Source organism: Rhipicephalus sanguineus, unplaced genomic scaffold (assembly GCF_013339695.2).
Source record: "Rhipicephalus sanguineus isolate Rsan-2018 unplaced genomic scaffold, BIME_Rsan_1.4 Seq653, whole genome shotgun sequence".
Taxonomy (NCBI): Eukaryota; Metazoa; Arthropoda; class Arachnida; order Ixodida; family Ixodidae; genus Rhipicephalus; species Rhipicephalus sanguineus.
In genome coordinates this window covers 1,109-73,197 of record NW_023615697.1, presented here as the reverse complement: position 1 = coordinate 73,197, position 72,089 = coordinate 1,109, and the positions used below count along the sequence as shown (strand labels likewise).

Genomic DNA, 72,089 nt, shown 5'->3' with positions numbered 1-72,089 from the left:
TCCATTCGTCACGGATGTTTGTTTTTGTCAACTTCTTTTTACGCATTACTGTTAGAAACTGGCGCGTCGCGTAAGCATTCATGGCGGGCAGCGTTAGCAGCGTGCCAGCCACGAGTTGGCCTACGTGCGCGTAGCTTCGCTTTTGGGATTTCATAGTCGCGCCGTGTGTACCGGTGACTTCTACGTGCCTGCTGGCGGGGTGAGCATATGCGGGCGAACTTTTTGTTGGGCAAGTTGGTGAACGTTCATAATGATTTTTTAAGGCGCAAAGCAGGACAAACACACGGGCGCTCCGTCCCGTGTCCTTTCTTGTGTTTGTCCTGCTTTGCGCCTTAAAAAATCATTATATGCGGGCGTATGGGCCATAAAAGCTTGGAAACAGTGGGTCGTCGTTACGCCGCCTTGCTATTTTATTGGTAATTGGTCAGAAAAATAGGTTGGAATTGCGTAGACAGAAACTCAAATAGCCATACAGCAACTATGAAGGCAGCCTGAAAATCTCATTCTCATACGGGGTCGTAACACAGCCAACTTGGGGCAATGTAGCCAGCAACGGCAACCCTGGTTCATACAAAGTAAATGACATTTATGGTGTCACCAGCTACAGTTCGTGTATGGCAATATGCACTAGAATAAAATTAGCTATATAGCTATAAAGTGTACTATTGCGACTCCGATAACTGCTCAAGTATCATTTTGGGTTCTCGCGGGGAAATGTATGCTTTTCGGAGTATGTGGATCAACAGATGTAGTTCTATCACAGACCAAACATGATTTCTGATGAAATGGCTTAACGACAAAAGGAAACATCATATTGGCCGCGAGATCGGTGGCGTCGGCGCCTCGCTGAGTGGCTCAAGCCTACGTCGTAGGGATGGTGCATCGCACGATCTGTCACCAGTAATTTTTTTTTAATTTTTTAAGGAGCGTAGACATTTTAGCTTTTTATTTTTCCGCAGCTGTACCACACTCGTATGTGCTTGTGACGAATGCGAGCAATGACGCCTATGAATCTGCAGTGTTTTTGCACAATCGTAATGTTCAGTGACTGCTCGTATCGACGCACAAAATTTGAACATCAGAAGCTCCAGCACAGACGACCATTACAGCGGTGTAAGAAGCTGAATACAGCATTTTAAATAAATAAAGCAGCGGAAGAAGACTTGAGCGCTTTGCCGCAGCGAATTTCCGTACAGTTGCGTTTCATCGCAATTCTACGAGTTTTGCGATTCGTTCAAACATTCAGCGGAATAAAGTTTAGTAAATATTTTAGATATAAATATATAATGACGATGTTGCGACACACTGCGCACAAACCGGTGCAGCCTCCGCCTCGTCGCTAGCTAGCCCTGCGCGACACGGCTGCATGCTACACCACGCCTGCGATAAGGGACAGCGCCACCGCAGCGTCACCGGAGGCTTACGTCACCGACAGTGGCTATAAAACCAAGCTGCCAAGCTCGGAAGTGATCATTCCTTCGTTGCCCGACTGAGAGTAGAGTCGGTGTGCTCGCCCCGCTGCTGCTACTACGCTAATGAACAGTCGTTATGTTTTGTGTTGCGATGCGTCCTTCCATCGACACGGCATCCCACAACATTACATGACACCTTAGGCTATTTTATCAGTGCATCACGAATCATTCTTTGTGTTCATGCCACCGGAACTGTCTGTGAATATCCGTTTATTACACTGTTGGATCCCACCAAGAAAAATAGTCAATTTTAGAGGCGTGCGAATAATGAAATTTTCAATAAGAATCGAATGCGAATGGGGGGAAAACTGACCTCAGAAATGGAATATCAAATACGCCATCATCATCAGCCTGCCTTACGTCAGGCATCTCCCAATGATGTCCAACCCCTATGCGAGCTGATTGCAGTTTATGCCTCCGAATGTCGTCGCTCCAACCAATGCCTCCACATAAATAGCGGTGCGGCGGTTTGGGAACGTTGGTATTCTATCTTGAAAAAACTATGAGCGTACAGGAAACACGGACGACAAAAAGACACACATGTGTATGCACGTGTGTGCATATGCGTGTCTTTTTGTCGTCCGTGTTTCCTGTGCGCTCATAGCTTTTTCAACATCAATAGCGAAACACGCCAAATACCTGTGCTGTCATTCTAGAAAGACAGGGCGTGCAAACACGGACACAAGAAAGAAGTGAGGACACCACAAACGCCGACTAACAACTCAGTCAGTTGTTAGTCGGCGTTTGTGGTGTCCTCACTTCTTTCTTGTGTCCGTGTTTGCACGCCCTGTCTTTCTAGAATGAATACTTACCAGCTAGCTCAGCTCTCTGTTATTCTAACCTGTGCTGTCTCTGGCCGCATGTGCATCGTTCAAAAGTTACGACACGAGAAGTAACAATAGCTTTCATTACCATTTTGTGGTAAATAAACGAAACTGCGTGTCATTACGCTAAAAACATTTTAATCTTCTTTTGATAATGCACTAATGACAATCGGTAAAGAACAAACGGTAACTACCTGACATTCTCGAATGCTGAGTACGCTTATGTGCAGTGAAAACACCCCTGAAAGTAGAGAAAACCCTCCCCCTTGCGCAATGTAATGCTCGAACATTGCCTTCAATTACTAAAAGTTCCTTAGGTAACATTATGGACGGACGTTTTAATGTATCTGCTTATAGAGCACGACAATACAACATATGCATTACAAGAAAGCTGCAGAATAAAACTTGGAGAGAAACACACCGCTCTTGTCAACTGGGATGAAACAGAGCACAAAGGAAATGCGCCCGTCATGCGCATTTCTCAGTGATTATAAGGTTCATGGCAAGATGGCAACTTGAAGCGACGAGAAGTCCCTGGAAGACGGGCTGTCGCTCGAGCCAACGTTTCGGCAAGGGTCTTCTTCGAGGCTGCAAATGACTGCGTTAGTAGCGAAAGTTGGGCTAGTTGGTGGTTCATGCTTGGTTAGCCAAAAAAATTAAAATAATGAAGACGGGAGTGGCGTTGGGGTGTTCGCCACAAAAGCATATAAGACGAGGCATGTTTTGAGATTAGTTACGGCTGTCAAAAGTGAGTACCAGCTGACCATGCAATTTCACGGTGACAAGAACCGTTAGAAATTCCTACAAGAAAAATTCACAGCATATCCACGGGTGAATGATGAAGAGCTTGGACGAAGCTCCTGAAGCAATCATGGTTACACCGTGAAATCTTTTGTGCTTGGGATGTAAAAACAGCGCAAAATATAGACAAGGACGGAGGAAGAGACGACACCGCCCAAGCATGAACCACCAACTAGCCCAACTTTCGCTAATATTAAAATCTTTTGTGGTTTCGCGCAGCAGTAATCAAAGCGATAGGCCAGTACATAATCAAAGACGTGACAAGCACTGTATATATTTATACAAGAAATTTTATTAATCGTAAGTGGTAGCTAGACGTGGCTTCCGTTCCCCCTTCAGTATAACGGCTTTATGGTCGGTGAAGTGATGGATCGGTGATGGGTCGTAGTGGGATGTTTGCAAAGACGAAGTAGTGGGAAGTTTGCAAAGGTGGCTTCCGTTCCCCCTTCATTATAACGGCTTTATGGTCGGTCAAGTAATGTATCGGTGATGGATCGTAGTGGGATGTTTGCAAAGACGAAGGAGTGGGCAGTTTGCAAAGGTGGTTACGCCGGACAACGGAGACGTGACAAGGTTAGACTAAGAGGAGCTTCGCCTCGTTGCGGATATCGGATGGTCCCCCTTTAAAGGGGCCCTGCAACACTTTTCGAGCATGCTCAAAAAGCGCTGCCGATCGGTAGTCGAGGCTCCCGAGAACACGCCAGCCAAATATTATAGCGATGCGCACGGCCTGGAATTTACAATAAATTCTCAAAGTCAGCTGAAAACCGCTCCCTCTTCTCTCGACAAATGATGTATTAGTCCGCAAAATATGACGCGATTGTCCGCAGTTCCACCATTGGCTGATGTTATAATCACGATAACACCCTCATTATTACTTTCGTTGTTATTGTGAGTTCAATAAGTAGATAATATGTACGTTTATATTATGTTATCGCGTTAAAAACACCGAACAAACATTAATATTAGCACTTCAGGTCTCACCGACAGCTCGCCTGCTCGTAGTTGCGTGGTTCCGTTTTCTTCGCCATGCGCAGTGCCGAAAACGTGAATATTTCTGTGCTTTTGACCATCGCCGGTTGCCGTTGAGAGTGGCAGCCGTTCGAGTATTGCCTCGTCAGCTGAGAACTGCATCGTCGGCACGTTCTCACGACCGACCGAGGCACGGGCGCAGCGTGTCTCCGATAACAATGCTGGCGTCCGGTAATGGCGGCGCTTCGGGGTCGTCTGCCAGTGCCGTCTTACGAGGCGGTGTATCGGAGTATGGGCCGAAACCGATCTCAGCTGTCATTCGTTCCAAACGAGCGCGCACGTTTGCTTCCATGGTTGGCAGAGCGATGAAAACACTACGGCGTTCGAGGTGCACACCCAACATTACCAAACCGACGCGCAGTTTTCAAGCACGCGCGATACACAGCGCGATCGACTCCGCTCGACGAGAACGACGCAAGCCGACCGGAAGTGGCGGCACAGACCACGTGGTTGCGCCGAGACGCCAGAGAGAAAAAAATGAAAAAAATGCCGCCGGCGCTGACGTCGCCTCCTCGCACCTCCGCCCTCCCTCCCTCCCCTCACGCCGCGCGCAGCTTTCCGCGCGCTCGCTGCGTTGAGTTGAGAGAGAAAGCTGCGGAACGTGATCTCTATAATTTGGTAACACCACTTAGACTTGACGGATTCGAAAAATTTTTGCGGCATATGGCTCGTGAAGAGTCATACGTCAATAATGGGACTATTCCAATATAACAAAGAAAGGTGTTGCAGGGCCCCTTTAAACGTTTACATGTATTGGCTGGAGTGTGGTGAACTTGGCGAATAATCCATGATTTTTTTATATTTTCTGCCTCTCGGGGACCCGAACTTTGACCCGAGAATGTAAAGATTGAAAAGCGTTTCCTGAAGAGCTATGTATAACCGGACTAGAAAATTTAAGGACATGTTAGCGTCCTTAAAAACTTCAAGAACCTTTTAGTGCATAGAAAGTTTAAGGACACGTTAGTGCATGTAAAAGTAGATCATCGTTCTACTGCGCACATAATACGTTTTTCTCGTCCAGGATGCCAACAGCTTCAAAGTCACCTTGTAGTTAAGAGCCCCGAAAGCAAATGCCTCCATCATGTAAAATCTAGTTTTGCCTGCACCAGTTCAAACGCTGTCTACATGATAGAATGTTCATATCGTCAGAAACAGTACATCGGCGAAACAGAAGAGCCTGTTCATGTTAGATTAAACGGCCATCGCGTGGACACGGCGAAGACATTACCGAAAGCAGTGGCACAGCATTTTAATGATGCAGGTCAGATATTCGATGCCCTCAAACTTTACAATTTTCAGTGAACCTTCCTATGCCCGAGAGAGAGAAAATATCGAAGGGAACGAAACTGGTCACAACGTATGGTTAGATCCTGGTGAAAATTAAAACGCAGTAAAATATAGTGACAGATTCCAGCATCCTTCTCGCGTTGTCAGTAGGATGTATTTTTTTAAATCGTGTTTAAAAGTAACGAAAACTAGAGGTACTGTATATGCTACTTTTAGGTAGCAGAGTTGCGCATCTGTCTTCCAAACGCCGCTAGCAACCATGCATTGCGGAGAAGCTGACGCTCGGGCCAATATTTGTATTTCTCGATGCCACTGCTGCAGCGAACTGGATTTACACTAGTAACTCGCAGTAAAGTTAATCCCTGGTCTTCGACACGCCAAACATGTCTATCAGTGACCCGGTAGGCATGTCGCCTGCGAAAACCGAGCGCGTCTTCGCGGCATAGCTGTGGTTGCTAGCCATACCTATGCGCAACTCAGCTACCTAAAGGTAGCATATGCAGTGACTGTAAGGAAAGCTAAGATCACTGGAACGGGAAAAAGTACCGGTCCTGCCCGCCGCCATATTTAGTCCAGCGCGGCCGAAGCTGCGGCGGCGCTGTGTTGCTTTCACGCGGAGTAACGCATGTTTTACGCATTGCGTGCGCTCTTGCAGCCCCGAATGAAGCATACCGTTGTTCTCTAACCGATTAGGAAAAAATGTGCGGTAGTTTTCACTCGCCTACACGCGAACGCACGCGTACTAACGCGATTAGAGTGTACTAGAACAGGGGAGTGCTCGGAACGGCCGCAGCACCAATGTATAGAAAGTGAAGCCCAAACAGGGTCAATCCGCTTGTAGCGCTGCGATCGGTAGTCTGCAATGTGTCGTTGTTTAAAGAGTTGCGCGCGGCTCCGCGAAAGTGGTGCAGTGGTACAATCCCCGCTTCCCACTCAAAAGGCCCGGGTTCGAATCGCAGCTGTACAGGGTGGGTTTTTATTCGTAGTGTCTACCTTCATAGCTGTATTGGTTTCCCTTACTTTCTTAAAATTAGCTTCAGTTGCTATGTATTGCTGCAAAAAGTAACGCAAAATGAGAAGTAAAATAGAAAAAAAAAATCACAGTGAGCGTAGTTATTTGAAGCGCCATCCCGCGGAATTCAACAAAAACATAAGGTATGGCCCCCGAGATTGAATCCCACGAGATGGCGCTGCAAATAACTATGTTAACTGTGAATTTTTTTTTATTTTACTTCTCATTTTGCGTTACTTTTTGCAGCAATACGTAGCAACTGAAGCTAATTTTAAGAAAGTAAGGGAAACCAATACAGCTATGAAGGTAGACACTACGAATAAAAACCCACCCTGTACAGCTGCGATTCGAACCCGGGCATTTTGAGTGGGAAGCGGGGATCGTACCACTGCACCACTTTCGCGGAGCCGCGCGCAACTCTTTAAACAACGACACATTGCAGACTACCGATCGCAGCGCTACAAGCGGATTGACCCTCTTTGGGCTTCACTTTTTCAAGCTCGTTCCGGGCACTCCCCTGTTCTAGTACACTCTAACGCGATAAAGCAAGCGAACTGCGCGGCATTCAAGCGCTCGGCTGTCAGCATTTTTAAATGCGAAGCATTTCTTCGCGACCATCTGCGAGTTCGAACGTAGTATCTATCTATCTATCTATCTATCTATCTATCTATCTATCTATCTATCTATCTATCTATCTATCTATCTATCTATCTATCTATCTATCTATCTATCTATCTATCTATCTATCTATCTATCTATCTATCTATCTAGCCGCCCATGACTATGTGCTCTCCTGGCCATTTCGTTAATGGGTTGTATACCAAATTTGGTATGACATAACCTGACTGTGTGACGAATATAAACTACAGGTGGTAACATGAAAATTATATCTATGCCATGTACACCATGAGTTACACGCAACGCTCATGGTGCGCTCCGGCCGCTTCGCTAGCTTGATGCACACCAAAATCGATATGGCGTGACAAGAGTGTATGACGAACATAGGTTATTGGTCATAACGTGCAAACCATGGCAAGTATACCATGTAAAACATGATTTACATGACACGGTCTCGGGGCGCTCGCGGTCGTTTAATGAAATGCATATATACCAAAATTGATATGACGAGATATTTCTGTATGACAAACGTTAGTGATAGGTGGTAGCATGAATATCATGACTTGCATGTCATGTACTGTCGCGCTCAGTATGAGCTATATCACGCGAGGGCGTGGTCGACCACTCTGCAAGGTTGCACAGTGGCGCCGATCACGGCATATTTTCGGTTTATCGGGAGACAGTTTGGCTGCTCGTGCGAGCGCGCATCGCCCCCACTTGCTTGCTCGCATCCTCGAAGTTATCATTTTCGAAGCTGATATCAGCGAAGGGCTAAACGAGGGCGAGGTAGAAAGCAAGTGGAGGCGATGCGCGCTCGCAGGGACAGCCAAACTCTCTCCCAATAACTCGAAAATATGCCATGATCGGCGCCACTGTACGACCTGGCAGAGCGCTCGGCCACGCGCTGGCGTAATGTAGCTCATACTGAGCGCGACAGTACAGCATCACTTGCCACGCTCATGGTGCGCTCGCGGCCGGTTCAGTAGCTTGATATAACGTTTATAGAACCAGGTAAGTTGCAAAACTCCCCGCGTCAGCCAAGCCGTCGCGCGGCGCCGGAGCAGCTTCCGGTTTGGTGGCGCTGGCGGCGCAACAAGCTTCCGCTAGCAGACGAAAACGGCAGTCTGCGTGGCAAGACGCCGCGGCAGCCGTTCAGAAAGGGCTCTGTTGTTTACTCGCCGACTGTATATTATCGAGATTTTTTGTTGCGCTGCTGTTGCAGCGTAAAACTGAGTAACATTTAGCAGCGGTAAGGCAAAGTCAGTAAAGCTAGGGCTTTCTAGACTGCCCAAGATAACTGATGCTTGATAGCATAACATACGAGTCTGTCATAGCCCTAGAAGAAGTTACGCATTCCCGTAGCTTAATTCTTCAGCTAAAGTGGATGCTTGGGCGTGTTGTACTTCTTTCTTTTCGTTTTCGACTGTGCAAGTAATGCGCGGTGTTAACGAATAAACTTTTGTTGTAAGTCAGCGCTGTTGCTTGTGTAATCCTTTTTCTGGTGCTCTGTCTTTTTTGCCACTCTTTTCTTTCCGATAATTCTTCACTTTCACTTTTTTGAAGTGAGGAGTTTTCACTCTGTATCGCGGCTGTCATTACTCGCAATTATTGAGTGGTCAAATCGTCGTGTGTGTAATGCACGCCACAATTTCAGTCCTGCTACAGAAAGAAAAGCTGTAATTATTTTGCGCACGCAATTCAGAGAAACAATTTTTCAGATATTGCATGTATGATGTGATGCACACAAAGGGCACAACTTATTTATAGTCTGAGGCATTAAACACAGCTCTAATTAACTGTAAAAAATATTCAAGCCCAATTTTTAGAATCACTCAAATCAAGGCAAGTTCGGGAATATCTTTGGGACGCATCGTTCGACGAGGCTCCTTTCCGCTGGCGATTTCAACCTTAATTCTTACCATTGACCATGTGAGTGAAAGTCTTCAGGATGTCTTCCTCATGAAAGTGCATATCACATACACATGATATGTCGGACAGTTTCGTGTCTGCACGAGGAATGACGCGATGCCACGCCGCTCGCTGGTCAGGGTCACGCGGGGCACACTAATGGCCACGTACATGAAAACTCTCAAGCGTGAAATGTCGTCGGTTATTTCAAAAAGGTGGTTTATCGCTAACACCAACCGTCTCGGATTTCGCGGGAGTGTCCCGACTTTTCACACAGCGTCCCGAGCCGTCCCGGTCGGTACATGTCCCGGATTTATTCCGGACCGTCCTGTTAGAAATTTTTAGGTGATCCAACGCACGCCCGACAATGCGCGTCACGCTCCAGAACACGAAGTTCCTCGCGACAACTTAAACGGGTACACTCTCCAGCAAGAGGAAGTGTTGCTAGCAGCACGTAGCCAGCTGAAGAGGCCGAAACAATAAAGAAACGACCCCCCCCCCCCTTCCCGTCACGACTCCCTTCATTGAAGCGTTGGTGACCCTATGCACGAAAGAAATGTCGTGGTGTCTCGGATTTCCTGTAACCCAGCAAAACGTTTTCTTAGGCTACTTGGTTCATTACTTCCGTGGGAAAATTGTAGCGCAAAACAACACAAGGACCAACGAAGAACACGGGACTGGCGCCAACTTCCAACTGCAACAAGAAAGAACACGTCCCGTGTTCTTTGTCGATCCTTGTGTTGTTTTGCGCTACAATTTTCACACAGAATTCCTGTAACCGGTAGTACAGCCGGGAACAAAACATGTCGGAAGCGCAAAACTGTTTACACAGAAAGCCTTCACGGATACTAACGCGCCGCAACGCCGGCTGAAGAGAGTGGAGTGAGTGAATGAGTGAATCCTGTTGCGACAGCAGCGCCACATCTGTCGCTGATGGCGGCGGCGCCGCGCAACATCGCTCAGTTTTGCAACTGACCTGGTTCTATAAACGTTGGCTTGATATGCACCAAAATTGGTATAACGCGAGGTGACTGTATGACTAACATGAACGACGGGTGGTAACGTGAAAATCATGGCATGCATGACATGCACGGCATGGTTTACATTACACTGCCTTTGTGCGCTTCCAGCCGTTTTGTTAACTGGATGTATATCAAATTTGGTATGGCATGACATGGGTGCGTGACGAACGTAAATTACACGTCATGCGTTGTATATACCAAATTCTACATGCATGCATGCATGACAAACGTGCGATATATAGTGAACTAGAAGTAATGAGATGAATGACTTCATCTGCCTCGAAGACGAGCAACGCGATATATGCAGCTCTTTTCTGGTAGCTTCGTATTAGATTGATTCCCACTATACGTGGGATCTGCAGGATTTACACAAAAGGCACAATTATACAGTCACGTCACGCGCTACCAATCTTGGTGCAAATCAAGCCAGCGGACCGGCCGCGGGTGCACCATGAGCACGGCAGGTATATCATGCCTTACATGCCATAAGTGCCATTATTTTCATCTTACCCCCTGATATTTATGTTGGTCATACAGTCACGTCACGCAATACCAATGTTTGTGCATATCAAGGCAGCGAACCGGCCGCGAGTGCACCATGAGCATGGCATGTAAATGATGCCTTATATGACATGCGTGCCATTATTTTAATGGTACTTCTTCGAAGAAGTAGCATAAAATGCTACTTCGTCGTTTTTGTTTGTTTCATGGAAAAAAGAACCCCTTCGCGTCACTATGAGGAACGGCGCGAGTGGTTCAAAAGTTCCGCTTTCCCCGAGCTGCGCTTCGCTCACGTGGTCGCGTGGTAGTTTCGGTATCGCGTACTGCTGCGTGTGCTTGGCTCTCGCCATTTTCGCACTGTTCATACTCTATTTCCGCAGCTGGCCAAGCTAGGCTCCGTTACAGTTTCGGAGTGGTCCGTGGCTGCGTCTTCGCAAGGTTGATGGCCGCTGTTGCACAAGAAACCGTAGCGTCGGCGGCCGGCCAGTAAAGGCGGGCAACGTTGGGTACTGTAACCGCTACGTCAGAAGGACCATTCAGGCGGGTGATCTAATACCGTGCGGGCCACTAAAGCGTAATTTTCTTTCAAAATAAGCATTTCCTTTTCACAAAACAAGCACTACAAGGTTTCTGGAATGCTATTTCAACAGTCAACGTCGACTTAATATTTGCCTTTTGTGTCCCTTTAAGGAGGCAGTTAGCTTTGAAGAAGACATGTGTCCGCTTGTCCAAACGTTGGCTCCAGTGACATCCCGTATTCTAGGGATTTGTCATCGCATCAGTGGCTGTAGAACAGCATCGCCAATTGCCGGGGAACATACCACAACTATGCATTTGACAGTAGTATGTGGTAACTCCCAATAATAGTAATATTAATTATTGGGCTTTTACATCTGGAAACTGCAATATGATTACGAGGGACGCCGTAGTGGAGGGCTACTGAAATGTCAAATTTGAAACGCCTAAATCTAAATACACGGGCCTCAAGAATTTGCGGCCGATTAACGCAGGTATTAATGTTTCTAAAGGGTCTCTCGAATCCATCCGATATGATACATACACAACGAAAACCAATGAGAGCTAAGCCCTTCTTCTTGGAGTCTCTAACCTACTATTGTTAAGTGGTGCTTCCTCTGGCAACTACAATTGAGCGAAACGTCTACAGCCCCTCCCCCCCCCCCTTCCTTCTCCGCCGTTTTATTGCGATAGCAATTATATGGACAGTCTCGGCTGATTTTTGCCGTCGCCGTCGCCGCCGTCATGCTGCGTATATGTATAAGTATGTATATATACATCAATATCCCAAAGAAAAATAAATCAGAAAAATGCTTCCGAAGGGCGGAATCGAACCAGAGACCTCTGAATTCGCAGCGCGGTGCGCTAAGCACTACTCCACAAAGCGTACATACCTCTGGCAGCTAACGGCGAGCGTTATATACACACCCTTTACCATTTGCAGTCCTCCGAGACGGAGGCGCTTATAAGCGTTTCTTCATTACCAGCGAGATGGCGCTAGGAGCGCGCGGGCGCACTTAAAGGCGTCGGCTAGCTCTCTCGCTTCTTCTTATATTTGCGCAGCGAGAACCTTGCCCTTCTGCTGTCTGCTCGCGCGGGCGCTCGAACTAACTACCGCAGTGTTCATGATTCTCAGCAGATCGAGCTACGTGGTAGCTCTCACCGCGCGTCGCGTGCGTGTAGCTAAAAGCGTTTCAGATGTCGTGCACGTAACGTACGTGTACTTTTCACGCTTGCGTATGAGAAGTCCCTACGTACGTGAAATTAAAACTGTCTAGTAGCTGCCGGGTAGTGATGGACGCACGGTAGTCGCAGCGCGTCCATCACGGGCCGCTTTTCTTGCTATCGCATTCATTGCTTCGCCCTTGCGGCGAAACTGTGACTTTTTTTTTTCCCCACGAAATACCTCTTGTCGCAGATCAGCAGACGAAGAAGAATAATTGATCCTGGGCTGCAGTCTCCGCATATAGCGCCAATTAGTCCGTGCACCGCTATTATAATCATGTACTTTTATGTGCTCGACTGTCACCATTAAAGGCATTTTGTTGGGTGGCTCACGGCTCCGTCTTTCTGACGGCGCTACCTAAAGAAGGCCGAAGTTCAGCAACACCCCTTTCTTTTCTTTTAGTAACAACTTGATGAGGACTAGTTGATTCATATTTAGAACAAGGAAAGTAACATCGCGAATGGAACAAGGACGACAAAGGAACAAAACCACGGGACAAGCGCTGACTGCCAACTGCATGTTAACAGTCACTGAATGTCGGCAGCGCTTCTCCCGTGGTCTTCGTTCTTTTGTCGTCCTTGTTCCATTCGCGCTGTTACTTTCCTTGTTCTTTCTTTTCTGATTCACTGAATTCTTCACGGCGGCCTCTCCCCCACCCCCGCTTTCGCTGTCGCCCTCTCCTCCTCCTTTGTTTGGATTGGAGGAGAGGGTACGAAGCATATTGCCACGCCCACTTCTTGTCCTATTTTGATGTTTTTGGGTTTGACCAGCAAGGGCGATTATCAACGCTCGACGCTGCCCGCGAAGCAGTGTTCGAGAGACTTCTCGATTGTAGTAGATCGTTTTGTTAAGATTTCGCGCCGCACGCGAATGTTCCAGCTTTATCGAGAGATAACGCCGCCACCAGCGATATCGCTGGAAAGTTCCATAGCACCTGTATAAAAACCGACGCACTTGACCGCTTGTCAGTTGATCGACGGACGACGCCCTGTTCGCCGCTATCATTGTACAGCGTGTATTGCTGTGGTTCTAGTTCTCATTTTCCGGCCACAAGTTCAGCCAAATAAACAGTTTCATCCTGCAAACGCCGACTGCTGTCTTCGTCGACGTCACGACCACGTGACATCTGGTGGAGGTGCTGCTTCATGATCCGGACGCCGCCGCGGAGCGCTGACCCAAGCCCAAGCCGCGAAGAAGACGACTCTAAGGTCAACCCGGATCCTCGAACCAGCCGCCGGCAGAAGGGACTACAACCAGAGTACGGGCTCCTTCCCGAAAACGCCAGGCAGCCGAAGACCGTCACATCTACCGCCGAGACGATGACAGACCCCCTGCCACCTACAACGGTCGTCATGCATCAACCGAGGGAGCCGCCGACATTCCGCGGATCACCATGCGAGGATCCAGAAAGCTGGCTGGAGGCATACGACCGGGTCTCCACGTTCAACAACTGGGACTGCAACGAGAAGCTACGCCATGTCTACTTCGCCCTTGAAGATGGCGCAAGGACCTGGTTCGAGAATCGAGAGTCCACGCTAACATCATGGGAGCTCTTCCGCACCAGATTTCTCCACACCTTCACGAGCGTCATCCGGAAAGAAAGGGCTGAAACCCTTCTCGAGACCCGTGTACAGCTCCCCAATGAGAACGTCGGACTGTACACCGAAGAAATGACTCGCCTATTCCGCCATGCCGATCCAGCCATGTCCGAAGAAAAGAAAGTTCGCTTCCTGATGCGGGGAGTGAAGGAAGAACTCTTCGCCGGACTTGTGCGCAACCCGCCGAAGACGGTCTCGGAATTCCTTTCGGAGGCCACCACAATCGAAAAGGCACTAGAAATCCGCACTAGGCAGTACAACCGCCGCATTCCTACGACGACCTACGGGGAGGTTCAGGCGCTGCAGTCTGATGACCTGCGTGACACCATCAGAGCGATTGTGCGGGAGGAGCTGCGCAAACTGTTACCTTCGCCGCAGCATCAAGTGGATACAATCGCCGACGTTGTCCGCGAGGAAGTCCGGCAATCGCTTGGAATTCCCGAAGCACCGCAGGCTCAGCCGGAAGCCATGAGCTATGCTGCTGCAGCCCGACGCAACGCCCCCCCTCCTCGCTCACGTCAAGACGCCGCGCCGCCGCAGCAGTTCCGCCGCCAGGCACCGCCGCCACCACCACCGACGCCATACCGCCCGCCGACAGGACAACGCTGCGCCCCCCGAAAGACCGACGTTTGGCGTGCCCCTGACAACCGACCGCTCTGCTATCACTGCGGGGAAGCCGGCCACACATACCGCCGATGCCAGTATCGACAGATGGGGCTACGCGGATTCGCCGTCAACGCGCCGCGCCCGCTGCCAGGCGAACGGCCTCGCGACATCGACGACTACCTCACCGGAACACAGTGGGAAGAATGACGACCTTCCCGCTCGCCGTCGCCCGGCCGCTACATGTCACCGCACCGCCGGCAGTACACTGGCCCAAACCGGGGCCGGTCGCCTAGCCCGTACCCGGGAAACTAAGGGCAGCAACCGATGGAGGTGCGGTTGCTGTACGACGAACTGCCGAAGATCCTCCGCGGCCGCCGACGACGACAACGCGACGAGACCTTCAGAACACGACGCAAACCGAACAGAGCCCTCACGACGAAACTTCGCAGCCCGAAGAAAACCTGACGACGCAACGTCGAAACAGCGAGACAAATCGACGAAGCCGTGATCCAACGCCACGACCTAACCGCAACGCAAGACGACGAACAAGCGACCTCGATGTTCTTATCGACGGCCACAGCGTCACAGCTCTCGTCGACACCGGAGCCTACTATTCCGTCGTAAGTGGGCCATTCGCCACCAAGCTGAAGAAAGTAAAGACCGCTTGGAGTGGACCAGAAATCCGGACAGCTGGAGGCCACCTGATAACGCCGATTGGTGTCTGCACGGCGAGAGTCACCATCAATAACCGCACTTATCCTGCGAGCTTTGTAATCCTACAAAACTGCTCCAGGGATGTGATACTCGGAATGGACTTCCTAAGTGACCACGGCGCCGTCATCGACCTGAGGTCTGAGTCGATAACACTAACCTCAGGCAAAGCGCTCCCGCCCCACGCGACGCCAGGGAACCATGCACTGAATGTGATAGAAGAGCAGGTGACCGTTCCGCCACGCTCCAGCGTCATTATTTCCGTCGGCACCGAAAAACCTGCGAACCTTGAATGCGTAATCGACGGCGATCAGCAACTACTCCTGAATCGTCAAATTTGCGTCGCAAGAGGTATCGCCGAGCTGCATGACGGTAAAGCAAAGGTACTGCTGACAAACTTCAGCCACGAATATAGGCACCTCAACATGGGTACGGCGGTTGCCTACATCGACGAATGTGTAGCCGCCAGCGATGCTTTCGCCCTCTTCGATGCTGTCGAACCTGCTTCGACGAATAGAGGTCCCGAACGGGATTTGGACGTCAACCCGAGCCTTCCGAAGGTCAAGCAAGATAAGCTCAAAACCCTGCTTCTGCAATACAAGGACTGTTTCTCGTCGTCATGGCGGGTCCGACAAACGCCCCTTGCTAAGCACCGCATTATAACAGAAGAAAATGCTCGACCACTCCGTCAGAGTCCCTACCGGGTTTCGACGCGGGAACGGGAGGCCGTGAAGAAACAGGTCGACGAAATGCTATGCGACGACATCATCCAGCCGTCGAAGAGTCCGTGGGCATCCCCCATGGTGCTAGTGAAGAAGAAGGATGGGACTCTTCGTTTTTGCGTCGATTATCGTCGCCTGAACAAAGTCACGAAGAAGGACGTGTATCCCCTTCCCCGGATAGACGACACCCTGGATCGATTACACAACGCAAAGTACTTTTCGTCGATGGACCTCAAGACCGGTTACTGGCAAATAGAAGTCGACGAGAGAGACCGGGAAAAGACTGCCTTTATAACGCCAGACGGCCTGTTTGAGTTCAAGGTCATGCCTTTTGGTCTTTGCTCGGCACCTGCGACTTTTCAATGGGTTATGGATACAGTACTGGCCGGCTTGAAGTGGCAGACGTGCCTCGTGTACTTGGACGACGTCGTAGTGTTTTCCTCAAACTTCGACGAACACCTTCGGCGCCTTGAAGCTGTACTTCAAGCAATCAAGACCTCCGGACTCACTTTGAAGCCTGAAAAGTGCCGCTTCGCGTACGAGGAGCTCTTGTTCTTGGGTCATGTGATCAGCAAGGATGGTGTTCGCCCGGACCCGCGGAAAACAGCTGCCATCGCTGACTTCCCGACGCCGACCGACCAGAAGGCCGTACGCCGTTTTCTCGGCTTGTGCGCCTATTACAGACGTTTCGTCAAGGAATTTTCACGGATCGCCGAGCCACTGACGCAACTCACGAAGGCCGACGTCGAATTCAGGTGGGAAACGTCGCAAGTTCAGGCATTTCAAGAATTTAAACGACGCCTGGAGACGCCTCCGATACTTGCGCATTTCGACGAGCACGCCGATACGGAAATCCACACCGAGGCAAGCAGCGTAGGACTCGGCGCCGTCCTTGTGCAGAAGGCCGACGGATTGGAAAGGGTCATCAGTTATGCTAGGCGGTCGCTATCAAAGGCAGAAATCAACTATTCCACAACAGAAAAGGAGTGTCTGGCCATCATCTGGGCTACATCGAAGTTTCGCCCCTACATCTACGGCCGGCCCTTCAAAGTTGTGAGCGACCACCACGCCTTGTGTTGGCTAGCCAACTTGAAGGACCCTTCAGGTCGCCTCGCACGGTGGAGCCTAAGACTCCAAGAATTCGACATTACCGTCGTTTACAAGTCCGGAAGAAAACACTCCGACGCCGACTGCTTGTCTCGTGCCCCCATCGACGCACCACCGCAGGACGACCACGATGATGACTGCTTCTTGGGAACCATAAGTGCCGACGACTTCGCTGAACGACAGCAAGCCGACCCGGAACTCAGGGGTCTTGTGGAATACCTCAAGGGCAGGACCGCCGTTGTTCCAAAAGTATTCAGGAGGGGATTGGCGTCATTTCTCTTGAAAAACGACTTCCTCGTAAAGAAGAACTTCTGTCCGGCCCGGGCCGACTACCTCATCGTTGTACCTTCGGCACTGCGACCAGAGGTTCTGCAGGCCCTGCACGACGACCCGACGGCTGGCCACCTCGGCTTTTCCCGCACGCTCGCGAGGATACAGGAAAAATACTACTGGCCACGCCTTCCTGCCGACGTCGCCCACTACGTTAAGACTTGCCGAGATTGCCAGCGACGGAAGACACCGCCGACTAGGCCAGCGGGACTTCTGCAGCCAATCGAACCACCTCACCGGCCGTTCCAGCAAATCGGGATGGACCTACTGGGGCCGTTCCCGACGTCGACTTCCGGCAACAAGTGGATCGTCGTAGCAACTGACTACCTCACCCGCTACGCCGAGACAAAGGCCTTGCCCAAAGGCAGTGCCGCCGAGGTAGCCAAGTTCTTCGTGGAGAACATCATCTTGCGTCATGGCGCCCCAGAGGTCCTCATCACAGACAGAGGTACCGCCTTTACTGCGGACCTAACTCAGGCGATCTTAAAATACAGCGAGACGAGCCACCGCCGCACCACCGCCTACCACCCGCAGACCAATGGCCTCACCGAGCGTCTAAATAAGACCATCGCCGACATGCTGGCCATGTACGTCGACGTTGAGCACAAGACGTGGGACGCCGTCCTTCCGTACGTGACCTTCGCTTACAACACGGCCGTCCAAGAAACGACGCAGATGACGCCGTACAAGTTGGTTTACGGAAGGAGCCCAGCGACGACACTGGACGCCATGCTACCGAATGTCACCGACGAAGAAAACCTCGACGCCGCCGCTTACTTACAACGTGCCGAGGAAGCTCGACAGCTCGCCCGCCTGCGCATCAAGACCCAGCAGCACACCGATAGCCGTCGCTACAATCTGCGACGACGCTTCGTGGAATACCAGCCCGGCGACCGCGTCTGGGTCTGGACGCCGATACGCCGACGTGGCCTTAGCGAAAAACTCCTTCGGCGATACTTCGGACCCTACAAGGTTCTTCGACGTCTCGGCGCTCTTGACTACGAGGTCATCCCGGACGGCATTACGAACTCCCAGCGACGCCGCGCACGACCTGAAGTCGTCCATGTCGTGCGTCTTAAGCCGTTTTTTGCACGTTAGCGAATCTGAGGACTCTACTTTTACCTTTGTTATTGTAATTTATTTATGTATGCACTCGTGTTTTTTTCTCTTCTTTGTTCTTTCGCAAGCATCGGGACGATGCTTTTTCAGAGGGGGGCAATGCCACGCCCACTTCTTGTCCTATTTTGATGTTTTTGGGTTTGACCAGCAAGGGCGATTATCAACGCTCGACGCTGCCCGCGAAGCAGTGTTCGAGAGACTTCTCGATTGTAGTAGATCGTTTTGTTAAGATTTCGCGCCGCACGCGAATGTTCTAGCTTTATCGAGAGATAACGCCGCCACCAGCGATATCGCTGGAAAGTTCCATAGCACCTGTATAAAAACCGACGCACTTGACCGCTTGTCAGTTGATCGACGGACGACGCCCTGTTCGCCGCTATCATTGTACAGCGTGTATTGCTGTGGTTCTAGTTCTCATTTTCCGGCCACAAGTTCGGCCAAATAAACAGTTTCATCCTGCAAACGCCGACTGCTGTCTTCGTCGACGTCACGACCACGTGACAATATACGCACAAGCGCTAGAGAAATCAGTTCCAGCCCTGAAGAACACAAGTCAACTTGTCGAAAACGTCGGCTCGAGCACGCACCCCTTGTTCAGGGGCATAGGCTCAATTTTTTTTAGACCCCCCCCCCCCCGTAAAAAATTCGAAGAGGCACCTCGTTGATCCGAAGTGGGGGCCGGGCAAGCTGATGTGGTCGAGTGTCATTTTGGGCTCTGTATTCTACGGCAAGAAATATTTCGGGGGGTGGGGGGGGGCACGCGCTCGGTGTGCCACTCCTGGCTACGCCACTGCGCCTTTTTACGGATTTTTTGTTTATTCAAATAGGGGCACGTTTGTGAAAAAGGCGCGGGAAAAGGCACCAGCAAGTAAAGGACTCAGCGCCCGTCCTCGTTCTCGCCCCATGTGTTTGTGTTCTTTCAGCGCTGCATTCTAATCGATCCGTACCAGCGAGCTCGCCTCAGCACCCTCTTAAAGGGACACTAAAGGCAAATAACAATTTATGTCAGAGTGAAAGCTCAATGTATTAAAACGTCTAAAACGGCAGTATTATCAACAGCAGTGCCCTACTTACCGAGAAATTAAGCTAAATGTATCACACGATGAGCCCCACGAGTGGGACATTTTGAAAGTGATCCCGATGACGTGGGAGAGTCTCAATAGAATTAATCCCTAGTAATCAAACTAGCTGCAATAAAAAAAGAGCCTTCCGCGCATCAAGATACGTAATAAAATGCTGCTTGTTTGTTTCTGTTTGATTCATGGAAAAAAGAATCTCTTTGGCGTTGCCATGGGGAACGGCGCGCGTGGTTTAAAAGTTCCGTTTTCGCCGAACTGCGCTTCGGCCCGCGCCCTGCTTCGCTCACGCGGTCGCGTCTCAGCGGTAGTTTTGGTAGCGCGTACTGCCACGTGTGTTTTGCACGCTCGTGAAAGTCGCTCTTATAGAAAGTTCGACAAACTACCGCATGCATGTGATGTTGCCGGATGCCCGAATGATGCACGCCGCCAGTGCACGCCGCCGTGCAGTAAAGGCGTGCAACGTAGGGCACGGCAACAGTGACGTGCGAAATACCGCTTTCAGGCGGGTGATTTGAAGTGCGCTAACGCGATGCGGACCACTAAAACGTGATTTTATTTCAAAATAAGCACTTCCTTGGCATAAAAGTAGCACTACGAGATTTCTGGACTGCTATTTCAACAATGAACGTCGACCTAATATTTGCCTTTACTGTCCATTTAAGTCTATATTGTCAGTTGTTTCCACACGTTGTTCTTAACTTGCAGAAAGTCGTGCTAAATCCCGCACACCGACGCGCCGTAGTTCACGTTTGAGCGTGTGCCGCTGACCGTCTATTCACAGCAAGCCGGGGAAGGTGCTGCACGTGCAGGTTGATCTGGCGGCCAATATTATGCTTCTGCGTCTGAATAAACCTCGATTGTAAATAAATGAGCGCCTTCTTTAACGTTTTCTTTTCTTGCCACTATACATGCGGCTTGCAGCAATAGCGCTTACCCCTTGTCGCATTCTTTTTCAGGATACTACCTTCGGCGAGCGCTGAGGGCCCGGACTTCATCAGAAACACACAGAAGACATAGAATAAACCTTCTTGACGTGTTAAGAGAGCACTGATTGGATTTTAATTAGCAAAGGTTAATTCTTGTGCCGTAGCTGGTTATGAGAGTGCCATTCTCACGATGAACTGGTCCGGTTAGGCAAGCCGTGAGCAGTTGCCAGCTGCTCCAATCTTCCACTTCATGAAAAGCACTAACGTCGGCTGATCACTTCATTGACAGATACTGGAGGACGGGTCTTAGTCAAAGAATGAGAGGTGCACGAAGCCGTTGAGACGGCGAATTAAGAACTTTTGTATGCGTGGACAGCGGCGTACCAACTTGTTCGCGAGTGGGGGGAGTGACTGGCCTTCACTCCGTCCTCCGTACGCATATATATACACGAGATGTTCGCAGGGCACGTGAGAGGCCCTGTCGTCTCATTGCAGCCAAGCCTTTCTCACTTGACTGCGATGCTGCTTTCGCATAGTTTAACCAGCTCTTAGATTCCTATATCGTATGGTAAACATTACGTAGGGCAATCGGCGTGATGTCTTCTACCCAAATTCAATCGTTGGGCTTCTGAAAGCTTGAATTGACCCAGGATTTGCTTAACATTCATCTTTGTCTGAAGTCCACCAACACCTTTTCACATTTCCGGGTTTACTTTATAAACTTATTTTTGCAGATTTGGATTCACTTTTAGAAGACCTAGGATTCAATTTGGGCGGAATCAACGACTGGGGAAGAGACCACATGAGTAAGAAACGTTTTAACGGCGAAGCTATTCTTAGTCGAGTCTTTCATGTCCGATGTTGGCGTAACGCAGATGGTCATTTTATGGTTATGTGCCACAGATATTGGGTAAATCCCACTACCCACCACTCGTCCGCTAAAAATGAAGAAGTAACCTTGTTGCGGGCCGGAAGCTGTTCAAACTCATAGGACACAACAAGAGGAGGAAGAAGACTTCGGGCACCGAATGCGCGCGCAGTAATAAAATTGGCCGCGTATCTGCGTGTTCGCTGCAAATGTCGTCGAAAGACGATAGTCTTCTGCCGGTCGTACTACATGAGTCCTTGTCTCATCCGCGGCCACTTGTGATGCTGTTCCCAGGGCCACTGCCAGGTGGCAGCACCATATCGTCGGCAGAGGGCTTTTTCGTGCATACGGTCGCATTTTCAGCGCAGCCTAAGAAACACTAGGGTCTTTAGAATTACGTATCTATGTATTTTCTAGTAAAGGAACACGCCAGCTAATACTTACGTATGAAATGCCCCTCAGATATGCGTAATATTTGCTTTCTGATCGACAATGTTCACAAGTATGAATACAGCTACCAGTTCAAGACAGCTGGGCGTTCAGAAAGTGCTTAAACTTTGGGCGGGTGGCTGAATCGTGTGACAGAAAGACAGACCAAAATTTCTGCGTTCAAGTATCCAAAGAAAGACTATCGTCTTTAAAAACATAATAACAAAAAGAGCAGCCTTGCTTCCGCTCATTTAAAACGCAGTTGTCCTGTCTCGTTTCTGCGACATTTGCGCTTTCAGAATGGTCAAGCTTCCTCGTTCTCCCGATGAATAAGCCGCCCGACGCGAGCCGATTCCCACAAGGCGAACTGACGCGGGAACGGGCGAACGCACGACAATGGCCAGTATGGTATTAGAGGGCAGGTGGTTAATGCGCCCGTTGAAGTTCAGACAACTGTACATTGCCTTCAAAGAAACATTCTTGATGGCGCTGCTATTTACGGGCACCTTAAGCGAAGTCGTCTTTGTAAACCTGTGTATAACAGCGGTATGGTCAAGATGCAATAAAACTATCCTACCACCGCAAAGCTTAACAAAGAGTGTTTAATAAGGAACAGGGATGCAACATATCTGAAAGACTTGCGAAACACAGAAATGCCTGACGAAGGGAAGGCCACCAGCTTCGCTGTTTCATCAGTGTCCGCGAAGCGGAGTTGGGGTTTTTTTTTTTTTTTTCATATGTTTCAAAAGTTTGGTAAGTACACGGGAGATATTGAGATACCGGTCTTTAATAAAGAAAGAAACAAGTGACGAAAGGCGTACTGCTATACTGCAAGTCATCTGAAGGAACCCCACGTTCAGTAATTGCCGGACTGGAGAGGCGCGCGGACGTTCATCCTTTCGGCCTTCGCTATCTCTTCGAACACACTCAGTCTCCACGGCTAAAGGCAGTGGTCACCGCGCGTGGTGCTGCGACCATGCTCATGTTCAGGCTGGTATACGTGCGGCGTTGTACGGGCGTCTGAGCGACGAACTTTCGTCCGACGGCGAGCGCCCACCGCACAGTGGCATTCCGCACGTCTCTCGCAGCGCAGCGAAAATCTGCGAGGCGAGCATGCACTCGCCGTTACTTTGCGTGGACGAAAGTGGTAAACGCAGCGGAAGGGTATCAGCCGCACCACGGAGTGCGGCGGGAGGTGGAAACGACTGCACGGTGAAGGCCGTAAGAAGGAACGCCCGCGCGCCTCTCCAGTCCGGCCATGGTTCCATAAGGCCGACAGTTGGGGGAGTTGGTTATTGATCATCACAAAGTGTATCCGAACAGGTTTGCTGTTTGGCACACTTGCAAATGAGCAAGAACTCAAGCTAAATGTAGCCAAAGCAGCAACGTCATTTACTTTATCACCATATTTGTATCTAGGCAGAGCAGAAACGGTATTATGAGCCGAGTTTTTAACAGCGGAGCTCTTTAAGCTCGGCCGTGTACCAAAATCGTCATCATCATGAAGCGGCACGCGCTCTCTTCGTCCCCTTCTGCATTTTCTTCTTTGCTTCTAGAACACGTGCGCCATTTTGTACTAACACGCGCTCTCTATAATTCGCCCTCTTCTTGATCTTCACTCCCACAACCCTTGCGCCGAATTGTCCGGCGTGGGATCTAATAGCTCTGACGTGCGAGAAGACTAGCACAGAGAGAGAAAAAGAATGAGGAAAAGAGAGAGAGCAAGACACGGAAAGAGAGAGAAAGGAAGAGAAAGAAATAGAGAGGGAAAATTCGGCAGATCCCACGCCTTGTGGGAATCGGTTCCATGCGAAGCAGTCGGCTAGTATTGTCTATGCTGCATTTTTTTTTACTTTGAGCCAACCGTTAGGAGGTGGATCGACTTATTTTTGCAAGTGTAGTAGGTATGTGCACGTCGTGGGCTTACCAGGAACGTCGACTAAACTGGCGTTTAAATGTAACTTATGGTCTGACGCTACGTCAGCACTCACGTTAGAGCAAAGACGTCAGTATTATCGAAATGAAGTTCACTTTACGGTGCGATGATGTGAATATCATTCGTTAGATTATTCCTACAGAGATTCATTTAGACAACGACATCTGAAAAGCGCAGTTATTTCGCGATAAATGTCAAAAAAGGCGCGCTTACGCAACTGTCGGTTCTTCTATTAATAAAGTTAGCCTAAACAACTTCCCCTTGCGGTTTCTTGTCTCCAGGCTCGAGTAACGCTTCAAGATAGCTTCCTGAATCGTAGGAATACTAATGAAATATTTGATGAAAAAATCCGTAAACAGGGGGTGGGTGCTCGAGCCAACGTTTCGACAAGTGGACTTGTCTTCTTCAGGGCTGGAACTGATTTCCTTAGCTATCGTGTGTATGTGCTTCGTGCCCTCTCCAGAGTGGGCGTGGGGGAGGGGGGGAGGAAGAGAGCGCCGTGACGAACTGTGTGAGTCATAAGAAAGGCAGGGAAAAAAAGGAACAAGAAAGGAAGGGGGGAGAGGGGGGTGTACGTTTCGCTGAATGATTGTCAGTGGAAGCACGTGGCATTTTAATGATAGTAGGTTCGAAATTCCTAGAAGAAGGGCTTAACTCTCGTTGGTTTTCGTTGTGTATGTACCATACCGAATGGATTCAAGAGCCCCCTTAGAAACGTTAATACCTGATGGCTGGAGTGTGTTGAACTTGTGAATAAGTCCACTTTACGGTGCGATGATGCGGCAGTAGGTGGCCACACCTACTGCCGCTGCCAGTACCGACATATGGGACTGCGTGGGTTCGCCATCGACGCGCTGCGTCCACAGCGGGGTGAACCACGACGCGACATCACCGACTACCTCGCAGGAGCGCAGTGGACACCCCGACAACCTTCGCCACCCGTCACCAGGCCGCTACATGTCACCGCAGCGACCGGTCCTACTGGGGGCCGATCCGCGGGCCCCTATCAGGAAAAGTAAGGGCAGCAACCCATGGAGGTGCGGTTGCTGTACGACGAAATGTCGAAGATCCTCCGACGGCGACCATTCGGGAATGACGAGATAACAGCTCACCGCCTACCAGAGAGCGCCTTCGTGACCGCACTTCTCCGCCGCAACAAGACCTGACGACACGCCGCAACAGCATCGGAGCAAGTCGACGCAGCCATGATCCGACGCCACGACCAAACCGTAATACAAGATGACGAACCACCGACCTCGACGTTCTTTCGATGGCCACAATGTCACCGCTTTGGTCGACACCAGAGCCGACTATTCCATCGTCAGCGGACGGTTCCTCACAAAATTGAAGAGAGTTATGACTGCTTGGCAAGGCCCCGAAATCCGGACCACTGGAGGCCATCCAATAACGCCAGCTGGTGTCTGCACCGCAAGTCACCATCAATAAGCGGACTTATCCGGCGAGCTTTGTAATCTTGCAACATTGCTCCAGGGATGTGATACTCGGGATGGACTCATTACGTTATCCTGGCACCGCCATCGATCTGAGGTCTGAGTCAATAACACTAAACCCAGAAAAACCAGCAGTTGTTCCGTGTACGAATGCAACCGATGAGCGAAGCTCCTTAGAAATGGGACGCAAACGATTATGCGGCTGATCTCGCTGCTGGCTTTCATGAAGGCGGTAGGGTGGGGAGCGGGTTGGGAGAGCGTCTGCTGCGCTCGATGGCGGGAACGAATGAGCGAGTGAGTGTGTGGCGCGCGCAGCCCAGGTAGAGGGAGACAGGTGCGAGCGGTGATGCGGCGGGAACCTTCGAAGGCGGTGACGGAACGTCGCACACGGCGTTCGGCGGGCGCAGCGGTTCATTGTCTTTTTACGCCGGCGCCTTGAGGGGAGACCGTCTGCTACTACCTTCGACATAACACCTGCAGTGCGCTACCATGATGGTTGTAATTTCACAATCCACGACAAAGGTGGTGAAAGTGAAGACGACCATTATAACCAGTTGTGCACAGACCTTATTTCATTTAACCTCAATTTCTCGTGCGCTAGAACTAAACCGCTCAAGGCCTCAACATTTCCTCTTAAATCACCAGCCACGGCAACCTAAAGCGATGCTTAAGAGAAGGGAGATTCAAAGGCGCGGAGGAGTGCGGGCCTAAAGAACTGCGCTCCTAAAAAGTGCTGCCGCCCCACACGATGCAAAGCAACCACGCTTTGAATGTGATAGAAGAGCACGTCACCATTCCGCCTCACTCCAGCGTCATCATTTGCGTCGGCACCGAAGAATTCGCAGACCTTTAAGGCGTCATCGAGGACGATCAGCACCTGCTTCTGAACCGTCAGGTTTGCATCGCAAGAGACATAGCCACGCTGCGCGATGGCAAAGCAAAGGTAGTGCTGATAAACTTCAGCCACTAATATAGGCACCTCAACATTAGTACGACGGTCGACTACATCGACGAATTCGTCGACGCCCGCAAGCTTTCACCCTCTTTGATGCTACCGAACCTACTTCGACGGCTCGAGGTCCCCAACCAGATTTCTAGCTCCACCCGAGCCTCACAAAGCACAAGCACGACCAGCTCAAAGCCCTGCTCATCCAATTCAAGCGCTGCTTCTCGTCATGGTCAAGAATTCGACAGACGCCAGTCGCGAAACAACGCATCATAACAGAACAGTACTGGGCAGTATCGAAGATACATGCATGTTAGATACTATCTTAGATACTCGTTGGGTATCTTGTATCTGTATCGCGATACGTCTCGCAAGACATGTATCAGTACCTGTATTTTCGATCCATTGAAGAATGTATCGTGTATCTTAAGATGCAAGATACTGCATCGCAACACCCCCGTGCGAAACAACAAACGTTGGCTGAACGCAGCTTCTCAAGCTGACACTGCTTCCACTATAAGCCACCTGAGTAAAACTAAACGCAGTGACATTCTCTCATCTTTCCGCCAGAGTCCTCTAGCGAAGCCAGGCGCCGAGGTCTCCGCGTCCCTATTAGTTGAGTCGAGTGGCGTGGTGGGGCTCGCGTCGTCTCGACAAAATCAAGCGCGTGAACGCCTACGCGGTGCTGACTTTTTGCTCTCCTGACTTTTTTTCCTTTTTGGCTGTGTCAGTCCCGTGACATTAGCTACGCTGTGTACCCGAATGTGTGCGGCGTCTTTCGCACAAATTTTGATGCCGCTGTAGAGTCGTTATCGAAGTTTCTCTTGCGTGGTGCTTCGTTACGATGTCTGAAGAATCCAAGAATGGGGTTTCGCCGCGTCTCGCGGCTTTCACACATCAGCGATTTGAAGGATCTCGTGGACGTAATTTTGACTTACATATTAGATGAGATTTACTTATATGCAATTGATATTCTAACAACTATCGCACCGCCGGTACCGATGCTACATGTAATTAAAAAAAAGATTTAGCTAACGGAAGATATCTTGGCGTACCGTATCTATTTCTTCTCGCTATCTTTATTCAAAGAGCTTTTGAAATCATAAGTGCTTTCATAGCTGTCCTTCTTTGAACGACAGACATTATTTAGGTATCTCTATCTTTTACCGTCTGTTTGCAGCAATAAGCCTTTTGTAACGTGCTGCCGAAATAAGCTCTCAGCTTTATGCTAACTTTTAACTGTCTGCGCCATTTCTGCTGCTGTTTGATTATTATAATGCATAATAATAATATCTAGGGTGTAACGTCCCAAAACCACGATATGATTATGAGGGACGCGGTAGTGGAGAGGTCCAGAAATTTCGACCGCATGGCTTTTTTTAACGTGCAACTAAATCTAAGTATACGGGCCTCAGACATTTTCGCCTCCATCGAAAATGCAACCGCCGCGGCCGGGATTCGATACCGCGATCTTCGGGTCGATTATTAATATTCGACTTCAGTTTATTGCTATGTCAAGGCGATGTTTAGGACAGATGTACAATACAGGGGTGCCTGGAGTATACACTGACAAAAATTCTGCTTACTACTTCGTAAAATAGCGAAATTGAGTTTCAATTATACTGACGGAAATCATAATGAACCATCTTAAAGATTTCAGGGAGAAGATTCGAGAAGCATAGTTATATCAAATGCACCGCTTTTCTCCTGAGCGTCCCAACGAGCTATTTTATGACATTTTCTATAGTCAATCAATTTTCTATTGTCTAGGCAGGTGAGTTGACGATAATTATATTTTATTTATTTATTTGTTAATACTGTCAACCCTCATAGAGGGTTATAACAAAGAGGACAATACAATTACTTACATAAAAATGTACAAAGTACATAAAGTTGTATATTATTTGGCCCTTCAGAATGAAAACAGGTAGTTCCTTAAATAACAATTCAGAATTCAAAAATATCAGTTCAAAATTCACTGACATTTTTCAAAATATTTACAATGAGCATGAGGTCGCTTACATTATTTGACACTGAGTGAGTGAGTGAATAAACTTTATTACAAGATCCGGCATGTTTGTGGTCCGGGCTAGACCGCACAGGTAGATACCTGGAGACCTTGTCTCCCTATAGCCTCCCTGGCCTGCTGGATAGCCCATCTTTGGTCTTCGACCTCCGAGCTGAGCAGCACTAGCCGCCACCGCTCCCGGAGGGCCTCAGGAGAACTTGGTGATAGGTTGGGGCATTCCCACAGTATATGTTTATACGAAGCCCTTTCTGTTGTGCATAGTTTGCATTTGTTGTCCGGGTATAGGTGTGGGTAGCTCCTGTGGAGGTGCACAGGGTTTGGGTAGGAGTTTGTTTGGAGCTGTCGGTATTCAGATGCCTGTTTCCTGTTTAGACTCGGGTGAGGTGCGGGAAAGACGCGCCTCGTCTCTCTGTAGTGTTGTGTGTATTCTGTGTAGCATGTAAATCTGTCTTTGTGTGGTACGTCGGCGCCGCCAGGGATGTTAACCGAGAGGTCCGTTCGGGTTGCGCGGCGGGTTAATTCTCGCGACAACTCGTGGGCCATCTCGTTCGGATTGGAGCTATCAGTCTCTGTGTGCGCCGGGAACCATATTAGGTATTTGGGTTCATCTACTTTCTTTAGTTCTTGGCTATTAACGAGGATTCTGAGGGCTTGTTGTGAAATCCGTCCTTGCGTGAAATTTCGCATAGCTACTTGCGAGTCACTCAGTATGAATTTGTGTTTGTTGGATGTGATAGCCATGGCTATGGCTACCTCCTCAGCCTCCTCTATCTTGTTGGTTGTGACAGTGCACGCGTTAATACACATGCCCGACGTGTCAATCGCGACAGCAGTATGGGCCTTGTGTTCAGGGTATGGGCTAGCATCTACGAAAAGAGATTGACTGTTTGTGCCGTAGGCTTTGAGCAGTACTTTGGCTCTGTGTCTTCTGCGGGCCGCGTTCGTGATAGGGGTCATGTTTTTCGGTATCGGGTTAGCGACGATCTTAGCTCTGAGTGTATTGGGGATGTCATGTTTGATCCCATGTTGTGCATGGTACATGATTCCTAATTTGGTCATTATATTTCTTCCCGTTTTGGTTGTTGTGAGCCGTTCAAGCTGGGATATGCGCTGAGCTTCGGCTATCTCTTCAAGTGTATTGTGTATTCCTAGCTGAAGAAGTAGGTCTGTGCTCGCATACTCTGGTATTCCTATCGCTTGTTTGTACGCCTTCCGGATGAGCGCATTTATTTTGTTGGTTTCTGCTTTTTGCCAGTTGTGGTATGCTGCTACATACGTTATGTGGCTTATTACGAAGGTCTGTATTAGACGGATTACGTGGGCTTCTTTCATGCCTTGGTGTTTATTTGTGACCCTGCGAATGAGCCTCATCGCATTCGTGACTTTGGCATTTAGCCTGCGTATGGTTTCGCCGTTGGTGCCGTTAGCCTCGATGACTAATCCGAGTACACGTATTTTTGGGAGTATCGGTATGGTTGTGCCTTCCCCTGTATGAATCCTAATTTCCTCGTATTGCCGCTTGTTTTCCTGTGACTTGGGTGGTCTGCCTCTCATTACGGGCCTGTAGAGAAGAAGTTCAGATTTCTCCGGTGAACATCTGAGTCCTGTACCTTCCAGGTATCGCTCAACTGTTCCTATTGCCTCCTGGAGTCTCTGTTCTATGTAGCCGTCGCTTCCATCACTGACCCATATCGTGATGTCATCCGCGTATATAGAGTGATGTATGCCTGGGATTTTATCTAACTCCTTCTGTAGCCCAATCATGATTAGATTAAACAGCATTGGTGATATTACGGAGCCCTGTGGTGTACCTATGCAGCCCAGTTCTTGAAGATCAGATGTAAGGCCTCCTAAGCTGATTCTTGTTTTCCTGTTGGTTAGGAAGTTCCTGACATAATTGTAAGCTCGCTCACCCATGTTTAAGCTCGATATGCGACTGAGAATTGTTGCATGTGCCGCATTGTCAAATGCTTTCTTGAGATCCAGGCCGAGTATGGCTCGTGTGGATCTTGTGGGGTTGTCTATTATTTGGTGTTTAATCTGTATCATGGCGTCTTGGGTGGATAGGTGACGACGGAAGCCTATCATCGTGTCTGGGTAATGTTCACCGTCCTCAAGATAGTTGTTGGCTCGATTTAGGAATGCGTGCTCCATTAGTTTGGCTACGCACGACGTTAACGAAATGGGTCGTAGATTTAGTTTGTTAATGGGCTTGCCTGGTTTCGGTATAAGGATTGTCCTGGCCTCTTTCCACGCGTCGGGTATTGCCCCTTCCGTCCAGCATTTGTTGATATAGCGAGTTAGAAATTCTATGGATTCATCATCCAGGTTGCGCAATGTTCGGTTGGTAACTCCATCGGGTCCCGGTGCTGATTTTACATTTAATTTGTGGAGCACCGCCCTAATCTCCGCTGCCTCAAAGTTTTGATCCATTTTGGGTTTGCTTCGCCTGTATAGTCCTTATGTTGCAGTGGCGGCGACTGGGGGATGTATATGTTCTGTAGATCTGCCATAAGTTGTTCCTCTTTTCCTTCGTGTTCTCGTGTGAGACGACGGATAATGTGTCTCTGTTCAGTTTTGGTATTGGTGGGGTCTAAGAGAAACCTTAGCAGCTTCCACGTTTGTGAAGTTCCAATATGGTTGCCCATGTCCTTACAGATCTCCTCCCATTGTTGCTCACATAGCTGCCTGCAGTGACTTTCAATGTCTTTGTTGAGCTGTGCTATCTTTTTCCGGATTGTTCTGTTGTGTCTTTGTCCCCGCCATTTGTGCTGTAGCGCTTCTTTCGTCCGCCACAGGTGTATTATTCTGTTATCAATGCGCTCCGCTGGGATATCTGTTTCTATTTCTTGTGTAGCTTTCCTGACGCTGTCTATTATACTCTCGCACCATTTCTGGATATCTTTAGGGGGTTCGATGATCGCTTTTCTGATTTCCCGGAATTTATCCCAATCAACTAGGCGTCTTATGTTACGCATGGCCGTTACTCTTTCGCTATTTGTGAATGGTAGGTGCGTTTCGAGTATTCTATGGTCGCTGCCTAGATCATCGAATGTGTTGTGCCATGTAGCCCCCGCGGCATTCTTCGTTATTGTAAGATCCGGTGTTGTGTCTCTCTGGGTGCTTGTGCCTATGCGTGTGTATGCATGCGGGTCTGTTATCAGAGTAAACTGTTCGTCTTGTATGCTCTGCCATAGACGTTTCCCTTTGGGGGTGGTGAATTCATATCCCCATGCTTCGTTTGGGGCGTTGAAGTCCCCTGCTATGATGAGCGGGGCGTTGCCAGCTAATATCGCGGCCTTCCTAAACAGACAGTGAAATTGTTGTCGTTGATTTGACGGACTGCTATACACGTTAAGAATGAATGTGCTGCTTCCTTTTGCTTTCCTAGATAGAAGTTCTGTCATTATATGGTTGTATCCAATTCCGAGATTATGGGTTCTCACCGTAATCTCCCTTCGCACTAGTGTAGTGAGAGTTTTCTTTTCTTCCTCTCGCTCGGAGCTTACGGATTGGTATCCCGGTAGTGTGGCGAGTCCGTACGTTTCTTGAAGTAGAATAACGTCTGGCTTGTTACCCTGTCTGATGTATTGTTGGATGACGAATTTCTTAGCCCTGAATCCTCTACAGTTCCACTGCCATATACGGAGTTGACCTTTACCGCGCCTACCCATTGCCGTTTGTTATGTATGGGGGGTGAATATAGCTGGGTGGATGATGGGGGTTGGAGGTTTCGTGACGGTGGCCGATTGGGCATATGGTGCCTGCGGTTGTTGGTGAACGTTCCCGGCTGCGCCCTCAAACTCTGGTGCTGTTGTTTGCGCTTTGTGTCCTCGTTCCAGAATTTCTACCCTGGCTGCAAGTGCCGTCAGATCAACAGAGGTCTTAGCGGTGGTTTCCAGGATCGATTGGAACGCTGTTAATAATTGGTCTACTTTTTTCTCAATGTTATCCAGTCGTGTTTGTTGAGATATGCTTTCTTGTTTAGTGCTTGGGGGCTCTGTAGTTTTCTGCGTTTTGGCCTTACGCTTTAATGGAGGGGTGGTTACCTCCATGCGATCGTCGGCTATGGGTGTTTCCTCCTGCATTACAGCAGTAGTTATATTAGGACTTATGGGTTTTCCGCATGCGCGTTCCTTAGTGAGTAGTTCTATTTGAGCTCGCATCTGTGCTATTATTTCTTTCATTTGTCTGTTTTCATCTTTAAGCCGTTCTAGCTCTTCACTGTTGCTGTTATTGTTGGCGTTGTTATTTTTGTCCCCCTGAGTTCCCTCCGTTCGCGAGCCGCGTGCTTTATCTGCCCAGCTCACCTTGTTTGGTGGTCCCTTAGACGCCGATGTCGACCTGGAGCTGGGCCGGGAGCTTTCAGGGCTGGGGTTCCTTGAACCGGACCGGGATCTTGTTTGTCGTCGTCTTCTAGGTCTAGATGTCGAGCGCTGGCGTGGACGTCCCTCTTGGTTGAGGTGAGGTTGGCGTGTGATGTTCTTGTATTCTGGCCCATTGTCTCTGTTTTACGATGTAAGGCTTCTTGAACTTGGCCGTGCAGCTTTTGTCGGCTGTAGCGTGGTCCTTTCCACAGATTTGACATTTAGGGTCGCATCTGTGGTCGTCTTTGGGGTTGTGAATTCCGCAACCCGGGCAGAGTTTATCATCAGGGTTGGGGCACACATCACCTCTATGTCCCAGTCTGTTGCATTGCTTACAGTAGTCGATTTGCTTGCGGTATAGAGCGCACGGTATAATTACTCCATCATAACACACACTCGAGGGTACCTTGTTACCACTGAAGAGCACGATGACCGTTGTAGTGTTTCCCAATCATTTAGCCGTGATGATGCTCTGGTTTCTTTCAGTGACAAGGGCCGCCCTAATGCTATCAGGGGTTTCCTCGAGTGGGATTCCTCTAATGATTCCCTTGGCTGTATCTTCTGGTGCTGTTTCATACGCTGCCACTTCATGTTATTTGCCGCGTATAAGTATTTTCTTGATTCTTCTGTACTGGTCCGCTCTGTCGGGATCTGGGGTGCTTACTACCATGATGTTTGTGTCTTGTTGGGGCATATTACGTCGAATTGCCTGACTTCTGGTGGTGTAGCCGCGGCTTCATGTATGCCTCTGGTTATATCCATTGGGCCGAGTGCGGCGACGCATAGGCCTCCTCTGGGTCGGATGACAACTTTGTAGTCTCCCGCCGGTAGCTTGGGCATTCTGCTCGCTTTTTCGATGCGGTTGATCCGTCTTTCCTGCGTGTTGGCTTGCGTTTTACCCAAGCTGGGTTCTCCCTTGTTGTTAGCACCATGGCTTCCGTCGGCGTCGCCGGCCGATCCATGTCCGGGCTTTCGACGGCGTCCGTGGTGTACGGTGTGCCATCCTTCTTCATTATCCGTAGTGGCTGGCGATTCGTCACACTCTTGTTGTACATCCATCGTCCTCACATCGGCGTCGGTGTCCTGCGCGTCGCCTGCCGACGCGGCGGATTCCATTGGGTTTACACCGTCGGCTCCCTGAGGGACCCGGCCGGCTCCGCTGGACTCAGCGTCGCGCGTGGCGTGCACCGAGAAAGGGCCGTAAAAAGGCGAAAAAGCGTTGGCCCACCTTGTCTTTAGTATCCTGAGATTCCGGATGACGAGACGAATCCTTTGATATCACTCTGCTGAATGTGCGTGGTGATCTTCACTGCGACATTGTTCATGAAATCAGGAGCCGACGTGAAGCGCGTCTGCACTCGTCGGCGCTCGCAGCGTCCCCCCTTATTTGACACTGAAAAAAAAATTACATGGAACATTCTCGTAAATGCGCATCTACAGCATTTTCGAAGTCGGTGACATCGTTTAAAACAACAATAGCGTTTGGTAGTTTATTCCACATTTCTACGACATCTGGGAAGAAAGAATATCGAAACGTGTCAGTATTTGTTTGGTATGGTTTTATGACGCAATCGTGGTTAGTTCGAAGGTTTCTTTTGCCTTCGTTCCTAATTGTCATAGCTATTAGGTGCGCCGCCTGTATCGCGTTTCTGTTTTTATTCAATGTGATTGCTTGGTAACCGCATTTCTATTTTACTTAGATATATATTTGTTTTCCTTTTTTAGGTCTGCTCTTTTTCTCTATACAATGCGTTGTAGACGTTTCTGGGCTGCACATCTTATGTCCTAAAAGAATAAATGTTAAAAGATTGCACTTAGTGAGTATGTCGCTAACGAGCGTTTTACGCCACCAGATAATTAGAATAGGAAAAGTCAGTGCAGTATTACGTACTCTACGTATGCACGATGCGTCACAAAAAAAATTACAGCATATCTACGGGTGAATGATGAAGAGCTTGGGCGAAGCTCCTGAAGTAATCGTGGTTACACCGTGAAATGTTCAGTGGTTTCGCCCAGCAGTAAACAAAGCGATACGCCGCTTTGTTTATTTTTCCTTTTTTTATTTTTTTTATTTTTTATTCTTTTTTATTTTTTTATTTTTATTTTTATTTATTCATTTTTTTATTTCATTTCTTTTATCTCTATGGGACAGCGCCATCTAGTATATCGTCACCCAACTGCAGTTTGTATGCATCTCTATGGGACAGCGCCATCTATTGAATGATACGGGAGACGCGACGGCGGGGCACGCCGAATGGAGCGACGACCGACAAGGTGATGCTATAAGGAGCTCCGCTCCTAAAAGGTCGTTACCAGCGTCGTTCCTGTTGTACACCTGCCGGGTGATCCAGTATAGCGGATACGGTAATGCGTTTACGGACAAAGTGCAACATACCGGCATTTGCGCCATCGTGCGTAGGCTTCTTATTGAAGTGCTTCGAATTAAATGGCAACCCCCTAGCTGGTCGGCAAGCAGAGCAGCGACCCCCGTGAATTACGAAATCGATAAGCAAGTGTCACGTTAAGCACCTAAAACAACCCAATAAGTTGTTTCGGAATGAAACTAATACAGTTTGAGCAAGAAATACAAACCTTTTAGGTGCTAACATCTCGTTCAAATGAAACCAAGTTGATCGCAGTTAAGAAATTTTCAATGAAACATTTTTGCGCATAGACATTTGATGCTACAATACAAAATGAGATCACAAATAAGCTTCACGATTCTCTTAAAATTCACCACGGGGAGGTACGTGAAGACCACCTTTCCAAATAAGTCAGGTGTCTAGGGGGCCACTAAGGGGGGTGGTAATTATCGCTGACACCCGCTCAATTATCTAAGATTGCACAGTGAACTTTTTACTGACTGCATTAAGTGGGCATGTTTGCATTGAAAAGTTCCAGTCAGTCGTGTTTCTGCACAGTTGCACTTGGCAGGTTTCTTCTAGCATATCCGTGCCCCTATATATTCGGCAGAGTAGTTTAATTGCGGTTCGAATGATACGCAGGCAAGACAGTATACAGACTAGCGCAAAGCAACGCCCCGAAGTGCCGCCGAAGTTTCGTGCGGCGTTTCAGGAAATATAGCGGTTACCCTTTTCTTACCAGCTGGCGATATCAAGGAATGACTGCTCGTCACACCATGGAGAAACATTGCGCCGATCCCCGCTGTTTGCATGCGTAATCATTCGAACCGCCGTTAAACTTTGCAGCTGCATATCTCGGAGCACGGACATGCTAGAAGAATTTTTTTTCAAGTTGGCCTGTGCAGAAAAGAGGCTGCCTCTAACTTTTCCATACAGGCATGCCAGCTTAGTGCAGCCAATAAAAAGATCATCGTTACATCTAAACTGGGAGGCTGACAGCGATAATTACCATCTCATTTTGTGCCCCCCCCCCCCCGACCAATGACCACACAACTTATTTGCAGAGGAGGCATTGTAAGAAAAGCATCAAGGTTCATTTTGGTCACCCTGTATAGATCTATAATAACAAATATGCGAATGCACCGAAGTATCGTATCGGATACAATTATTGCCGCAGTATCTTGTATCTGTATCTCAAATACTTCTTGCCAAAATATCCTGTATCGTATCGCGATACAATTTCAAAGTATGTTTGCCCAGCCCTGTAACAGAACAAAGTACCCGACCAATCCGTCAGAGCCCGTACTGAGTTTCGACGCGAGAACGCGAGGCCATTAAGAAACAGGTCAACGAAAGTCTACGCGATGACATCATTCAGCCGTCCAAGAGTCCGTGGTTGTCACCTTTTGTGTTAGTGAAAAAGAAGGATGCAACCCTACGTTTCTGCGTCGACTATCGTCGAACAAAGTCCCGGAGAAGGACGTGTACCCTCTCCCACGACTAGACGACACCCTAGGTCGACTCCACAACGCGAGATACTTTCCGTCGATGGACCTCAAGACCGGCTACTGGCAAATCGCAGTCGACGAGAGAGTCTGATAAAAGACTGTCTTTATAACACCAGACGGCCTGTTCGAGTTGAAAGTCATGCCCTTTGGTGTTCGCTCGGCACCTGCGACTTTCCAACGCGTTCTCGATGCAGTGCTGGCTAGCTTGAAGTGGCAGACATGCCTCGTGTACTCTGACGACATCGTTGTGTTTTCCTCAAACTTCGACGAATACCTCCAGCGCCTTGAAGCTGCATTTCAAGCAATCAAGGCCGCCGGACTCACATTGAAGCCTGAAAAGTACCACTTCGCGTACGAGGAGCTCTTGTTCTTGGGTCAGGTGATCAGCAAGGATGGTGTTTGCACAGACCTGCGGAAAAGAAGCTGCCATCGCTGCCTTCCCGCCACCACCGACAAGAAGGCATACGTCGATTTCTCGGATTGTGCGCCTACTACAGACGCTTCGTCAAGGAACTTTCACGGAATCGCCGAGCCACTGACGCAACTCACGAAGGCCGACGTCGAATTCAGGTGGGAAACGTCGCAAGTTCAAGCATTTCAAGAATTGGAACGAAGTGGGAAACGGCGCAAATCGGCAAATCGAAGCATTTGAAGAAATCGACGCATTTGTAGAACTCAAACGACGCCTTCAGATGCCTCCGATACTAACGTCCCTACTGAAAATTCCTATATATACAGGACCCGTACATACGATGTTATTGGATACGGGTGATATAGGTTTTATGGGTCATATGGGTGATATAGGTTTTATAGGTCATGTGGGTTATATAGGTTTTATGGGTCATACGGGTGATATAGGTTTATGGGTCATACAGGAGATATACGTTCACAGGTCATATGGGTGATATAGGTTTTGTGGGTCATATAGGTGGTACGGGTCCTACCAATTCTTTCGGTCCTATGGACACGTAGTAAGGGTCATAAGTGACGTGCAATTGAGCATACTACAAATAAGGCAATGCCGGTTTATGAATAGTTTATGTCATGCATACACTATTCATACGTGAACATGCAGCAATGTGTGTTTAATGGTGCTTCACAAAGGTGCAGTATATTCTAAATGGGTAGAACAATCAAATATAGTGTTGTATGTAGGTGCTTGGAGAAAAACAATGAGACAAATATTTTTGCATCTTCATTATTTATTTAAATCATTAAGCATTTTGGCAATGAGATGATTCACCTTTTTCATCCGGGCAGCCACATGCACATCTGCCGGCTACACTTCATATTCTGCAAGCCACCTGCAGAGTAGCGAGCAAATACATGAAGCACTTCTTAAATATTTAGATTATTTGTTCACCTAAAGTAAAAATTTAATGCCACTACGTGAAGAAAAATACCTTAAAGAGGTACTGACACAAAATTTCACAGCTGAGATAGCCTCAGGGATTGATTCCCGTGAACATGCGTATATCATCTACCAAACCTGAACAGCGATTATAGCTTGGAAGATTTTTTATATGAATATTGAAGTTTGCGTGTGTGATCCAGCGCTATATGCCACACCTTGCATCATTGAAATCATCCAAAGTGACCTCAAGGTGACTCCCAACTTCCGAGACATCACCACAGCGGCTGAGCTCCGAGTTGGCGCAGCTAGAATAACGGCATCATAGTCGCCATTGCCCTTTGTTTACGCTTGTGCCAGCAGGCAACTATTCGGCGACTGCTCGCGAGTTCGTGCCTGCAGAGAACGTATGGAAGCCTCAACAAAGTCGTTGCCACCATACGATGATGATAGAAATGACGCCAACGACATTGAGCAGCACTTACGGCAGCGAAAGAATGCGAGTAGATATACAGGCAGCACAGAAGTGCGTTACGGTTCTGTGTACCATCTCACATGCTAGATGGCATTAGTTGCACCAGGCAACTTGTTGTTCTCGCTCTGCTAAACGGGAACTGAGACTAGTCGGTAATAAACAGACTGTAATTAATTATCTGTCCCGCGTTGCAGCAAACAATCTGCCGTGTTATGACTAATAGGCCCCCAGTGATGGATTGCAGCAAAAAATGCCAGACGAAAATTTTTGTGTCAGTACCTCTTTAAGGAAAAATACTCACTAGCCACAGCCTCCAACTTTCTTGGTGTCAGGGCCCTCTCCGGTGGCCCGTTTGTCCTCCTGGCGCACCAAGCGCCGACAAGGCGCTACTGTGGGATTCTTGTTCTGAAGCTCAAGGATACTGCACAGGAGCTTTGTCGCCTCCTTGCAAAATAAGGAGTCCTTGGGCCGCGACAGCAGCCAAGCCCATTGCTCTTCCTTCACGAATATGCCACTTCTCAGATGGACCTGCATTGGAAAAATGTCTTTGTGATCCTCTTCTTTTTTGTGTTGTGCGAGTTAACATTGTTGCACTCATTCTGAAAGCGTTGCTATTACAGTTGCAATTTACCTGCATAACTGCCTTGTAGCAGAAAGCTTCAATGCTGAAATTATTGCTCCAAGAGGTCTCACAATTTTGACTTGAAACAGATAAATAGAGGAGCTCAAAGAAGAATATGTGTGCAGCTCTAGGCACATGCAGGACTTATAATTGGTAGCATTAGCGCAACCTTCAAAATGCCACTTGTGCAATCACTCATTCAACTGACTGCTAAAATATGGGGCAAAAAATGAAGGCAAACATTAGCTTCAAGAGAAGAGGACCGCCAATTAACAAAAGGGAAAAATAACAGCCGTAACGCCAAATATCAAGTAGCAATAAAGAAATATGATACTATAATGGCTCAAGCAAGATCAAAAATCCATTTTTTGCAATCATATCAATGAAAAGCAAATGTTATTGATCATCATGGCTGCCTTTGAGTCAATTTTGTGCCACCTCAGCAGCTGATGTGAAGCAATTGTGAAATATGCTAGAAAGTGGTATTAACTAAAATTTCCAGATTACTATAGTTTTCTTCAGCGAGTTAAATTAGCACAAGTTTCAGCTTTCGTGGAAATACTGACAAGAAAATTAAATTTTTGTTATGACACACTTTTTTTTATACTTCTGGTTGTTTGTAATACCTTGCAATCACTGAGTCTCAATAACCCTCCAGCTAATACGTATCGCTTTACATTAGCGTCAAAACGTAATCACTCCTTATGTCTCCCAACTCCGCCCCTGTCTTATCAAAGAGCAAATACATTATGTAGTTTGTAGTCGCTGCAAGAGGCTTCTGCACTATAGTGTTTTGGTGCTCCAAAGTTACACAGTTTGCAGCACAACACAAACAGCCAATCAGAGACAGTTTAATCGTTTATGCAACTGAAACTACTGTAACAGTTCAGTGCGACTAGTGGGGTTCAACGCATGCCCGCTGCCTTTGCACAGATGGTCACCTATTCTGCCTTCCGTGTAACTCTCCATATCAGCTGTTATGGGATGTGGTGAACAGGCAAGTTTCGAACGCGTTTCGCCATGAGCTGGTTTGGACAGGCATGCTGCGCAAGCTCTCGGCCGTGTCAAGGATTTGCATGATTGGGAGCGAGCGCATGGGATGCTCTCTCTCTAGACACCATAAAGAAAGCAGAAGTTTCTTTCCTGTCTGCTGGCTCCTTTGTATGAGCATCACTTGGACTGATTCCTGTTCGGACTGTTCAGCCAAAGAGCGTAATTGAAAAGTGAAACTTTGAGCCAATATACAGCACCAAGATGTTGGCACTCGGCAGCAGGAAAGAGCGGAACCTCTGAGGTTCGTTGTTTGTTGTCCACTATTTTGATCTCCTTCCTCACCACTCCTGCTGACTAAGCTACTCCTTGAGGCACCTTACGTTATCAGGTAAATCATTTTTATGAAGCGCAGATGACGACAAATACAGAGGAATGAGACATGCTCAAATGTGTGGTTTCTTTTTTTTCCATTTAGAGCGAAGTACACACTGTGCTTTTCATCAAACAATTAAAGGGGCCCACAACACTTTTCAAGCATGGTCAGAAAACAATGCCGACCGAAAGTCGAGTCTCCTGAGAGCATGTGAGGCAAACATAGCACAGCACGCGGCCTGGAATTCACAATTTATTTTTAGTCAGCTAGAAATTGCTCCCTCTTCCCTCGACAAATGCTGCTATAAACCCAAATGACCGCGCCATGAGCACAAAGTACACTGGCGCTGCGGAAGGCTGCCATGTGCCCGTGCGCTCGCTCGCGATCACTTTGAATGTAAGCCCCGCGATCGAAGAAAAAAAAAGGAAAGGAAGTGCTCAAGGGGATGATGCATGCTGACGAATTAACATAGCTTTTGTCCCCTTGTCATCACCCCCTGCGTAACTTTCAGCACGCTTGCACTAAAAAGAGAGAAAACACTTAAAGCGTGCGACAAATCCCTGTAACTATGCTCGTACTTGACAGATTGTAAAAATTTTTACAGCAGTCGATTTGTGAGGCAATAAGCTCCTTTAATGAAGTAATGCGATGATTACTTTGAAATGTGTTGCAGGGCCCCTTTAATACAAGGCGAAGTGAACATGTGCCTTGTCCGACATCCGAACGATCTGTCCCAAAACTTCACCTGCTGTAACGCTCAAACCTCTAAATCAGTGTCAATTATCCAAAAGAAAAAGTGTAATCATTATGCAAGCAAGTACAGTATATGCCCACAAAATTGATAAGTGCAAGCACAGTGGAAGCAGCAGCAGCAGTAGTGAAGAAAAGATATTCAGCTCATATGATGAAAGTAGATGAACTGATAGTGATGAGTACTAATGCATCAACAGCAAACATAAGTTACCAAAAGGTACAGCTGCCTACCTCATTATCTATGAGGGCCAACACTGTAAGTGGGAGTTCACCACTGGCATCTGCACTCTGAAAGGCAAAAGATGGGACAGTTTAATTAGCCACAAAACACGGTGTTTCAACACAAGCATGCGAGCATAGCGACAACATGCAAGAAAGCAGCGCGTGAAATCACAGCACCAACCGAGCCTGCGCAGCAACTCAAGACGCCAACAACGGCCGCTTCTCCAAAGTGCGCCCCTTCACCCCCTACAGAGAAGGCACCCCGCCGACCGGCAGCGTGCTTCGCATCAAGTGCTGGTGCGAAAGCTGCAAAAATTTAGAACTCGAGAGACAATGCCATGCGGAGTGAGGCTGCTACCGCCGCTTCGAGACGAACATGCAAGGAACTCGCTCTTCCAAGGCCTTCGCTGGGCTGTGCATGGATGAGTCATGTCAGTGACTCTCGAACCAAGTGCAACTCAATATAGGCGCGTGGAGACAGGAAAGACAGGAGTGGTTCAGTTGGTGAGGAAGTGTGTTATGATGTAGTAGAGTGGTTCGGTCGGCCAGAGAAGTGTCGGGAGATGACGCTGTGCAGTCACTGAGGAGGCATTTTGAAAAAAGTGAGAGAAGTCTCTCAGACAGTGACACCAAGAAGAGCGAAGTAATCCCAGACTGTCGAAGGGGAACCCCTGCTCAGCAATACAGTCCACAAGAAGGAACTAGTAGAGCCGGTCAATATGAAATGACTAAGTGTTCTTGAATATTCTCGAGTGCCTGAGTTTCTATTTCAGCGCAATTTGATAAACTGTTTCCCCATTATTGTTAAAGCCATACAAGTTGTATTGTGATTTAACTAGCCAAGTGTGCATGTATCAGAGATGTTTTAACTTTCTTAATTTAGGACATATTATTGTAATAGCAATTAGATGGACACTCGGCAACTGTGAACTGTGAAGGGCATGGTTGTGAGCGCTGGCAGGCGCTATCTCGATAAGCATCACTATACTCGCGGACAACTTTTCTTGGCAATGAAGGGAAGGCTAGAGAGCCGAACTACACGCAAGCTGCGTGTAGTTCGGCATACACGCAAGCTGCAAGTAAATGCAATATACTACAGGCTGGTCAACGAGAATAACGACGTGGATTCGTTGATATACACATCAACAACTCATACCGGTATCACAGCGGCAATTTTGATCGCGATCAGGTCCGATCCGAATGTGGTTTCTTGATCGCGATCAACAACGGTCGCTGCTACAAGTTAATCTAAATTAATTTTGGTGCAGACGTCGATCAAATGCATGCAATGTGGGAGCCAGAAGCGATCGTCTTGATCTAGACTGGGTCTGATGACTGTTATACCGGTGTCAAAGGCGCATTTTTGATCGCGACCAGGGCCAACCCCGATCGGATTCTTTATCGCGATCAACAACGGTCCAAACTAATCCGTATCGAGCTTGGTGCATACGCCAGTCAAATCGCGATCTGGGAGCCAGTGCATCGCGATTGTCTTGATCCCAGTCGGGCCAGATCGCGATTAAATGTGACCGTGTAGCAGCATCTGATTCTGATCGAGCCTAATCCAGGCCGGCCCTGATCGCGATCGAAAGTGCCCGTGTGACACCGGTATTAGAGGTAGCCACGCAGCACCACATGATTTGGATCTATTTCAATCCGAATAGGCCATGACCGCGACCAAGTGCCCGTGGGACACGAACGCGCGTTATCAGTTGCAGCACGAGAACATATGACACACGGACACAGTATGGCACACGAAAGTAAAACACACACACACAAACGTGTTTTCGTTGTGCCTTCTTTTGTCCGTGTGTCGAGTAAAACCCACGCCAGCGAAAACATCATAGAAAATAAAATCACACTCACCTCCAAGAAGATCGACATCCCCGCGAAAGTAGCTCTCGTTGATGTCCTCACCTGGCTCACTTTTCCAATAGACCTCTATTTCTTTGCGATATCGGCTACGCTGAGCGGATTGCGGTCTTTTATGAGCTTGTCAACAATCGCGCGGTAACCGTCTCTGTAAACGACGAACGCGACATTTGGTGCAACCGGCATTTCGAATTCTCCTGCGTGGTTTTACTGACCCACATATCTGCTTGATATCTGCCGTAGAGCTTGTAGAGGCACACCACACGCTGCACTTAGCAAATATTTACACCCGGCCGCACTTGCCGAACCCAGCAGCACACAAAGCGCAGCGCCATATTAACGTCTAAAAGACTTCGAAATTGGCTTGTCTTGGCCGCTTTGGCTTGGACTCGACCCAGTCCACATCGATAAAGCTCGAAGCAAACTCGACAAAACTCATTCGCAAACGTCCAAAGTGATAAATCCACTTTCTTTGACACGGGTAAAAAATCAGGCAGCGAGTTTGATCGGTCTTGAAACAGTTCTTTTTTTTTTTACGTCCAGAAATCGCAATTTGGCTACCGTAATGGGCTACTCTCGGGTGGGATTGACATATGGCTTGTAACATCCGTGGCTTGTAAACATCCGGCCGCGCAAATTACAAATGGCAGCCAAGAAGTCTGCGGTAATCGCGGTGATTCTCATCGATACAGTAACAAACTGGACCTACCGAAAGCGGAGGGCATGGGAATAAAAAAGCTCTTGCGAGCTTCATTAAGCTTCCCAGCTGATTACAGTTGAGCAGCATGCAGTGACGGCATACATTAATTGGCGCACATAAACACACATGATCGCCAAAAGAACGTGGCAAGTTCACGCAACTTAGAGAAGAGCGAAAAGAAAAAAAAATAAAGAACACATCAAAGGCAAATTTAATATGCGATATTCTAGATTCACAAAGAAAGCATGAAGCGCGGTTCTGCAACACGAAATACCAAAACCATTTTGCGTTTAATACACAAAGTAATTGTAAAATTATTCTCGTCTAGGGCCCGTAATTTGTGCGTGGTGTCCTTGTTTTGAATTTTTTCATGAGCCGTAAGGACTACACAGGAGAGTATTCCGCTAAAGTTGTTATGTCTGTAAGCATTGACATATTGTTCTTTACTTCTCTATGAACGGCGTAAGTTATAAGTATTAAAAACCGTTTGGAAGAGGGCTGTGGAGAAGGTTGATCCCTGGCTAAGTTGTAAATAATGCATAAAGGTTTCTTTTTTTTTTTGAAGGACGTAGAGTTTTTGTAAGGCTGCTTTGATATTAGTAAGAAGAACGCACAGCTTAACACGCGTGACTGATATGCACATCCCACAGCAACTTTTCTGTGAACCAAACACCAAGAGTCTTCATTCTAAAAAGACAGGGCGTGCAAACACGGACACAAGAAAGAAGTCACGACGCCACAAACGCCGATTAACAACTGAAGAAACGCACAACGATGGAAAAGAAAGAAAGCACGAAAACTTATCCGCGCATGCGTGCAATAGGCGAACCTATCAATCCGGCACGCGTGGGTGTCTTCTTGAAAGATAACTGTTATGGCATTTGATTTCATCTTTGTGCAAGGTAATCGACGGTTGGCTAACGCAATGCGCTATATGTCATGCCTCAATCATCAGGCGTCTTTCTTCACCCTATGCCGGTACAAAACTACGCATTCATCGAATTTTGGCGTGCACTTACAATCTTGACAGTGTAGATTACAAGGTGAGCCTCCGGTTAGCGATCTCTCATATGAGAGATCGCTAACCGGAGGCTCACCTTCTACATATATTAGGAACATATGTTCCAATAATCTCTGGTTAATGCAGCGGCCCGTCTGTCCTACGTAGAAGCGGCCGTAGATGAAAGGGACCGCATTTATTGCATGGCCATCATATCGGTCCGCTTCTAATCTTTTACTCGCTCATTCTGTCTCTAGACAGCGGCACAATTCTTATCTAGCTTATTGGCAGCCGTGAAAACAACATTAACGCCGTATTTCTAAGCTGTGAGGCGCGTACGCAATGAATGTACGGCAGGCCCGTAGCCAGGAATTTTTTTCGGGGGGGGGGGGCACTTGCTGAAAGCCTTCACTATTTCAGAAAAACGCATATTTTCATTATTTATTTTTGGAAAAACACCATGTATCACAACAATCTCGGGTGGTGGGCCGGGGCCCCCCGGGGCGCCCCCCCCCCTGGTTACGGGCCTGATGTACGGTATACCTACGACACGTTTCTTCCTGCCGTCGATTAACTTGCATAAAGGTGAAATTAAATGCCTTGACAGTTATCCTTCACGTAGGTCCCCAAACGCGTGGCGGATTGATGGGCATGTGCAGATCAGTTTTCGTGTTTACCTTCTTTTAGTCGGCGTTTGCGGTGTCGTGGCTTTCTGGTGTCCGTGTTTGCACGCCCTTCTTTTTACAATGAATCTTACCGACTAGCTCAGCCCTCTGTTATACAAGAGTCTTAAACGTTGGCACAATTTCTATGTTTTTAGAGCTGTCAAGGATTCACAGCATAATACATGTTTACCCTCAGCAGGGGCGTAACCAGATTTTTTTCGGGAGGGGGGGTCCAACTATACTCTATGTTCGTGCGTGCGTTTGTATGTGTGCGTGTACATATACGCAAGAAAAATTGAAAATTTCGGGGAGGCGGGGTTTGAGCCCCCCCCCCCTCCATCTTGACTACGCCCCTGACCCTAAGGGCAAAAAAAGATTGCTTTTGTTTTAGCCGCATTAATTTCTAGTGCATTTATTTCCAACCAACGCTCCAGTGTGACACGCATTTCATTAGCCTTTCTCATCATTTCATCAGGATTTTTACCACCGAAAAAAACAAATAAGTTATCAGTGCCATCTGTGTATATTACATAAAATGAGTTATAGATATTGACGATGTCATTAGTATTTAAATCAAGCAAGAAAGGCCCCAGTATACTTCCCTGTGGCACTTCTGACATAGGACCCAGTGTTTGTGATGAGTGCCCATTATTGTTAGCCTACTGATGTCAAAGCGACAAATAAATAAAGCCAAGTATCGATCACGACAGTGCATGTTTGTGTCAACCAAACGTTCGAATGAATCGTTTTGAGCAGTGCACGTAACCTTCAACTGAAAGTTCCTGGTAATTTTGTTTCGAGAACAGTTGAGTACAACGAAGCTGTATGCTCTGGCAGTGAGAATGGTTTCTCGTGGAAGTACGACAAGATGTTTCTGAAGGTTCAGATGGACGCACAGGAAACAAAACATTGAGAATTACGTGCTCTTCTGCCACTCATGCACGACAGACTAAGCCAAGTATTGATCACGACAGTGTGAGTTTGTGTCGTCCAAAGACTCAGATGAACCGTTTTGATGAGTGCATGTAATCTTCAACTGAAAGTTGCAGGTAATTTTGTTTCGAGAACAGTTCGGTACAACGAAGCCTTATGCTCTGGCAGTGAGAATGGTTTCTCGTGGGAGTACGACAAGATGTTTGCGAAGGTTCAGATGGACGCACAGGAAACAAAACATTGAGAATTACGTGCTCTTCTGCCACTCGTGCACGACAGACTAAGCCAAGTATTGATCACGACAGGGTGAGTTTGTGTCCTCCAAAGACTCAGATGAACCGTTTTGATGAGTGCACGTAACCTTCCACTGAAAGTTGCTGGTAATGTTGTTTCGAGAACAGTTCGGTACAATGAAGCCTTATGCTCTGGCAGTGAGAATGGTTTCTCGTGGAAGTACGACAAGATGTTTTCGAAGGTTCAGATGGACGCGCAGGAAACAAAACATTGAGAATTACGTGCTCTTCTGCCACTCGTGCACGACAGACTAAGCCAAGTATTGATCACGACAGTGTGAGTTTGTGTCGTCCAAAGACTCAGATGAACCGTTTTGATGAGTGCACGTAACCTTCCACTGAAAGTTGCTGGTAATGTTTCGAGAACAGTTCGGTACAACGAAGCTGTATGCTCTGACAATGAGAATGGTTTCTCGTGGAAGTACGACAAGATGTTTTCGAAGGTTCAGATGGACGCACAGGAAAGAAAAGGTTGAGAATTACGTGCTCTTCTGCCACTCGTGCGCGAGAGACTAAGCCAAGCATTGATCACGACAGTGTGAGTTTGTGTCGTCCGAAGACTCAGATGAACCGTTTTGATGAGTGCATGTAATCTTCAACTGAAAGTTGCTGGTAATTTTGTTTCGAGAACAGTTCAGAACAACGAAGCTGTATGCTCTGGCAGTGAGAATGGTTTCTCGTGGAAGTACGACAAGATGCTTGCGAAGGTTCAGATGGACGCACAGGAAACAAAACATTGAGAATTACGTGCTCTTCTGCCACTCATGCACGGCAGACTAAGCCAAGTATTGATCACGACAGTGTGAGTTTGTGTTGTCCAAAGACTCAGATGAACCGTTTTGATGAGTGCACGTAACCATCAACTGAAAGTTCCTGGTAATTTTGTTTCGATGACAGTTGAGTACAACGAAGCTGTATGCTCTGACAATGAGAATGGTTTCTCGTGGAAGTACGACAAGATGTTTTCGAAGGTTCAGATGGACGCACAGAAAAGAAAAGATTGAGAATTACGTGCTCTTCTGCCACTCGTGCGCGAGAGACTAAGCCAAGTATTGATCACGACAGTGTGAGTTTGTGTCGTCCAAAGACTCAGATGAACCGTTTTGATGAGTGCATGTAATCTTCAACTGAAAGTTGCTGGTAATTTTGTTTCGAGAACAGTTCGGTACAACGAAGCCTTATGCTCTGGCAGTGAGAATGGTTTCTCGTGGAAGTAGGACAAGATGTTTGCGAAGCTTCAGATGGACGCACACGAAACAAAACATTGAGAATTACGTGTTCTTCTGCCACTCGTGCACGACAGACTAAGCCAAGTATTGATCACGACAGTTTGAGTTTGTGTCGTCCAAGGACTCAGATGAACCGTTTTGATGAGTGCACGTAACCTTTAACTGAAAGTTCCTGGTAATTTTGTTTCGAAAACAGTTCAGAACAACGAAGCTGTATGCTCTGGCAGTGAGAATGGTTTCTCGTGGAAGTACGACAAGATGTTTGCGAAGGTTCAGATGGACGCACAGGAAACAAAACATTGAGAATTACGTGCTCTTCTGCCACTCATGCACGGCAGACTAAGCCAAGTATTGATCACGACAGTGTGAGTTTGTGTCGTCCAAAGACTCAGATGAACCATTTTGATGAGTGCACGTAACCTTCAACTGAAAGTTCCTGGTAATTTTGTTTCGAGAACAGTTCATTACAACGAAGCTGTATGCTCTGGCAGTGAGAATGGTTTCTCGTGGAAGTACGTCAAGATGTTTGCGAAGGTTCAGATGGACGCACAGGAAAGAAAGGTTGAGAATTACGTGCTCTTCTGCCACTCGTGCGCGAGAGACTAAGCCATGTATTGATCACGACAGTGTGAGTTTGTGTCGTCCGAAGACTCAGATGAACCGTTTTGATGAGTGCATGTAATCTTAAACTGAAAGTTGCTGGTAATTTTGTTTCGAGAACAGTTCAGAACAACGAAGCTGTATGCTCTGGCAGTGAGAATGGTTTCTCGTGGAAGTACGACAAGATGTTTGCGAAGGTTCAGATGGACGCACAGGAAACAAAACATTGAGAATTACGTGCTCTTCTGCCACTCATGCACGGCAGACTAAGCTAAGTATTGATCACGACAGTGTGAGTTTGTGTTGTCCAAAGACTCAGATGAACCGTTTTGATGAGTGCACGTAACCATCAACTGAAAGTTCCTGGTAATTTTGTTTCGATGACAGTTGAGTACAACGAAGCTGTATGCTCTGACAATGAGAATGGTTTCTCGTGGAAGTACGACAAGATGTTTTCGAAGGTTCAGATGGACGCGCAGGAAACAAAACATGGAGAATTACGTGCTCTTCTGCCACTCGTGCACGACAGACTAAGCCAAGTATTGATCACGACAGTGTGAGTTTGTGTCGTCCAAAGACTCAGATGAACCGTTTTGATGAGTGCATGTAATCTTCAACTGAAAGTTGCAGGTAATTTTGTTTCGAGAACAGTTCGGTACAACGAAGCCTGATGCTCTGGCAGTGAGAATGGTTTCTCGTGGAAGTACGACAAGATGTTTGCAAAGGTTCAGATGGATGCACAGGAAACAAAACATTGAGAATTACGTGCTCTTCTGCCACTCGTGCACGACCGACTAAGCCAAGTATTGATCACGACAGTGTGAGTTTGTGTTGTCCAAATACTCAGATGAACCGTTTTGATGAGTGCACGTAACCATCAACTGAAAGTTCCTGGTAATTTTGGTTCGATGACAGTTGAGTACAACGAAGCTGTATGCTCTGGCAGTGAGAATGGTTTCTCGTGGAAGTACGACAAGATGTTTGCGAAGGTTCAGATGGATGCACAGGAAACAAAACATTGAGAATTACGTGCTCGTCTGCCACTCGTGCACGAGAGACTAAGCCAAGTATTGATCACGACAGTGTTAGTTTGTGTCGTCCAAATACTCAGATGAACCGTTTTGATGAGTGCACGTAACCATCAACTGAAAGTTCCTGGTAATTTTGGTTCGATGACAGTTGAGTACAACGAAGCTGTATGCTCTGGCAGTGAGAATGGTTTCTCGTGGAAGTACGACAAGATGTTTTCGAAGGTTCAGATGGACGCGCAGGAAACAAAACATTGAGAATTACGTGCTCTTCTGCCACTCGTGCACGACAGACTAAGCCAAGTATTGATCACGACAGTGTGAGTTTGTGTCGTCCAAAGACTCAGATGAACCGTTTTGATGAGTGCACGTAACCTTCCACTGAAAGTTGCTGGTAATGTTTCGAGAACAGTTCGGTACAACGAAGCTGTATGCTCTGACAATGAGAATGGTTTCTCGTGGAAGTACGACAAGATGTTTTCGAAGGTTCAGATGGACGCACAGGAAAGAAAAGGTTGAGAATTACGTGCTCTTCTGCCACTCGTGCGCGAGAGACTAAGCCAAGTATTGATCACGACAGTGTGAGTTTGTGTCGTCCGAAGACTCAGATGAACCGTTTTGATGAGTGCATGTAATCTTCAACTGAAAGTTGCTGGTAATTTTGTTTCGAGAACAGTTCAGAACAACGAAGCTGTATGCTCTGGCAGTGAGAATGGTTTCTCGTGGAAGTACGACAAGATGCTTGCGAAGGTTCAGATGGACGCACAGGAAACAAAACATTGAGAATTACGTGCTCTTCTGCCACTCATGCACGGCAGACTAAGCCAAGTATTGATCACGACAGTGTGAGTTTGTGTTGTCCAAAGACTCAGATGAACCGTTTTGATGAGTGCACGTAACCATCAACTGAAAGTTCCTGGTAATTTTGTTTCGATGACAGTTGAGTACAACGAAGCTGTATGCTCTGACAATGAGAATGGTTTCTCGTGGAAGTACGACAAGATGTTTTCGAAGGTTCAGATGGACGCACAGAAAAGAAAAGATTGAGAATTACGTGCTCTTCTGCCACTCGTGCGCGAGAGACTAAGCCAAGTATTGATCACGACAGTGTGAGTTTGTGTCGTCCAAAGACTCAGATGAACCGTTTTGATGAGTGCATGTAATCTTCAACTGAAAGTTGCTGGTAATTTTGTTTCGAGAACAGTTCGGTACAACGAAGCCTTATGCTCTGGCAGTGAGAATGGTTTCTCGTGGAAGTAGGACAAGATGTTTGCGAAGCTTCAGATGGACGCACACGAAACAAAACATTGAGAATTACGTGTTCTTCTGCCACTCGTGCACGACAGACTAAGCCAAGTATTGATCACGACAGTTTGAGTTTGTGTCGTCCAAGGACTCAGATGAACCGTTTTGATGAGTGCACGTAACCTTTAACTGAAAGTTCCTGGTAATTTTGTTTCGAAAACAGTTCAGAACAACGAAGCTGTATGCTCTGGCAGTGAGAATGGTTTCTCGTGGAAGTACGACAAGATGTTTGCGAAGGTTCAGATGGACGCACAGGAAACAAAACATTGAGAATTACGTGCTCTTCTGCCACTCATGCACGGCAGACTAAGCCAAGTATTGATCACGACAGTGTGAGTTTGTGTCGTCCAAAGACTCAGATGAACCATTTTGATGAGTGCACGTAACCTTCAACTGAAAGTTCCTGGTAATTTTGTTTCGAGAACAGTTCATTACAACGAAGCTGTATGCTCTGGCAGTGAGAATGGTTTCTCGTGGAAGTACGTCAAGATGTTTGCGAAGGTTCAGATGGACGCACAGGAAAGAAAAGGTTGAGAATTACGTGCTCTTCTGCCACTCGTGCGCGAGAGACTAAGCCATGTATTGATCACGACAGTGTGAGTTTGTGTCGTCCGAAGACTCAGATGAACCGTTTTGATGAGTGCATGTAATCTTCAACTGAAAGTTGCTGGTAATTTTGTTTCGAGAACAGTTCAGAACAACGAAGCTGTATGCTCTGGCAGTGAGAATGGTTTCTCGTGGAAGTACGACAAGATGTTTGCGAAGGTTCAGATGGACGCACAGGAAACAAAACATTGAGAATTACGTGCTCTTCTGCCACTCATGCACGGCAGACTAAGCTAAGTATTGATCACGACAGTGTGAGTTTGTGTTGTCCAAAGACTCAGATGAACCGTTTTGATGAGTGCACGTAACCATCAACTGAAAGTTCCTGGTAATTTTGTTTCGATGACAGTTGAGTACAACGAAGCTGTATGCTCTGACAATGAGAATGGTTTCTCGTGGAAGTACGACAAGATGTTTTCGAAGGTTCAGATGGACGCGCAGGAAACAAAACATGGAGAATTACGTGCTCTTCTGCCACTCGTGCACGACAGACTAAGCCAAGTATTGATCACGACAGTGTGAGTTTGTGTCGTCCAAAGACTCAGATGAACCGTTTTGATGAGTGCATGTAATCTTCAACTGAAAGTTGCAGGTAATTTTGTTTCGAGAACAGTTCGGTACAACGAAGCCTGATGCTCTGGCAGTGAGAATGGTTTCTCGTGGAAGTACGACAAGATGTTTGCAAAGGTTCAGATGGATGCACAGGAAACAAAACATTGAGAATTACGTGCTCTTCTGCCACTCGTGCACGACCGACTAAGCCAAGTATTGATCACGACAGTGTGAGTTTGTGTTGTCCAAATACTCAGATGAACCGTTTTGATGAGTGCACGTAACCATCAACTGAAAGTTCCTGGTAATTTTGGTTCGATGACAGTTGAGTACAACGAAGCTGTATGCTCTGGCAGTGAGAATGGTTTCTCGTGGAAGTACGACAAGATGTTTGCGAAGGTTCAGATGGATGCACAGGAAACAAAACATTGAGAATTACGTGCTCGTCTGCCACTCGTGCACGAGAGACTAAGCCAAGTATTGATCACGACAGTGTTAGTTTGTGTCGTCCAAATACTCAGATGAACCGTTTTGATGAGTGCACGTAACCATCAACTGAAAGTTCCTGGTAATTTTGGTTCGATGACAGTTGAGTACAACGAAGCTGTATGCTCTGGCAGTGAGAATGGTTCTCGTGGAAGTACGACAAGATGTTTTCGAAGGTTCAGATGGACGCGCAGGAAACAAAACATTGAGAATTACGTGCTCTTCTGCCACTCGTGCACGACAGACTAAGCCAAGTATTGATCACGACAGTGTGAGTTTGTGTCGTCCAAAGACTCAGATGAACCGTTTTGATGAGTGCACGTAACCTTCCACTGAAAGTTGCTGGTAATGTTTCGAGAACAGTTCGGTACAACGAAGCTGTATGCTCTGACAATGAGAATGGTTTCTCGTGGAAGTACGACAAGATGTTTTCGAAGGTTCAGATGGACGCACAGGAAAGAAAAGGTTGAGAATTACGTGCTCTTCTGCCACTCGTGCACGACAAACTAAGCCAAGTATTGATCACGACAGTGTTAGTTTGTGTCGTCCAAAGACTCAGATGAACCGTTTTGATGAGTGCACGTAACCTCCAACTGAAAGTTCCGGTAATTTTCTTTCGAGAACAGTTGAGTACAACGAAGCTGTATGCTCTGGCAGTGAGAATGGTTTCTCGTAGAAGTATGACAAGATGTTTCGAAGGTTCAGATGGACGCACAGGAAACAAAACATTGAGAATTACGTGCTCTTCTGCCACTTGTGCACAAGATACTAAACCAAGTATTGATCACGACAGTGCCAGTTTGTGTTGTCCAAACACTCAGATGAACCGTTTTGATGAGTGCATGTAATCTTAAACTGAAAGTTGCTGGTAATTCTGTTTTGAGGACAGTTCGGTACAACGAAGCCTTATGCTCTGGCAGTGAGAGTAATTTCTTGTGCAAGTACGACAAGATGTTTTCGATGGTTTAGATGGACGCACAGGAAACAAAATATTGAGAATTACAAGCTCTTCTGCCACTCGTGCACGACATACTAAGCCAAGTATTGACAAGAGGCCTTCTGCCAAGAGGCTAGTGCAAACGCGGTTTCGGTTTCGTTTTTATGGGCACGCATTTTTTTGGACTTGCTTTTTGGAAAAAAGGGGCGCGATTGATTTGATTTTTTTTAAAGTTGAGAATAATTGTTCGCTCACACCTCCTACGAATAAATGGTTCGCTGTCTCTTTTTTTAATATTGATTTTATCGTTCTTGGAGAAATGCAGGTTCGCTCCACGGGCTTCCAGCCAGTTCTTGCGCAAGGCAAAGTGCCACATCTCTCCCATATTCTTGTTTTCGAATAACTATGTTAGCACAAAGGTAGAATAACTATGGTAGAACAAGCCACAAGCATGCCTTGCAACTTTACTCGACCATATTCTTAGTTTACCAATTATGCTGCATCTAAAAATATTATCATTCATTTATTTATTTATGTTATCTATATTGACTTAACTATTACAGTGATTTAACATTAGTGTAAGTAGCATTAAAAGAAACCAAAATTACCGCAAATATTTTTATTTTCCAAGAGATTATCATTTTTCGCATTTCCTCCCCCCCTGCTTTGTCTTTTTTTTAACAAATTATACTGCCGCACGTTTCGTGGCCGATCCCCCGTGGTGAGTTGTGCCATTCTCCCCGGAAGCAAAGCAACGGTTTTGCGTGGTCCCCTCGAAGTTTTATAACCATGGAGTACCACTCTATACTTTAGCATATATATTTGCATGTTGTATAATTAATACTTGTTAAATGGTTAATTGATAAATAATAAATAAATTAATTAATTAAAATCATGACTTCATGAAATGGTATAGAGCTGAGAAACTAAATTCTGGCCATTTTATGCACTTCAGTACCAACGGAGTCTTACTCAGGCCCTACATATTCGGTATAATAATAATAAATCCTTTATAGGTCCTACAGTAAACCTTGTGGGTCTATGTAGGGCGCCCTGTCGAGGTCCTACATTCGGTCTTCTGGGCCCTGCATACCACCATACGGATCATTTTTAGGTCCCATTTGGGTCTTATGTAGCACTGTATGGGTCTTTATAGGGCTTAGATTGGTCCTATATAGCACTATATGGGGCATTTTTAGGTCCTACATTGGTCCTATATAGCACTATATGGGTCCTGTATGGGTCCTACATTGGTCCTATATAGCACTATATGGGTCCTGTATGGGTCCTATATAGCGCTATATGGGTCCTGTATGGGTCCTATATCGCGCTATATGGGTCCTGTATGGGTCCTATATAGCGCTATATGGGTCCTGTATGGGTCCTATATACAATCCTATGGGTCCTGTATGAAACCATATAGGTTTTTTCAGTAGGGATTGTATACAATAAAGAGAGGAAAAAAAAATACACTTTGAATCATGACAGCTCATTTACACAATGAAATTTGGCACGTTAAAATACAAGCAGCATGAATACAGAATGAACTCGACATTACTTGGCTAACACAAAAACAATTACCGTAAAATTGTACCCAAATAATAATAATAATAATAATGTCTATGAAGAGAGGATTGTAATACGTATGGTATAAAGAATTAATTTGCTAATTGTGTAGTTAGTAAATGCTTGTAGTTATCACGGTTTCTTTCGGAAGCTATGGTGTTAGGAAGGTCGTTCCAAAGGCGAATGGCTCTTGGAAGAGCGGGATAGTTAAATGAATTAGTCTTCCCGTAAATGCGCATAAAATTAAACTGATTGTACAAACGTTGTTAGTTTTATTGTGGAGTTAGAAGCTGCAAAAACGATGACGCTGTGTTTTAAATGTATTTATGAAACAATGATAGCACGATGATATCCCGGCGATCACGCAAAAGTTCACTCGAGTGTATTTGTGTAGTGCTTGTGTTATAGTCATAACAAGGTGAAATGAAACGTGCAGCCGTATTTTGTACAAATTCGACTTTTTCGATTATATATTTCTGATGGGGAGACCAAATGGATGTTGCGCACTCAAGTTGAGGTTGTGCAAATGTTAGGTAAGCTAGCTTACGAATATCGTTAGTAGAGTGATGTAACTTGCGGCGTATGTAGCCTAATGATCTCGAAGCCTTGGCGCAAATGTATTGAATGTGAGTTGCCCATGAAAGGGTAGAATTTCGATAAACGCCAAGATATTCATATTGTGCGTGATGCAAGATATTTGTCTTATCTATATGGTATAAAAATGTAGATATAGCAGGTTTGTGGCTAAAACAAATGATTTTACATTTAAAAACGTTATGCTTCATTAGCCAAGTGTTACACTAAAGAGAAACAGGTTCAAGATCTCTTCAAGTTCAAGATAGCAAATTAGCAATACACGTAAAAACGCGCGAAAATTTGAACTAGGCAGCGCACGGAAAGCCGTCGATCATATATTATCGATGCTCCAGTGGGGCGGTCCCGAAAGATTTAAAGCGACAGCGTTGCAGAAACTTCTGTGCCGACTTTGGTGGCGTTTTTCTGAGCAAGAAAATGGGGGTCTTTGCAACTGCTAGTCGCACGGCACATCTTGTGCGCGGCCACCGTGTAATTAATGTTGTGGAGCATAATCTAATGAGATGAGAATACGGGAACGTTCCATTTGTCTAGCTTGTTATTCTGGAAGGATGCGGAAAAGTTGTATTGCCAAGTGATACGGTGGACAATAGGCCATTTGCACATGCTCTGGCGGTGCCCACGTTCTGCAGACGACGGTTCTCTTACGCAGGGCGCCGACTATTCTTATGTGCTATCGTCTTCCCCTTGGAGTCGGGAATTTCCCTATGTCACACCACTGCAGCAGGTAATTGTTGTGGCATATGGAAGTGCACCAAGTGTCGCTGCGCAAGCGCTACCTCAGCGTCAGAGGCGGTGGGAGAGGTCATGTGCTTTTGGGACATGGCTTTTGCGGACATCAGCTGGTGCGCGGTTTCGCCAATCTAGCAAAGAAACGCTTTTGAGTTAACACCTCAATGCGGGTAAAGAAAAAAATTGTCTCCAGCTGGAAGCGAAGAAAAAATGGCAGTTCCTAGACAGAACTGCCATGGCGATAGTAATAAGCGAAGAACCTGTGCGCAGCTGTGATATCATTCAACTTTGTGAGATATTCAGTATAAATACCTGAACACTTGTAAAATAAATATTTTCTTGAAAGTAAGCACTGCCTTTGCCTACTGTGTGCCTCTGTATGTCCCCTTCGGTAGCTGCGCTGTTTTTTCAGTAATGGATGCGACCTATACACTGCCAAATATAGCAAACCATCGCTAAAATACTCAGCTTTTGTTGGAGTGCCATCGCCATGATAGGCAATGAACCCACAACGTATTTCACAAGACCAGAACAATCCACATGAACCTTATGAGATATGTGAGTTTTAATGTAAGAGAAGTGTTGTCTCCAATTACAGAATACTTACCCGTCTGCCCCTCCGGTTGCTTCGTTAACCGACTACAACATTCTTTTCCAAGGAACTGCCTAATATGTATTGTAGATTCTCTTCATAATGAGCGTAATGTTTGCCAGTGTGTAACTCAATAGCGCGAAGAAAAGCAAAATGTATATTGCACTCAAGTTGCACATTTCTGTGTGTAATGCTAGTTCCGAGAAATATACTGGCATGTTCTAGAACTTCTAGGCTATTCATAAAGAAGCGCAAACACAACATGTGTGAAGTCTAATTGTTCGACTCGAATTCATCGTTCTGTGCAACAAAATGGAACGGAAGGCAAAATATACTGTTATTGTGCTTTAGGAACGTATACTTTCTCGGCGCAATATCACAATGCTTGCGGCGCGGATGCCACACTGATTTCCATTCCCTTAGGCTGTTGCAGAGTGAAGGGCTTAGGTAAGCCTCACAATACATTGAACCGTGGGCGTGAAGTTACGAAAGATCATCTATAACTCCCACAGGCGTGCATTTGAGAAATCGCTGGAGAATGACGTCACAATATTGGCAAGAAAAGAGAGCAACGTCAAGCTGTGCTATGCGGTAAAGTGGCAATTGCTGCCTCATTCCTGTCCTTCAAGGTAGCTGATAAACTTAGCGAGGTCCCTCTCCGCTGCCATATTATTTTAACCTGGACAGATTATGACGTTATGGTCTACTGCTGCATAATGATGTCAAGTATAGTTGGAATGCGTAGCGTTCTCACCGATTTACTCAACAGCTGTTAGAACGACCACTCAATATATGGGAGTAACGAGGAGCTATAAGACTGCAGTATATATGGAGTGTTGTCACGGCTTTTATGCGTAAGGTGAAACGTAGGCCCGCACTTTTTTGAATATAAAATTCTTCATGATAACAAGATCGTCGTGGTTGTCACACACGTATATCCACACAAAATATATCTTTCTAGCAGAATTAGAGGCAAACACTCCGGAAGTATGGCGGCGCCAGAAATAGTCGGCGTAAATATAAACGAACAGTCAATAAGGGAAGATAATATCGGCAAGCGTACTTGACTTTCTTCATAACTACCGACGCTCGCTAACTGAGACAACTACCGGAAGCTGGCCGGTAGTTTCGGAATGCTCTACTCATATTTCATGCATGACACGTATAGTGAGAAACCTTATAGGACATTCACGAGGACAAGTGATGACTCTCGTATGTCGGACGACGTATGTGTTAAAGCTGACGCATGTTTTATAGCTGACCTGAGAATAATAAATCGTTGGCCGACGACGGGGCTCACAACTATATCTGTACTGTGAGCGTTTGCTGGGAATGGGTTTGCTCATTGTAGAGTCCCGCTGTCCCGGTGTCTTACCTACAATCAGGGGCGTAGCCAGAAATTTTTTTCGGGGGGGGGGGAGGGGTTCAACCATGTTTTATGTATGTTCGTGCATGGGTTTGTATGTGTGCGTGTATATATACGCCAGCAAAATTGAAAATTTTATGACGGGGGGTGTTGAACCCCCAGCCCTCCCCACCCTTCGCTACGCCCCTGCCTACAATTCATCGGTCGCGAGGCGCAGTACGTGTGTTGCTATTCCACCCTTTCACAGCACATCGTTGCCGCAGTTACCGAGAGAGCGTTGAGTGTTAACTGTTGGCAGCATCGCCCCGTAGGACATCGTGGCCGTTGGACACCGCACTGAGCACGTTCGCCCTTCACGGAACGCAGCTCAGGAGTCCGCGCACCGAAAAAATTAAATTCTCTCCAGAATAATTCAGAGAACGCCTGCCAATGCGAAATACGAATACACGTGAGGGGGCGTGTTTACGGCTGCGCCTTTCTGTACATCGCGAGGGCTGCACTGATGAATAATAATGACGTGCTTTTTATTCAGGCGGCGTAAGAAAATAGTGTTTCATCATGAATAAACACTGTCATGAAATCTTTTGTCATTGCACCTCAATATAACTATTCAGGAAATAAACAGGTAAGTTGTGCAACATAAAGATTGAACCACCCTTCAATAAAGCTTGGTTTTTCGTTATTATTGTATGTTTCCTCCTCACCGTGTCGCGCCTCAACCGCAGTGCCCATAGCTCCCCATAGGGTTAACATAGCGGGCTCCAGAGGTAAAAAAAAGCTGGGCTTAAAAAACGGTGACCACGAGAGCCTGGACATGTTGGTACGTTGTCATTATTCCTATTACAATATTTCGTAGAACGGCTGAGATTAGCGATATATAATGATCACAATATTCGTAATATCAATTATAAACACGCATACCACGTCTTACAACCATGCGGGCATAGATTATTGTCTATAGTAAGATACAATTCCGAAGAGGCCCCGCCCAGATGACCGAAGCGCGACTGCCGATCGCCTCCGCGACTAAAGGTATCGTCGCGCTTATGCACTCGGCAATACACTGTGAAGGCGGAGTCACCGGCAGTATTACTTATGACGTCAGTCCGGAGTGCGATTCAATGCATCCGCCTTTGAGGCGGTAATGCTGCGGACTTCTAAAGTTTCATTCTACTACAGTTAGAATGTTTTTAGTGAAGATCCGATGGCTGTCTGTAATTTACTATGCGCAGAAAGGAACTTTTGCAGGGCTTTACCAGATGGCGCCCCCATATCAAAAAGGTTCGATATTGCGGCCGACGTAGCCGAAAACACAGAGAGAGACAACCTTGTGGTTGCGCTGCTAAGGGCAAGAGAACGCGAAAAAGAGGGAGACAGAGAAAGAGACAGAAAGAATCAGGAAGACAAAGAAAGTATCGTGTAGACTTGTATAGCAAGGGTGTGAATGGAAAGTGAAGGTGAGGAGAAGAGAAAGAAATGGGAGCAGAGTAAATTGTGGAATAGCCGTGGACAGTATAGCAAGGGATGGAAAATAGAAGTAAGGGAGAGGAGGTCGGGAAAGAGTAAATCATTGTAGCCTTGCATAGTATAGCAAGAGGTGGGAAAAGAAAGTGCGAGCGAGGAGGAGGGGAAAAGCAACAGCTGCGCTGTTTCCTCAGTCTTCGCGCCGCTAGTGCCTAGCTGCCCCATTTTTAAATGCGAAGCATTTCTTAGTGAACCTCAGGCAATTTGGACGCATCTATCTATCTATCTATCTATCTATCTATCTATCTATCTATCTATCTATCTATCTATCTATCTATCTATCTATCTATCTATCTATCTATCTATCTATCTATCTATCTATCTATCTATCTATCTATCTATCTATCTATCTATCTAATCTATCTATCTATCTATCTATCTATCTATCTATCTATCTATCTATCTATCTATCTATCTATCTATCTATCTATCTATCTAGCCGCCAACGTCTGGGCACTCTCCTGGTCGTCTCCATAATATTTAATATACCAAAATTGGCATAGCTGGGGATGAGTGTATGACGAATACGATGCAGTGGTCACGAAATGAATAACGTAAAATACCTGTCGCGTACGTCAAGAAACCCTTTCTCTTAGTCACGTGCGGCACATACCTGTATACCAGAGTTCATGTTATGCGGGTATGTGCCACAGGTGATACAGAGTTCCCAACCAACACAGTAACCGCGAACACACACATTGACACGCAAGGAAAGTGATAATAATAATGACTCTTTGGGTTTTATGCATCAAAAGCACGAGATGATTATGAGAGACGCCGTATCGAAGAGCCCCGGAAATTTTGACCATCGGGCATTCTTTAACGTGTACCGAGATCGCACAGTAGACGGGCATCTAGCATTCTCCCTCCATCGAAATGCGACCACCGCGACCGGGATCGAACCCGCGACCTCCGGGTCAGCAGCCTAGCACCATAACCGCTACACCACCGCGGCGACGCAAAGAAAGTGAGAGAGCTGAAGACAGAACGCCCCTGGAAGGCGCTCAACTACCATCCATTCGTACACGTGGTCCACAACGTGGACGACGTGGATTACGCAAAAACCGGGGTCAATGCTTCCTACAATAAATCTGCTGAGAGAACTAGGCCTCTCATCATTACCGGTGACTTCAACATAATTTTTTATCAATACCCAACAACGCTTGGTCCTTATACTGCGTGAAAGACGGCTTGGATGTGGGCAGGGCATCAAAAAATCTCTCTGCCACGACCACGACAGGAGGCATCATATATCATTTGATCTTATGAGGCATCCAGTATTTCCACCAGCTGCACTACACCTCGCACTTCACTACACTTCGACTCCTCATAACCACGATCACGAACGGATCCGATTAACAAGTCCCGTCCAGCTGCTGGTGCTCACTGATCATGGTGATGATGACCTTGTTGAAGAACTGTCAAGAACCCCTTCTACACAAACACACGTGTTCGTGAAACGTGCGTGCGTTCTCCGTGATAACTGACAAGTATAGGCTTCCAAAGCAACGTCGAGCGGCGCCACAGCTCTTATCGCAACTGGGGCATCCACAGCCACAACACTGCCGCCCCCGCTTCCGCGCACGCGGAGAGCTCTCGGATTGCATATGTGGCGCGTCACAATCTAACTATCGCTGACTAGCAGTGCAGCATCGTTACGCAACTGTAAACAACTGGTTATATAATACATATGCGACTGTTCAACGTACGAGTGTGCCTATACCACTTGCACATTTCTCTGGTCGTCATTCCGTAACATTTCCCTCACTGTGAAAAATTACGCCACAGTCACCATCCCGCGCACGCTCCGCATAACATCGATTCGCACGGTACATGGGATCTGCTAAATTTTTTCGTTCGATTGTACTTTTTTGGCGAGTGTTCATTTTATTTGGTCGTGTGCTCTTCTCGCCAAATATTTTGTCTTATGTATTGAGTGATGTTTGGAACATCCCGCTTTCCATGTGCGGTTCGGTCAAGGGAGCAGCCGTGTGCATTAAAAATAACAAACACACACGCGTTCACAAAACTAAGCAATAATACCACAAAATAACCAGCAGTAGGGCTAAGACCTGACGCAAGTGAAGTTGGTTTTACTACAATAACCATGTAACGTGCTTTCGGAACCAGTCCGCAATCACGCATGTTCAGGCTCACAGCCTCCGCGTGTTGAGGAGCCCATGTCGACGGTAAGCGAACTGCGCTAAGAACAGGACTTAGCAGAACGACTGGCAGTGCAGCTGGTTGATTATAGGTGGTCCTAACGTTCGGGCAAGGTTACAGGCAGGACGGAATAGAGGCAGAACTTCGATGCCCTGATCAGTGACATCCGCAGGAGCGCGACCATTCAGGACGCTGCCCAACGGTTGACGAAGGTAGTCCTCCCTAATGTGCCTTCTCTAGCGCCACGATGTTGTGGCTGTCGTCGCCGCTGCTGCTAGCTCCTGAATTCTTCCTTTTCCTTGACCTGCCACCGCTACCACGGAGACACCACCACATCTCTGTAAGCCCGCAATTCTTCGCTAATATCCTTCCCATCTTTTTTCTTTCACCTTACTATACAGCGCTGCATAACTTATGCTTTAAAAAGCTGTATGGAGCATTGATGAGTTGCCCAGAACATAAGCCTAGTTTGCTTCGCTTTCGAGAACATTTTAATTGTGAAGCATTTCTTAGCAAACGAAATGCACTATAACATTTTCTATCTACATATCTATTCATAGTATATGTGAACCCAAACTTTCGAATATTGGTTCGAGAGCGTAAAGGAGCCCGTCTCGCAAAAAATGCGGTGCGGGCGTCTGCGGTGTCGTCGGTGGGTAAACTATCCCGATGGAAACGAAGAAAGAATTAACGGCTCCAGCCGGGATCGAACCCACGCGTTCCGCATAGCAGCCAAGTATTCTACCTCAGAACCACGCCAGTGGTTCTAGCTGTTTCAATAAAGACCCACCGTATTCAGGACAGCAACAGTTAGGCTGACAGTGTCGGCTATTCGCTTTTATATCAACGTAACAAATATTTGTAACAATGATTGTTCGCGGGCCAGTTGGTACATCTTGAACATGAAACAGCGCGCTTAGACAGGACACTGTGTCTGTGTGCTTCTTGTAACTTTCTGTCCTGTCTAAGCGCGCTGTCTCATGTTCAAAATATTTGTCGCCTGTCCGCTTTTATATAATATAACATATATTTATTAGTATTATCGTCAAGCGTTGCGCGAATACCCCTACGATCGCTACCTATAATATGTACATCATCGGCCCGCTACTTGGCGATGTAAATATGATATATTTGTGGCATTTGAAACTGACATGAAATTGACATATGTGCTCTAACATGAGTGCCGACAATACGTCAGACCAGGAGCTACCATCTACATGCCAGTGTACTCCGCGTGCTTGGTAAGAACACGATATGCGCAAAATTACTCAATTTGCACGAGGACGTTGAACCCCCCCGTAACGCCTGGCTCAAAGCGAAAAATCTGGCATAGGTTGCTGCGGCCCGATTGCTTCGGATGAAGCTAATTCCCACAAAGCCTGGAATCTGCAGGATTTTTTCATTGGTACCTTCACATGCGTCCACTACGTTAACTAAGAGCCAAATAAAAATCGCGGAAAAAAAATAACAAGTCCGAGAAGAAGCTTGGGAGAATATTTGCACGGCAAAATAAAATATTCGCTAGAAGTAATTGCACAGCCAACGAGAAGGCTGGCGGCCATAGTGGAAGTGTGGCTGTATATGGACCCTGGCAAATATTGGGTGCACATAGTATAGACAAAGGTTGATAGAACCTCCCAATCCTGCATCCTAGGGTTTCCAACACTGTGACAGTCCAGTTGGGTTGTAGCGTACACCTATAATGGGCAAATATGAATGAATAAATTTGCCCATATTTTAGGGGCGAAGCTCCTTAAAGCGGCACCCGTTCGTCCCCGTCGTAGTGCGTAACCAGTCTTAACGCTAGTACCAGATCTTGACCTCCAGGGTGGTGCCGGTGGGATTTCTCCTGTGCGTTGTTGAACAATAAAAAATCCGCAGCGTGCGCGTTAACTAAAAGCCGACTTCTCCTGTCTCTCATTCCCTATTGGCAGCCATTGGCACGTTCCAGTAGGAAACGTTAGTAGAAGTAGAAGTGTAAGTGTTAGCTAAAAGCCGACTCTTCTGTCTCTCATTCCCCATTAGCAGCCCTTCTTTACCTCCAAGGTAGTGCCTGGTGAGATTTCTCCTGTGCGTGATTAAACAATAAAAATTCACAGCGTACATGTAAAATTAAAGTGAGCTGCAAGTTGCCATGACTCTCGTCGACCCTTTAGTATAAACCGGCCCGATCTCACGTCGTTGATGATGTACTGGGCGTGAAACTGCGCGACGCCGCCGCCAAGATCCTGCCGTATGAGAGCTTCGCCCCACTCACCATCATTCACCCCGTGGATATGCTGTGGAATTTTTCTTATGCACGTGGCCCAGCACCGATAAACATCTCCAAACCTGAAAACTTTGGCACGACGCCAGCTTGCCTGACTATTCTGCAGATTTCATTGAATAATATTGAGTGTAGATGCCGCTCTCCAGTAGTTCAACTTTTTCGATTTCTTCATGCACGAAGGAAGCTCTCCAATTCTTCACTCCGCAGAATAGGTAATTATCGGCCATTATTCACATATTCCTGTCCATCAATATGCCATCGACCAGCGTGGATTTGCTGTAGGATCGCTCCGATATCGGCACCAGTAATACCATGCTGCAAAACACCGATTGTAACTTGCCTAAGAATTAATGCGCCAACAAGGCAAAGAACGCTAGCGCAGGCGTAGGCATGTGAGTGTTCTTTGCGCTCTTCCCACCTGGTTGTTTGCATATGTGTGTATGACCAACTAGCAAAAAAGATGACCCTAAGCTACAGAGGAAAAGGCACCAAAATATCTACGCACACAATGATGTCGATAAACGGATGGTGGTGTACGTTCGTGATTTAATTCCACAATCGCGTACTCGCTTTGAAGAATCCCAATAAATTAGAATTGTGCAACCAGAGCTTTCAATCCTTTACAATATTCAGGAAGCTAAATCATATAAATATATGGCTACAATAATGCATATCATCGTGAAGCGTTGCACGACCGGCTTTCCGCTGTTTGCTACTCCGCCATTCGCGCCATTAGCTGCCAGTTCACTCCTGCTGTTCATTTTGGAGTATGGGTGAAGGACACCGTGTGCGAGGAAGGTTGCGAGTTGCCATCGACACTGAGCTATTTGCGGTTGCGTGTGCTGCTTACAGTTCTTACGAACGTAGCGCGGTTAGGCAAGAGCTTAAACTACAGCTATTTTTGTAATGATTTTATTGACTACCGAATTCCTGCAACGCTGTAATGGCAATAATGCAGGAGTTTGGATACACAGAGTCGACAAAGTATAAGCACATTTCTAGGACAAGGTACGAAAACAGAATGTGGCATATAGAGCGCCAGTATCAAACAATAATATGCCCAATTCTGTAGTACGCTTCTTTATTATGGGGCCAAGTCAATCAACTAATTTAGTCTTTATAATCTGTCCAAAATCATTCGGCTCAATTTATGATTAACGATTATGCTCCTAGTAAAGATGTAAGCTTGATGCTTATTTAATGAATACTTATGTCGAAATCGAATTATTTTCAGTTCACTTGGCGTGCGTTCTTCCGGAAAATAAAATGCCGTGTAGATCTGTTGGTGAGACTCCACGCATATTCACTGCCATTTATGTCTCCATCGCTCACAACACTTGTGCACAACGGAACATTTTTCTACTTAGCTGAGTGCAGTATTTTTCTGGCAGAAAACATTAACGAAAAGCATGAGTAAGTTGACGTTACCGAAAAAGAAAACAATATAGTAAGCTTCAAAAACACACTATGGCTGTCGCGCAGCTTATCTGTACTTATTGTTGATGACGAAAGTAAAAACGCTTTCTTCAGCTTTTGTTAAGCCCTAGAGACATGAATCATTGCAGGATAAAAGATTGGCGTCCATAGAAAACATGCGCTCGTTTCAAATGTACGTCAGCCAGATGCTTGGAAAGTCAACGGGAGCATAAGCTACGTCTGCAAAATGCGAAAGTGCTGTTTACCAAAATGCTACAGGAAATACAAACATGAAGACAGAACACAAGTAGTCTTTCTATCCTGCCTTAAGAAAGCTATGGAAACATTTCTGTGATATGTTTAGTTCGTCTTATGTGCAAGCATTCTTTTTAGCTCTTATATCTAATTCTTCGGTTGTGCAAATCGTTTCTTTTTCAGTTTATTTGATGACAACTATCTCTCAACTGATTAATGCATCTGTAACTGTGTTATGTCCATCGAGTACTTCTACGGTAACTCCTTTGCATACATATATCCCACAACTGCCGGGCTGCTCTTGGCTCTCGACAAGTCGTGATAAGAGACAGCATGGTTTACTTCAAATAAAAAGGTTTCTTTCACATTAGTGGCGAAAAAGGAAGAAATCCTGTTTGGTGAGCCTGAAACTGTTGCCTTTACCAGCCTGCTTTGCTGCTTGGGACACAGCTCTTCGCGCGCAGTGAATTAGTATTGTCTTCACACTGTATTCAAAGGCTTTCATATTAGACTGAATCAAAGCGCTTTCAATATATTAGTAGCATTAACAATATTGCATTCTCACTAATACAACTTTTCCTAATAGGATTTTTGGGGGCCTAGTTGGTGCAACCTGACAAACATTACTTGCGCAATAGAAACACGGCACACAAGGAAGGTACGCAAGGGACAAGTGCTACTTGGAACTGTTTATTCCACAACGTCGTCATGAAACATATATATGCCATTGGCTCATGCGCAGACGCATTCAACGCGTCTGCGCATTTCCTTGTCACACTTATAACTTCTCACAGTCATTCCTTGTCACAGTTTTCTTGTCACAGTTATAAGAAGTCATTTCTTGTAACATGTGTAAAGAAAATTACAGAACCCGTAATCGACACACTGCGTGTTAGCGGAATACTTCGCGCCCCTCTGTCACATTAGTGAAACTGCAATAACCATGCCTTTGGTTATACCGGATCTCGCAAATATAAATTTTTCTCAGGTTAAAATGTCCGGAAAAAGGCAACACATTACCTACCTCTTCGGCGTCCTCAAAAAGAAAAAAAAATCACAGCTTCACTGAAAGGGCGTAGGAATGAATGCGATATGAACATATTGTAAAGCTGTACGAAGTAAGGCTAGCCGCCAAATCTTTTGGAACCGATCTCGGGTAACACTACAAAGCGCTGGTTTAAGAGAATATGACCGCTCCAGAGAGAAGAGCGGTTTGTGTACAGTGTCTTCGCATTGAGAGCACAGCACGTGGAAGGGTATACAAGCCGTTAGCTGATGCCTCCCGAGATAGCACACGCGCCAGAGGTCGTGACCGCACCCTATGATTCACAGTTCACAGTTGCTGCTCGAGCAACGCAGCCCCCCGCCCTCCCACAGCGTCCCTTCTTGCTCCATCAGGACGGGCGGGGCGTTTACTCTCTGCTTGAGGAGCAAACGATGGCAAGCACCTACAGAGTGATTTTAGATGCGAAAAGCTTTTGCGCTGGGCTTTGTCCGTAGTTCCATTGGCGACCGTCCGCTTTTTTAAAATCTACCATAGCCATCTGTAACATATTTAGCAGGAGCTCGCGACAAGGAGAAGTTTGTTCGTCTTGTTCTTCAACCAGGCTTTATGATGATACGTGCAGAGCACTTTAGGTGCCCGGGCTGCCGTATGTTGTCCTGGCTTGGCGTAACGCAGACAAAACCACGTGTGCTGGCCACCTCCTTGGTGCTGGCACGCGCTAGCGCGTTCGGGCCTGTGTAAGGGGCTGGGTAAGACGCTGTGGCCTCTCCCCCATACACCCTCTCAGCAATCACGTGATGGCGTGGGGGAAAGAGATTCTGCAGACGCACGATGAAGCTGCGTGGCGTGCTCCAACAAGAGTTCGGGACAAGTAGCAGCAAATACAGTGAATTCATGGTGTGCTCCACATGCAAGGACGCGTTAACACCGGGCGAGGTGCCCGTGATGAACGGAACTTTAAGTCCACCCATGCGCTCCTTCAGATCCCCACATGGTTCCCTTTAGTGGGAGTTGGTGAAATGTTTTTCGCATGCGTCCTCTGTGCAACGAAGATGGACTGACTCGTTTGAGATCTGTTTTAGCCGCAAAGAGAGACAGAGAGAACATCAAGGAGTGAGAGACAAAGACCTAGAAAGATAGATAAAAAGGTAGAAAGGAAGAGAAATTTTATTGCTGAAAAAAATTCTTCACGAGGCGGGATTTGAACCCGCGTACCCTCGATCCGAAGGTGAGCGCCGTAACCATTCGGCTATCTAAGCACGCTAGCAGAGCATGCCAGTAGACCTAGAAAGTCATGGGGTGTCCTAAGAAAGTGCGTACTCCCGAGAAAGAAGCCAGCAATCCCCAATCTAGAAGTGTCGGTAGATGGAGATTACGAGCAGAGACGGGCGCCAAGACTTGCGCGACTTAGTGCAATCATTTTTTTCCCTCTGACTTGCGTGAACATTGGTTTATTTGCCTTTGCTGTGCAGTGCCGGCGGTGCGTCACTCGCATATAGCCTCTCCCGGGCTCATGATATTGGCTAGTCGCTTATACGAGTTCTGGTCGACGAGTGGTATTTTCTAGACTTGGAGAACTAAGCGATCTGTCGCGCGAAGGCCACTTTCGTCGCTTTTCGCCTCGCTCGTCGCCATCGCGCAGATTTTCGCACATATGGGGTTTGACCTTTTGAGCTCGTGTCGAAAGATTCACGTCACGTTTTCCTAATGGGAGGATGTGGAGACGAGACCGGTGCAGTTGCACGTGACAGCGTGCACCGGTCTGCCCTAGGCGGTGAAACTATACAGGTTCACAGCTGCGTATTAATAAAGTACAATTAGTGATTACCATTTTCGCACAGTACAATCAAACATCAACTAGATCAAAGAATTTGTTCGTGTAAAAGCGAAAAAAAAAAGTTAAATGAACATGTATTTCTACCAGCGAAACTCTTCGTCTGCTAATGACACACCAGGTAAGCGATAGGAGTAATATTTTATCGTTGTACGTGAGTCTTCAAGACATACTATTACACCATACGAATGTGCTTTACACATATATAATGGTATCTGCTTCAGGTGAGGTGCATGTCCTAATTACACCAATTCGGTTCTACTTCACACTGCCATATGTCAGTCAAACGGTGCTGGGCTACCACTAAATAAATTAAGCTTCCCCGTACGGATTGCAATGGACGAAGCTTTGCAAAATGGACCCAGAGAGCTGATTTTTGCTGTCGTATAGAAAACCTGGCCAGATAGCGATCACTGGATTAACTTACGCAGTGCATAATTGCGTGCCTTTCATTTTTTAATGCACTTGATATATAAAGTTAACGCATATCTTAGCCAGGCTACCTTTCTAATATTCTGATATTTGGACGCGGCTAACGCAAAAGCATGCCTAATTGTACATTTAGATCAAAAATAGTGCACCAGTTTATTTGGTATTCAGTGAATACACAACAACGTAAGGAGTAAAATTGCGACCTGTTTCAGAGGCAAGTGCTATCGAAACACATGGAAGCGCATGCTCCATGACATGCTCCAATATTGCTATCTGAAGAATCTAGATGTATTTAAAGACGTATTGTATAATTTGTATCGCTCGTAATTTCAAACCCGGCGCAGATCATGGGTCATTTGTTCGTTTACGCAGAGGACTTTACGTAGTGAAATGTATATTACCAGAACTAACAATAAGATATCTTGTGTACTATTATTTTATATTTATTTGTCCATTACACTGCCCCGTAATTTATTGTGCATAGTGAAGTCACTAACTGACCCGTCTCTTTGTGCTCAATAAGGAAAAGATCAAGTTCGTCACAACATACATAATACAGGTGACGCTACTCATAAAGAGCTTCTGAAGAACACTAAAACTGCTAAATGCAAATGAAAACGCGTCATAGTGAATGCGTCGATAAGCAGTTTTTTATTCCTTAGGGATTTATAAGGGTTATCCAGTAAATTCAGCTACTCAGCCGTTGCACCACGCGCTGTTGTCAGTTTGAAATTCCCTTTGTTGCGCAGTACGTCAACTGACGCGTCGTATACGCTCACGAGTACTTGTTTTCTGTTTCCGAAACTAGTGCTGGTGCCCTCTAGGTTAGCTTTCTTGAAGCCAAAGTCCCAAGCAAACTACGGAATTACAATATTCAAATATTCCACGAAAAACTCTAAAATACAGAAGCGCGTGGAAGCAAACGAAATTACTGAAATTGCAGTGCGAGCACAAAAAGTACGCTGTCTTGATGCCAGAACAGTGTCTCCCATAGGTATTACCGACGCATGCGCCAAAAAGAAAAAAAGGTAGTTCCTTTAAAGAGAACATTACCTCTTGTGTGAAGACGGCGGTTACACAGTGGCACAAACATGCTCTGTAAAGAAGCTGACGCGGTTAGTGTAAGATTTCCTCCTGTGAATTTCATGCAGTAATACATCGATGATATGCAGAATCGGCAAAAACACTGTCTGAAGTTGTCCATTCTGTAAGCGTTGCATGTCCCCTACATTTCCCAGCCTGCAACACATTCTAACGGCAGTGCTATATGCACGTTGAAACACTGATACTGGCATTGAAAGTTGGGTTCATATTTAGGAGTAGTAGTAATAAATTTTCGTCTGAAGTTGGGAAGAATTCGGACAGGTCCTTTGTGGCGAAGCGATGCCGGGCCCGAGCTTCGCGATAGCGATCTCCGCCGTCGTCGATACGTTGTTCCGAAGGACGACGCCTTTAGCGCTGGACGTTTCATAACACGAAGTTTATATACAGAACTATTTACAAAGCAAATTGCAGCATAAAGAAGAAAGACCGCGGTGGGTCCTAAAGCAGCAGTGCCGGTGTCCAGACAGCAAGCTCTTGTAGTAGGCTAAAGATGTCCCGACTTTATCGGACGCTCCTTACGTTCCCTCTGCTCGAATGACTACTGTTTGCCTTCGGTCATTGACACCAACCCAAACGGGGTAGGCAGTTCCGTGGAAGGAGCGGGGATGTGAGTCTGGCCTGACGCAACTGCGGAGCTCGGGAAATTTTAATGCGATAGCCTTAGAGGGCTTGTTTTGCAGAAATTCCGCCGTCGGCATCGGTGAGGGCGTCGTTGGTGAGCGAAAAATTGTCCGTGACCGAAAAATTGAAAAAGGTGCAAATAAAATAAATAATAAAACTCTTCAATCCCATTTCAATAAAAATTTCAGTTTTTTCCCCTTTTACTTTGATCGATCTTGCAAGAGTTGCATTCAGTAAGCTTTATTCAGTTTGTAATCATTTAAAAAACAAATTGTAGCCCCCTGCATTCCCCATACACCAGCGTTGGTCAGAAATGAAAGAGTCATCATTGGAAATGTAATGAGCTCAAAGTAGGTAACATAAAACCAGACGAGTGGGGAGGAATAAGAATGGTAAACATATAGGCAAAAGAATGCGCGTTGAGCGAAGAGCCTTGAGCTAAAGAAACATGAAAGAAAACAAGAGCTTCAGATATTTCATTAGTCGTAAATTATCAGTTAAGCCATATGTTGAGGCAGGGAAAACAGCTTGAAAGAAAGCAGCGCTAAAAAGCATAATGAATTGCCCGTATGTGCGGCAACTGATCGTTCATGTTGTTTTGATAAACAGCCCATTTATCTAGTGTAACGAAATACACTATCGTTATATAGGTTTCAGGAATTCGTCTCGTCATGTTAAGGACAGACCGATACCATAAATTTAAATCGCTAACGAAATAGGAGACAAAGCAGAAGGGCTAGGTCCCAACATATGCGTACGTTCTTATTGTAAATTCATACACACAAATGCGATTACTTACTCTAAAGCTATGCATTATGCACGCGTGTTAACAGTAAGTGAGCATGTTTACGCCACATTAACGTTAGTATCGTCAGGTGTTGGATACAATATCATTTGTATCGTCAGGTGTTGGTTACTATGTTATTTAAGTGAGCGGCATGATCTGAACATGAGGTTGCATATTACACAGCTTTACTGCTGTTGAAATAAAATACAAGGCGTCAAGGAATATGAAACACTAAACGCACAATAAAGCATGCCACCGAAAATGTGGTACACGACTAGTTAAAGAAGCTCACAGGATCTCTTATATACTAGCCTAAGACGACTCGAAAGCGCAAGCCATCTTCTTCTCAGTCGATACATGGATCTCCCCCGCATCCTTCCGAAATCCTGCTGCACCTAACTCGGCGCCCTTTAGCCATCACTGGTCCTTGCGCCCCCAGCCACCATATACCATAATCATCGTTCTGCACCTAACATGGTTTTGCACTGCCTCCATGATCGGCCAACTTTGACGAAGCGAC

At 46.7% G+C, this 72,089-nt stretch overlaps 1 protein-coding gene across 1 annotated transcript; it reads right to left on the bottom strand.

Moving 5' to 3' along the window:
• Positions 1-38,316: 38,316 nt before the first annotated feature.
• Positions 38,317-43,329, bottom strand: LOC125756759 (uncharacterized). The gene is made up of 3 exons (XM_049411688.1): positions 42,969-43,329; positions 41,112-41,168; positions 38,317-38,667 (listed from the first exon to the last, which is right to left on the bottom strand). Exons 1-3 carry the CDS (start codon positions 42,984-42,986, stop codon positions 38,440-38,442), a joined length of 303 nt encoding a protein of 100 aa, XP_049267645.1. The 5' UTR covers positions 42,987-43,329; the 3' UTR covers positions 38,317-38,439.
• Positions 43,330-72,089: the final 28,760 nt, after the last annotated feature.

What these genes read in the sequence shown, in the direction of transcription:
- LOC125756759 (XM_049411688.1), bottom strand. An exon ending in TGGCCCTCATAGATAATGAG is followed by an intron (nt 38,668 to 41,111) that starts GTAGGCAGCTGT and finishes TTTCCAATGCAG; the next exon opens with GTCCATCTGAGAAGTGGCAT.